We start from the raw sequence: 71,344 nt of genomic DNA, 5'->3' as shown, positions 1-71,344 counted from the left end.
AAATCAGAACGCAACGGGAAAAGTAGGAAATGAACGTAACTGCTAATGAAGAAAGTTCGAATTCCTCAACCAGCAAAAGTCTCCTTCTAGGCTGAAAGCACAATCAGATGTTTTCAGATAAGAAGACGCTAAGAGAAGCTGCCAATAGTAGAGCTCACTAAGGGAAAGTCTAAAGGAAGAACTTGCAGATGTTCCTAAATATTGGCTGCATGCAACAATAATAACATAATTGCATACAATTTACATGGAATCTAAAATGCACAACAGCAACAGCCTGTGTGTTAGGAGAGCAGTGCATGAAATTTCGGTGTTCTAAGGTCCCTGTCTTGTCCAGGAAGGGGGTCAAAATACCAATTAGTACTGTACCCTGATAAATCAAAGAATCACGCTGCACTTTTTAAAGTAAGTCCTAAGAGAATAATAAAAGCGTTTATCTTCCAATTTAGCTGCAGAAAATGAGATAATAAAAATATCAATCCTAAATAGGACAAGAAAGAAGAAAAAAAGGATTATAAAATAGAAAAAATAGAAAGTGCATAAAAATTGTACATTTAAATCCTAGTAGAGCAGTATTACATTAAATGGAAGTAGAATAAATAGGAATGGGTTTTGGCACATGTGGCATCCGAGTCCTAAGCCCAGGCAGTGATGGAGAACAGCTCTTCCAAAGTCAGGGCCTGGAGCAGGTTGCTTTCGCAGCTGCAGGTGGCACAGGCTGGGGGGTACAAGGAGAGAGAACCCACGGACACCTGAGACAGGTGGTAAGACCCAGCTGGGGCCTGGCCACAGGTTGTGGCCAGAATCCTTGTTCCAAGAACCCGTGGTCCCAGTAGCCACTAGGTGGCACAAAATCCAGGGCGGTGAAGCGAGAACAAGCACTGGGGCCAGCCCACGTGGCAGCTGCAAATGAAACATCAGAGAAAGAGGCAGAGGATAGAAACCAGAGTCCACAGAACCAGCCAGAAAAATAGGCAGCATGTAGGAGGGAAATGAAAGACTTGGGAATTAGGCTCAAAATACAGTGAACATTTCAAATGAGAAAATAAAGAGAAAACCTTGAACGTGGCCAGAAACAAAATGGTATATCACAGTAATACGAATTTTCACAGACATCTCATCAAAACCACGAAGGCAAGAAGACAGTGGAACGGCATCCTCAGAGTGCTAAGAGAAAAGGATTGTCGACCCAGAATTATAAATTTAGAGAAAATCTCCTTTAAGAATAAAGGCAAAAATGATGAAATTTTTGGATAAAGAAAAACTAAAGGAGCTCATTGCCACCAGAAACTACAGGAAATCTTTCAGGCTGATGCCTGAGGCAAACTGGATCTTCAAGAACAAATGAAGAACTTCTAAACTTGTAAATAAATAGACAACATAAAAACCTATTTTTTTCCTCTTAATTTCTTCAAAATAGCTGTGCCTATTTGAAGCTAAAAATTCTAACATTTTCTTGTGGGGGTTAAATGCAGGTTAAATGGAATATAATGGACTGACTATATTATAAGGACTATAACAAAGTGTGGTGTGTGAGAGGATGGGGGGAATGGATCTATTCAACTGCAAATTTTCTGCACTTTTATGTGAATTAGTACAATATTAACTTTGAGTCAAAAGTTCCAGCCACCTTGGCACCCCTTATCCAAATTTCTAGATTCTCCGTAGGGTGAAACCATCACTTTGTGAGCTCTGTTTCCTGCACGATAATTTGGAAAATAGTGTCTGGGAGAACTCTGGAGTGGTTGTGAACCCACGCCGCCGTGTGCCTCGCATTCCTTAGGGTTATAAGGATTGAAGTCCTGCAGTGACTAGTTGTTTTTCACCGATTCCTAAACAATTGCCATCTTTTGTTTCCTTTCTACGGGTTTTGTCATGGGAGAGAGTAATTAGGTAAAATACCGGCTCCTCCATCATGGTCAGAACCAGAAGTCCTGCCAACAAGGCTGCTGATGCTGAGAATATTCAGACATGATTCTTTCGATAAAATGAAATTACTGGAGATTTATGGTGGTGGTGGTGGCGGCCGTGGTGGTAAATAAGCAGTATTCGTGTTAGAAGGATTGCTCTGTGGGAGGCGGGACAGTTACAGCCATCGATACTGTTACTGTGTGTTCAGAGTTGACAGTTTGCTCCCAGCTAGATGTTTTCCCTACATGGTCTTCTGGTTACTCCTCATAACAACCCCAAGGGGTAGGTGTTATTATCATCTCATTTTCCCAAGGAGAAAAATGAAGTACAGGGAGATTTCAAAACTCAGCAAGATCACTGAGTTTGTCAGTATTTGGGCATAAGACTTGAACTCAGATCTGCCTAAGAAGAGTTCCCGCATTGATCCCTGTTAGAAAGCTTTGGTCGCCATCCAGTGAGACTTGTTAAGAGACTAAATTAGCAGAAATATGAAGGAGGAGATGAGCTGGAGAGATTTGAGAATCACAAAGACGGGACAACCTAACAGTAGGGGGAGCCGGGAGTCTAGGATGACTCAGGTTTCTGCCTTGTGCAAAAGGGTGGATGAAAGAGCCATTCAGTTGAGATTTCAAACACAGGAAGAGGATGAGGTTTGGAAGAAAGATGATGGATTTTTTTTTCTGGACACTTTGGGCCTGGCAGGGAGTGGGGAGTACACCTCTGCAGCAAACCTAAAATCTCTCCGTTTTATCCCACATTATGAATGCACCCAAATCGCACATTAAATATGACTGATGTATAACTAAGAATTGAGGTGCAGTTGGCTGGTTTAGTCAATGTTATTTTCTTAGCATTTAATGTAACTGTTTATAACCATTCCAATCATGGTATCTATACATTCCCCAAATTTTAAATATATATTAACGACTTGAAGAAGGAACTAGGCCCACGATGATTAACAGGCTTTACGACTTCGCAGCAAACACACTCACACAATGGGGGGCTGGGGGGGAGCTGGTAAATGGAAATTGTATTAAAATAGCTTATAATCATGAAAGCAGTTTCTAATGGGAGAATTTTGCCCTTGTTCATTGTATTATTTTTTACATTAGACTTTGGGTTTCCTATTGGCTTAGGTAGAATTTGTTTTATTAAAAAGAAAGCCTTTGTGGGGAGGGGAATGGGAGGCAAGAACTACTGGGTGTAAGAGAGGCCACAAGGATGTATTGTACAACACAGGGCATAAAGCCAATATTTTACAATAACTGTAAATGGAGTATAACATTGAGAAATTGTGTTAAAAAAAACCAAAAAATAAATTTAAAAATGATTTTTTAAAAAATTTTAAAGAATATCTTTAGGGAAAACTCTTCAAATCTAGCAATTCAGGAAAACTGCCCCAACTCCCCTTTTATCTGATTGATTCTCTGTGTTAGTAACCGAGGATTCTCTGGCGAGAGAGAGAGAGAGAGAGAAGGAGATTGCACCCTGACAGAACATCAGCATCCTTGACTTATGGCCCATAGTGTGTGCAGGGTTCTAAACCAGCCTTGAGATAACTAAATCCTGTTTACTCAAGAGTAACTGATTAAAGCATTGTTTTCATGTCGAAACAAACACTGATTTCTTGTGGAACAAAAGGTAAAGTTTGCCAGGTTTTCAAAGAATCCATGCTTCTGGGGCCCCACCCTGCTCCAGACCCCAGGGAAGCACATCCACTCTCTGCAGCTTGGATGACAAAGCTGGAAAAACACTGATCCGGGTGTCTCTGAGTGATACCCAGCCAAACAAGCATGGAAGAAGGGGTTCTCCTCACAGACCTGAATTGTGCTTGGTACAGCATCCTGGTTAGTCTTCTGCTGGATGAGACAGGAGTCATATTAACATTTCTGTTTCTTTCCTTTAGAGCTAGAACAATCCTTAGCAACCCCTTACTGGACCCTCCCCGAGATCTTGCTGAAAACCTTACCACCTCAAGGCATAAAGTTATAGATACTGAATCTGACCAGGTGGGCAGACACAATTCTGAGTCGTCTCACATTCCTAGTGAAGAATTAAAGAACTTTTAAACATTTACTTAAAACCTGCAACCCTTGCTACTCAAGGCAAGTCATGCCCAGAGCCAAGGTTATCAACATGGTGGAGATAGTTGGCTTACAGCCCATGAGAGACACCACCCTGTCTATCTGGCTACCTTTCTCATATCACACAGGACTTCGTTCTTCTACTCTCCTCTGCCTTTGTTCATGGTTATCTCCATTATTCAGTGGCTTTCTTCACTCTCATCTCACAAGTCAGTGGGGCCACCAGTTGCATCATCCGCCATGTTATGCAGGGCTGTGCCCACGCCGTTGAGTGCTTCCTTTGAACCTCTTGCAACACTCTCTTGGCCTCACTCCCCACCCTGTAATTGAGTGTGACTGATTGTCCTGAACAACCCTCCCAGTTCCTCGTACAGTTTCTATTCTTTACTCTAGAACTTTCCAATCTTTTACTCCCAACCCTAATACTTATTTTTCCATACACCTAGATAAGAAGGAACAGGCGTATGATCGTAATCAAGCACATTTCTAGCAGAACAGATTGCCTACAAAAAGAGCTCGAAATCCTGCAGAACTGCTTCGAAGGAGACCCCAAAACAAGCCTCAAAGATACAGTATAAAGCGAACAGCTGCACCAGGAGGAGGTGTCTGGTGGCCTCAATACCAAGCCTTCCTTTTGGCCAATCCACTGACTGAGTGACCATGTTAAGGGGACCTCGGTGTTCCCTTTGGGAAAGTTAGATTATTTACTGGTCACTTCTATCTGCCTCAGAGGGAAGCCATGAAGAAATGCTGCCAGAAATGGTCAGTTCACAGAGCTCTTTATAACAAAAGGACCCAGCAAGACAGAAAAACTGGGATTCATATATAGCCCATGACACAATTTAAATTCAGCCAGAAGTGTCTTCTTTGCTCTCTGATGTGTATCTGGCCTCTGCGTGGCACCCAATTTGAGGGTAGATTAATAAGAACCCAAATAGATCTGTTTGAAATCTTTTTTTCCCCCAGCCCAGCTCTGGGCCCAGAAGGTACAAAATAGTGTCCAGTGTGCAGAGGTCGGGGGATGAACCTTGACCAGGGACCTTGGGCCAGTGTGAATCACCTTGACCGGCATCGGCACCATGCAAGTAAGTGGTGTGGCTCTAACCATGGAGGAGCAATAGGCCAACGAATATTCTCTGCTCAGAAGCCCACCAGCCTGCAGCAGGGAGAGGGTCAGCACCCCTCGACTGGGTGGAGGGAGTGGGACGTTTGGGGCCCCACCAAAACTCTAATAGCAATTATTCCAGCATCTCTGCTCTTCCACGCCCCAGACGCTCGGCCATGAGGGAGGCCTCCCGGGGGTAGAGTCACCTCACCGCTGCTGGGACTAAAATGAGGTCATTGATGTGAAGATGCTTTATAAACTGTGAAGGGCTGGTTTATAAACTGTGCAATCATATGTCTGCAGAGACCTGGAAAGAAATGTGAATGAGTCAAAGAGTCCGACAGAGGATGACAGCCGGAAAGGAGCAGGGGGCAGTACCTGTGGTGGTTGGGGACACGGGATAGCAGGCCCTGGACCCTGCTCACTCCCACCCCAGCTGGATGACCTTTGGCCCCATCTCTCAGTGTCTCAGTTTCCTCTTCCGTAAAACAGGGACGATGCTATTACTCACCTACAAGCTTGTAATGAGGATGAAATGCCTTAATACAGGTAAATCGCTGAGAACAGTCCTTGGCACATAATGAGTGCTTAATAAACGCTGACTATTCTGTGGTGGCTGTGATGGTTATTTGGCCTCAGCCAGTTGTCACCAGGGAGGAACAACACCCATGATGCCAGATCTTCTCATTTTCTAACTTAAAATGGAAAATCTCTTGATTTTTTATTATTGGCAACTAATTTTTTTTGGGTAAAGAACTGTGAAAATTTGAATAAAGTCTGGAATTTAGTAAACAGTAATATAGCAATGTTGGTTTCTTAGTGTGACACGTGTACCCTGGCTATGTAAGAATTTAACAATGGGGGAAATGGGGTATACGGGAATACAATCTTCCTAACTTTTCTATAAATCTAAAATTATTCGAAAACAAAAAGTTCCTTAAAAAAAACTGCCAGGGGCAATACACACACACACACACACACACACACACACACACACACACACACACTTATGGGTTAGCTTTGCTTCAGAACCACCAGAGAGAGAGCTTTGGTATAAGGGCCCTGTGCTGGGTGCTTTGATAGGACTGAGAAATTCGAGAAGAGGCTTCCGCTTTCCCACAGCTGGTAAGTAAGGAGAGACACAGGCACTTACTGATGAAAAGACAACTAACAAAATAAATAAATACCCATTTCTAGGTAACGGCCATCTTGTTTATTTGTATCAACTCAGCTGCTGATAAAAACTAGAAAACCTGCATTCAAATAAAATTCTTAAAAGCATCAAAGAGGTGAGAAAACGAAATTAATTACTAGCATAAGAAAGACACCAAGAATCCAGAGGAAAAAGCAAGTTAAAAGCTGCTTTTACTCGGAGGATGTGCGCTCATCTTGAAATGAGAACGTTCACATGGACAGTAGCCCCGGCTGGCACCGGGACTACTCCTGAGCGCTGATGTGCGGGTATTTCTCCAGACAGAGGAGCCACACCGCAACTTCCAGATGCAAATGGTTAAGAAGAGTGAATGCCACGGGGCAAGTCAACCATCTGGGGGTAGAAATTAAGACGACTTGGGAAGAAACGGGCTGTTCAAAACCTTCCTGCTGGCTTGTGACGGATGCTTGATGTTCCACCACCAGGGAAGCAGGACAGCGCACGGCGGGGTTTCCAGCCTTAGCAGCCTTTCCTACCCTGTGTCCCGTGGTCAGATCTTCTCCAGAGAACAAATCTGTGATGTAAGAAGGCAAGGAACCCTGGAGGTCTGCAAGGGGCTTGGGGAAGACGGATGGGATTGAAAATGGGGACCCTCCTGGTAAAGGACAGAATGCAGGAAAGGGAGACCAGGGTGGGTGCAGGCTGTCTTCTAAGACCTTTCTTTGCCATAATAAAATCCAGATACCTTGGTCCCTGCCCAGCCAGTTTCCTGCAATAGCTACTTTCAGTTTCTCCCATCCCTCCAGCAGGGGGCGCTCTTCTACGTAGGCAAATTTAGAGTAACCACCAAGGTTTCATGCATTTCTCCCCACTCTGAGGTCCAGCATGGAGGAAGGCATCCTGCAAGTGTTATCCATGGACCTAGAGTCACAGCTCACCTGGGACACCTGTTTTCTGACTCCAGGCCCAGGCCTTCATCTGTCTGACCTGTGCAGAAGTCAAATCAATGTTGGAGAATGACTTTGGACTATTGTAAATATAATCACACTGTTTCATAACATCGATGACACTATACTGATTGCAACCAACGAGCAGGAAATAGGAAGTATTTTAACTGCCTCTGTAATACACATGCATACTAGAGATACTCAGAGGCCTGCCACCTCACTGAAGTTTCTGGAAGCTCAGTGGTATAGGCCATGTCAAGATATCCTCTCCAAGCCAAAATGCAGATCGCTACACCCTGAACCATCTACCATGAAAAAGAAGGCCCAAATCTTGTCAGATTTTTGGTGATTTTAAAGAAATGTGTGTTGGAATATAGGGTTCTCAATGTATTCTGGTTTTCTCTGCTTTTTCTTTCTCCAACAAGAATCTCCCAACATGTTCCCATTTGCAATTATGTTCAAGCCACACGAATTTTCCTATAGGTCCTGGAATAAGTTCTTTCCTGCCACAGGGCCTTTACACTTGCTACCATGTCCTTTGCCTGGCATGTTTCCACCTTCAGTATTTATCCAGTAGGTATTGACTTCATTGCTTCACAAATGATTTCCCTGACCACCCTACCGGAAGTGGGTTCCCATGCACACCCTAACTGTCCCTCTTAGCCCTGTATTAGTTTCCTTCATAACATTACTTACCATTTATCTGATTTATTTATTTATCATTCTTGAAGATTTTTAGCTACTGGTTCATGGTCACTCCAACACCCCTTCTTTTTAAATTCTTGACAATTTCAGTTTCTGCAGAGTCAGAAATTTCCAGTCCCTGGACTTTCCCCTCTCCTCCAATGGTGCTTCCCTCTGCTCTAAGACACTTGCTTCCATGGGCACATCCTTGATCTCGTATTTACCAGTGACTGGTGATCATCATTCTAATCACTCAACTGACATACTCCTTTCTCCCTTTGTCATACTGGCAAAACCAAACCCTGATAAAATCCTGCTGCTCCTCCGGTCCATGTGTGCAGCTGTACAACCGAAGGAGACAGAGAAAAACAGGTGGCCATAGTGATGGAACTTACCTCAACTTTACACTAACTGTCATCGCAAGGGACCCTAACACTGCTCAGAAATCACACTATATATCTCTAATACATCCTTTCCTATTTTCCTTTAATATTCCATCCTTCCTCCTCGCTCCTAAAATTTCTAAAACAATCTTCCCACTCCTGATCTCAGCTGATGACTATATTTCTCTCTGCACTGAGAAAAGTGAAACAATCAAGTGATCGTCTGCAAGATTCCAGCTCAACAGTCTTCTACTTTCTTGCAAATCTGCCCTTAAACTCTTCCTTCCCTTTATTCTATGGATGAAGCATTCATGTTCCCAGGCAAGGCCACCACCTCTACTTGGGTACCAGATCCACCTCCTTCACTAAGTCAATGCTCCAGCAATTCTCTCCTCTCTCCTGCACCACCAACTTTCTCCTCTCTGCTTGAGCTCATTCTCCTTGGCTCACAAACACAATGTATTCCTGCCAACCCTGTATCAAGTACCCTGGGATGCACCGAGATGATTAAGCAAGTTCCAGAAGTTACCATTTCCCATGTGTACTGCTGATATCATTTGTGATATGAGAAAAACAGATTCTCTGTTCTCTCTGGGGGGTGAAGGGAGGTGGAGTTGGGAGTCCCATGCAGAGCCACACATTGGAACATGAAAGACAGAGCTGAAATGTTTTGAGCACTTTCTATCTGGCCTCCCCTGGCCATTGTTCCCTCAGAAACCGGAGGCCCCTCTTTGGGAAAGCGAGCCTGCTCAGCTAAATAGGGACCCAATCTCATCACATAGGGAAGGGGTGGGTGTCCAGGGACCCTGGGTGCAAACACACATAATGGAGACCCAAGGCCTCTGGAAGAAGGGTGAAAGTCAGTAATCTGTCAGGGGGTTGGTAGCACATCTTGGCCCTGAACTCAGGTTGCACATAAAACAACATGGAATGAAATTACTCTAAGATTTCAGAGACTGGTGTGATGGCTTCTAGAAGAGGAAACCCAGAGGAGTTTCTGGGCATGAGAGGATGCCACAGAGGCATCACAATGGATTAAAGCAGAGACAAGAGGCATTGATTCTCCCTGGGGATTAATGGCTTCCAGGAACGATGTGCCAATCACCTAGCTCACTGCCAAGGGAAAGATAAGAGAGAAGGCCAACCACTGAGGAGGGATCTTTGGCGTTCCAGCCATTTTTCAGGGCAGGGCTTGGAGTCAAGCACTGTTTGTGGTTACTTCCATGACAGTTGTTCCCCAGAGTCACTCAGTAAGGCCCCTGGCTGCTGAGATCTAAGCCCCGCAATACTCTTCAAGCCTCCCTTTTGTCTGAGACGTAGATTTTGTTGGTTGACATTGAGAAACCTGTCTTGGTTATTTATCAATCAGTGCAACTCATTTCCAGCCATGATACATTTTCTGTGCACATCTAAGAACTGAGTTGCTTGGCCCCCCACAGCTCAGATGGCAACTGAGAGGCTAATCCACCTTCGGGTGGATCCAACTCAGGGTCATCGCTGCTGGGGCGCCCACTCACAGGCACGTGTCTGGATGTGGTTGCTGGTCTGTAGGCCCTGCCTTGGTGCTCGTGGAATAGTTGAGAAACGGAAGGAGATTTATCAGCAGATATCTTACAAGGTTTCTTAAGCATCAACTTGGGCTGATGATCAACACACTATGACATGCACAAAAGAACTGTGTAGGGGTGGACTGATGAGAAATAGGGAAGACAGAAAGGAAGACTGGCTGTCACGGAGGGAGATGGAAGTTCGACCGAACTGTAGTAAAACTCAGGCATCAGTAATGTGACATTCGAGTCAGCCCACCTAACTTTGCCAGTCACATCACCTGTATAAGTTGCTCCCAAATATTTGCTCATGGTCCAGACATATTCCAATGAGCCTCACTTGGGGAGTTGTTAAAATAGATCCTATACGACTTTTATAGAGGCCACCTGACCCCATGTCTGATATTTTGCAGAAAAGAATTAATTACTTAATAAGCCAGCACATAGGAAAGTAGAACTCTCTCACCTGTAGCTACAATAATTTGGAGAAGTTTTGTCCTAAAATGTAAAAACAGAATTTATATGTCCACGAATGAATTAGTAAAGCTTAGGATCTAGTCTCACATCAAACCTGAGGAATCATTATTCCTATTTTGGGTTTGCTAAAAACCAAAGTAATAACCCAGACCACTGCCAGGTAAATAAGAGACTTATTATTTTAATTAAAATAATACTTTTTGCAACAAAGTGACAAAAAGAACCAAGCTGTAGCATGAGGTGGCGTCAGCAAAGTATCAGCGTCATGCTGCGTTAGTCAGGATAGACTAGGTTATGCTTCAGCAACGACCAACCTCCACGATTGTAGTGGCTTAAGGACAAAATTTCTCTCATGCAAGTTGGTTACAGGTATGTGTGTGTATGTGTGTGTGTGTGTATCCATTTTCTCTATCCACTTATCTGTCAACAAACACTTAGGTTGTTTCCGTGTCTTGGCTATTGCACATACTGCTACAATGAACATGGGAACACAGATATCTTTTTGAGATACTGACTTTATTTCCTTGGAAATGCACTCAAAAGTAGAAATGCCGTGTCATATGGTATTTCTAATTTTAGTTTTTTGAGGAACCCCCTTGCTGTTTTCCCTAGTGGCTGCACCAATTTACTTTCCCACCAACAGTGTCCAAGGGTTCCCTGTTCTCCACACTCTCGCCAACACTTGTCTCTCATCTTTTTGATGATAGCCATTTAACGGGTGGGTGTGAAGTGATATCTCATTGTGGTTTTGATTTGTACTCCCTGATGATTAGTGATGAGCATCTTTCTAGGTACCTATGAATGTCTTGGAATGTCGTCTTTGGAAAAATGTCCGTTCAAGTCCTTTGCCCATGAAATGGTCCAGCCTTGTAAACGCTGCTCAGTCCAGGTGTGTGATGCAGGTGTTCCTCCAGCTGCCAGCAGAAAAGTGTATAAAGTCAGCCACTGGCTGGGCCTTGGAAGCAGGGGGATTCTGGAACTGGCTCTCACCACTTGTGTGTATGTGTGTATGAATGTGTGTAACCCACACACCAGGTATAAGCAACTCACTGTAATGATTCACAGCCCATCACAGGATCAAACCAACACATGAAATTAAACAGACTGGAGATTTCAAGCATTCATGTGTACACAGCTAACATACTGAAGCCCATCATTACACTTAATAAAAGAGTGAAATAATTAATAATAATAATAATAATAGTAATAATAATAATTCCATGTAAGTCATAAGATCGAGGTGGTGCTCCTGGCCTCCATGGGAGAATTTATCAGGAGAGATACGCAGAGAGATTTGCCACTAGCCTCACTACAGTGTGGTAGACAGATGATGAAGATGATGAACAGGCTTCCTGCTAGGACCTCTACTAATACCAAATTTAAGGAAAAAAGATGGAGAGAAACAAGAAATTTAAGGTTGTGGAATAAAGGTATTTACTCAGCAACTTCCTCAGATTCAAGGATTTATAAACCCATGGCTCTGAGAGACCCACCCTGTCAGAATCCCAGTGACGTCCAGACGTGTAGTTCCTCCCTGATGTGATGGTTTAATACCCTAAACATGAAGTTGAGGGGGAAAATATCAGCCAATTTTGTTGATTCGTTCATATGTTCAGGCATGCAGAAACTCACACTAAATCTGGAGTCCTAACTGAGAAAGTCACACCTAGAGTCCTATTTCAGAACCGCCCTGAGATCCGGAGAATTGCCAATCCTCTAGAAATACCAAAATGTTGAGTAGAGAACAAGTCACAATTTCAAGAGTTTATGGATGGAATTTAGAGATTATAAGTACATTCATCAATTATTTATTCAGTGGCTGTGATATATATGCCAGACACTGAACTAGGGGCTGGGAGTGGCCAAGACAATGTATGTCTCCATCCTCCCCTTCATTTCCCAGCTTTCCTTGCAGTAAGTTGAGGGTCATGTGGCTGGATGTGGCCAATGGGCAGTGAGCAGAGTGAAGTGTGTGGCTTCCAGGCAGGTCAAGAGCCAGCATGCCTTCTCCAACTCCCTCTTTCTCTGTCCCTGGGAGGCTGTGTGTTCCAGAAAGCATAGCTACCAGATGGAGACGGGCCCCCTATCATTGTTGTGCTAAGCCCCTGGGAGTTGTTGCAACAGCTAGTGTTTGTGGTGCTAGCCAGGGATTCAGTGTAGAACCAATCAGACATGGCCCTTGTCTTTATGGATACCACACTCTAGTAGGAATGGTGCTCTAAGTTTTCACAACTATCTTTAGAGTGCAGACCTTAGATTCTGCCGAAATTATTCAACTCAATTTTAAATGCAGAGCATGGCACTGAAAAAAAAAATTATGCCTAATTTCGCTGGCATTTCAGAGTTTAATTCCACAAACATGGTCATGAAATAAATATTTTTGAACTCCTACGATGTACGAGTTATTGTTCTAGAACCTGGGGATACAACAATGGGCCAAACAATGTGTCATGCTCATATAAGACCTATAGCCCAGCTGGGAAATGAAGGGGAGCGTGGGGATACTTCTGAGTGCTTATCATCTCGGCCACTCCCAGCTCCTAGTTCAGCGCCTGGCATGTATATCATAGCTACTAAATAAAGAACTGGTGAATGTGTTTATTATCTCTAAATTCCGTGCATAAGTTCTTGAAACTGTGACTTGTGCTCTACCCAACACAGACATAAACAAGTTAACAAATATATATAAAATACAATTAACAAAAAAATACCTAATGTAAATACAGATGCATAATGTAATGTCAGGGAATGGATAAGTTCCAGGAAGAGGAACAAAACGCAAAACAGATCAAGGACATTGTGTCATGATGTAGGAGGGCTGGCATTTCAGATGGGGTGGCCAAGGAAAGCATTCTCTGTGAAGGCCCTTTTGAGACATGACCTCAGTGCAATGCAGGACCATCCGTGAGGACACCCAGGGGAGGAATCTTCCAGCAAAGGGGCCAGCAAGAACAAGGACCAGAGCCATTCTGGCAGGACAGGCTGTGTGCCCAAACGCTGGGAAGTGGCAGATTCATCAGGTGCAAGGAAAACTGGCGATCAGGTTGAGGTGAGCTCTCACCAACTCACATTTCTGGAAAGTAACTTAGACTCTCAAATCTACATTCCCACTGATTTGATCAATCTCATACTCTGGCTTTAAGCGGTGTCTATGCATTTTTGAGCAAACAGAGCTTATTAAGCTCACATTTTGCATTGTTCACATTAAATACACTTGGATTTCCAGTGATGCTCACAAACTCTTTGATGTCCCAGCTCTAGACTTCTGCAGCCTTTCGTGGCTTTCCCTGCCTAATCCGCAGATGCCCAAATGGATCCAATGGATTCGTTAAAGTACAGGAAAAAATATAAAATTTTATTAATATTATTATCCTTTCCTTCTTAAAATGTCTATTTGTGCTTATTTTATTAAGGCAAATAATGCATCAGGGAAGTTTTTAAATAAATGAAGAAATGTACTGGGGGTACTATTCTTTTCATTTTACTAAGAGAGATGCATCAGCCCATTAGGCTTATTCAAGCCTTTGTCACACATGTATGTCAAGAGTCAGGGCTGCCCTCCATTCAGGAGAACAGCTCTAACCTGCCTAGTTGACCAGATGACCAACACAATAAATTATGACAAAGACTCTGAACAAGGATCTTGCTGGGTGCTGATTTTGTATCTGGAAGATGTTTTTAGATGCATGGACTTCCCAGAGTCTTTCTTTGTTAATGAGGCTAACAGAATAATCTGGAACTCCAGCCAGGGGGCTTCCCATCTCGAGGCAGGTCTTGAGTCTCTGATTAGAGGGATCATATGTGGTGCAAACTGCAAAAGGAAAAGTGAAGGCCAAACACAGACCATACAAACTCTCCAGACGCCAGGGTCAAAGCCAAAACACGACATGGCCATAATGTGCATAATATATACAGTGTAATGTACAGTCAGAGAAAAAGGGACACTGCTGGCTTTCCAGGGCAAACCTGGGCAAGCCACTTAAATTCTCTGGGTTTCAGCTGCTCCTCTGCAGGGCGAGATGATGACGGACAGTGGTTGTCCTGCAGGGTTGTTGTGAGGCTGCCAGAGGCAATAGCCACCAGGACTGCGAACCGCACATGGCAGGAGGGAAGCTGCCTTTGCATTCTTTAAGGAGCTCCTACTTGCTCAGGCTGTGTGCTGTCATTTCATTCAGGCCTCCCTGAAACACTCTAAAGCAGACATGATCTATTCCATCCCTGGGCTCACCAGGATTCAGTGATTTTCATAAGGCCCCACAGCTAGAAAACAGCGGACCAGGATTGAGTCGTCTGACTTCACGTGGAAGCCTTTCCACTCCATCAGGCTGACGGCCCAGAGGGAGGGCGCTTGGAGGAAAGCCAAAGAGGTAAAAGAGAAGCCCTGGGGAAGTCACCTTTTTAGAAAGACCCTGCAAGAAGCTGTCACCTATGTAAACACCACATCCATCTGTTTGGTTAAGTTAAAAGGAATCAAGATGTGCTTTTTCTTAAAACCAACCCATTTTTGTTGTGGAAACATCAATACACAAGAATATGCAAAAGGAGGCAAAAGTGACTTCAGCGGGTAAGGGTGCATGATTCCAGAATAATCCTTGGTTTGTGTCCTTCCAGAGCCTTCTATGCATAGTCTTATTTTCTACGTATATAGGTTCTTACCTTCTACTGTGTATTGTGAATGGCAATGTTCAAACCAAACCAGGAGGGAAGAGGGGAAGAGGAAGAGGAAGGGAACAACATTTATTGAGGGTCCATGAAATGCCGGCCCTTCACATATAATCACGAATTTTACCCTAACCATCCCCCTAAGACCTTGGAACCAAATCTCCATTCACAGATAAGGACAGTGAAGATGTGAGGGGTTAAGTAACCTGCACACAGTAACCTGAGGCTGGTTCTGACTGTCCCCAAGTCCCACCTTCTTGTCAAAGTCCACATTGACACAGGCAGTGTCAGGACCACCATTTTTCCAGAGCTCTGAGTACAAGGGGAGCCCCAGGTCTCATGTCGGGGGAGAGGGTTTAACATACCTCTGTGTGTGTGTGTGTGTGTGTGCAAAGTGCTTGCCATCAACCCCTGAAAAGCCTCACCCTCTTCCAGCCCAAGAGAGGAGGACGCGTTGCCCTGAGTCCCAGCACACAGCTTCCCGCATCTGAGGCAAGTTGCTTAACAGAGCCTCCCCCACCTGCCTCCCTTTCACCCAGTAGAGGCCAGAGGTGGAGGGAAGAGGGCAGAGGCCAGGCCGGAAAACACACGTCCTGGTTGTTTGCTCTGCACAGACCCCCTTCCCAGGAGGCGGTGTTGACCTAGCTGTGTTTACCCTGCTTGCTCAACACCCTGTAAGGTGGACGGTTGAAAATGAGGCCCCCAGAGCTGTGTTAGTGAAGTGGAAATCATTGACTTCGCCTCAGTTCCTGGAGCCATTTTGGTTTTTGTTCTTAGTCATTTCCCTGAATTATTTCATTTCTATTTGCCAGTTGTTAAAATAACCACTGTACAGCCCCAAGAATGGGGGGGCGGGGGGAAGGGAAGTGGTATTTATTGAGCTTGAGCTAGGATTTTCATGAGCGATATCTCACATCATCCTCACTGGCGAGATTATCACCCTGGTTCCATAGAGTCGAGGAAGAGACTGGCTCCAAGTTCTCAGCTCTGACAGGCTGACCTGGGATTTGAACTGCTTCTCTGCTCCAGTCCTGGAAGCCTTCACGGACTTCAGGAAGGAGGAGGCAGAGAGGAGAGGGAGCAATTCCTTATAAAGTTTAGTGTCTTCAGTCCTATAACTCGCCATTCCACCTAAGAGAAATGGAAACGTGTTCAAAGACTTGCCCATGAATGCACGTAGGCATTTTATTCCAAATAGTTAAAATCAGAAACAACCCCGAAATCTCTCCACAGATAAACTGATTGCCGTACATCCCTGCAATGGAATGATATCTTGATCAGAGTGCTGGTTACACAGAGGTATGCAAATGTGAACCTGTATCAAGCTGTCCATTCAGGATTTATGGTTTTACTGCCTGTAAGTAGCACCTTGGCACAAATAAATCCATAAAAAAACAAGGCAGGAGAGAGGATGACGGCACGTATCAAGGTGATAGCAATAAAGAGGAGGGTTCGAGAAAGAGGTTTTATAGAGTCGTTTTATTTACTCAGAGTCTCGCCTACGAGTGGATATAACAAGACCTTTATTGCAGAGCTGTTGGGAAGAGTCTGTGTACACAGTGCCTGGCACCCACCAGTCAAGCAGAGAATGAGGTGCTTTTGCTGAGGTTTAACGAGGCTGTGAGCAGCTGCAGGTGGGGAATGGCTGTGGGGCCAAGGAGAGCGGCCCCATCCTCGCCAGGCTGAGCCCCCGGGGGAACGGAAGAAGAGGGCAGCGGGCATGATGCAATCCCCTTCCCTCGGTGGCATTTCGCCATCACAGCTCAGCCCCTGCTCTGCTCTCCTCCCATGAACTGTTCCCCTTTTCTCGTGGGGCAGACAGAGGAGGCGGACGCAGAGGCAGCTCTGGGCGGTGGTGGGAGCCCGGGCGTGGCGAGCAGGATAACCGGGTTCTAGGTGTGGGCTGAGGGGCAACCAGCCACCCCCCTCTCAGTCTTCCCAGGGTAAGGGCACAGGGCAGGTTTCCTCAGATGATGGCTTCTAGCTCGAATGGACAAAACAACTGTTTGTTTTTTAATCTAAGAAGTTGCAACCCCCATGCAAATTTTGAGCATTCCAAAGGTTTTCACACTTTCACCCTGGCAAGGCACCTTAACCATCTGATAAAAGAAAGGCTCCATTTGTATCTTCTTTCGTCTCTTCCATGCGTTTCAACTCAGTTCACCAAGCATCCTGTGAGCATCTGTTTTGCGCTCAACTCAGAGAGGTGGGAGAGATAGATTAGGAGTTTGGGATTAACAGATACACATTACTGTATATAAAATAGATAAACAACAAGGACCTACTGTAGCGTATAGGGAACTATATTCAATTTCTGTAATGGAAAAGAATTGGAAAAAAATATATATATATGTATGTATAAATGAATCACTTTGCTGTACTCCTGAAACTAACACTGTAAATAAACTGAACTTCAGTGAAAAATTATAAGTAAAAAAAAGAACACAGCTCTGTCGTCATGTAACAGCGCTCTGGTGGTAGAGCTGAGCTTTGGGGTCCTGTGCCCTTGCCTATGGTCACACAGCCTAGTTCAAATCTCCCCTCCACCACTCACCAGCTCCATGATCTGGGGCTAGTTGCTTGACTTTGATGATCCTCAGTTTCCTTATCTGTAAAATGGGGAAAACAAAAGTCCCCACCTCATAGGCATATTGTGAGGAGAAGAAGAGTTTGGCATCTCTCTAAAATGCTTGGGCTGGTGTCTGTGCTCAGTAACTGTCAGCTCTTCTGAGAAATGTTATAAAGGGAGGTGTCCGATGCACTGTGGAAGCAGCAAGCGGGGGACATGTCACCCAGCATAGCCAGATCGGGGGTGGGGGATCAGGAAGGCTTACTGGTGAGTCTGTCCTGGACCCAGATGTGGAGGGACACACTGTCAGCCTCGCAAGAAGGCAGAGGAAGGTGCCTCCTTCCCGGCACAGAGAGCAGCCCATGTAAGGCTGGCAGCCGGGGAGGCACTGCAGCGATCATCGGATGGAGGTGTGGACATAACTGTCATCCCAGTTAGGGGTCAGCGCATTTGTTCTGGGAGAGCCAGGTGGTAAATACTAGGTTTTGCAGGCCATGCAGTTTCTGTCACAACTGCTCAACACGGCCACGATGGCACGAAAGCAGCCTTGGACAATGAATGAACAAGGGTGTCTGTGTCCCAAGAAAACATTATATATGGACACTGAGACATGAATTGCATCTCATTTTCTTCTGTTATACAATATTGTGCTTCTTTGGATTTTTTGCAGAAACGATTCTTGGCTGCCTGGCCATACCAAAACAGGCAGCCAGCCCGATGGGCCTGTGGACCATCGTGTGTCGACCGTGGTGTGAGGAGTGTGGAGAGGTGGCTGGGATGCACCTAGGGGAGGGAGAGGGAGCCAGGCCAGGGAGGCTACAGCAAGAAGCCAGTGTGGGGGGACAGCGGTGGCCCCAGGACCAGGGAAGGGGTGACTAGATGATGGAGAGTTAGGGTTTGCGGGGTAGGCACAAAGGGAAAACAAAGGGAGCTGAAGGTTGTTTGAGGTTCCTACCGCGGCTGTAACTAGTGACTACAACTCACTTGCCTAAAACAACACAGATCCGTTGTCTTACAGTCTTGGAGGTCAAAATCTAAAATTAAGGTGGAAGCAGGGCTAAATTCCTTCTGGAGTCTCTGGAAGGAAGTCCTTTCCCTTGCCTTCTCAAGGCTGTCTGCACCTCTGGATCCATGGCCCCTTCCTCATGTCACCCTCATGCCGTCTTCACGTCTCCTTCTGTCTCTCTGACCCTCCAGCTCCTCTTTTATAAGGGCCCTTGTGATTATATTGGGCCCACCTGGATAATCCAGGCTAACCTCCCAACTCAAGATCCTTAATCTTAATCTATAATGTCTCTTTTGCCACAGAAGGCGACACATTCACAGGTCCTGGGGATTAGGACACGAACGTCTCTGGGAACATCATTCTATCGATCACAAAGGTATTGACAGAGATGGACCAAAGAGATGGCAATGAGGTTTAAGCAGATGACACCACACCATCTCCGTGTGTCCACACTGGCAATCCTGTGAGGCTCAAGGACAGGTGGGGAGGGGGCAAGGGGGGCTGTAGATGAAGAGTTGACAAAAGAGGCCTCCAACCTGACAGCAAAGGTCCAGTGGGTCATAGGTGGGTGGAGAGGAGTGAAGGAGGTCATGAGAGATGAGACGGACAGGAAGCGAGGGGCCAGGGGCTCAGAAGGTCATCCACAAGGATGGTGAGTGATGCCGAACAGACCAGACTGGGTCCAGATGCCCCCCTCCTGTGATGCAGGGTATGCTCCACGGGCCTGCGGGTGTCAGGCATGAGACTGGGGGAAGGTGGGACTGACTGGAGGGTGGCTACATGATGGCTAAGTGGGGAGAGGTATGGAGGCAGTCGTGGGGCCAGGAGAACTGGACCTTCTTGTGACACCCAGATGTCGGAAAATAAACAGCCCCTACTGGAGAGGACTTCAGGGGAAGCCAGGTCTCTAGGGAAGTTGGGTCTTAGCTATCTGATGAGTACATGGGAGGAGAGAGGCTGCTGGGTGAGGTGATGGGGGCCTGAGCCCCAGAGCTGAGATGGGGTAGAAAGGAGAGGAAAGAAGGAAAGATGCTATGAAATCCCCCTGCCCGCAGGGCCCTGCCAGCTGGCTCTGGATCTGCCTTTGGAGTCTGCTCCTTCCTGTCATAGGGGGTGGGAGAGACTCTACCCTGGGGGATGGGAGGGTTGGCAGAAAGAGAACTGAGCAGAAAGTCGGGAGATGTGGATTCCATCACAGATGCCGAGAAACATCAGCCCCAGGGCCAGCCCCAGGGCCTCCTGGCACTTAGTCCCAATGTCATCCCTCTCCGTTGCTCCTGACTCCTGTTTATCTCTTGAACCCACCACTCTTCTCCATCTCTCCCTTCCTGGGTCATAGAAAGGGCCTCTGTGGTCCCCAGGCTCAGCCCCCACCAGGCTGTGTGTTTCTGAACAATAGGGACCACATCTTTTTACCTTCTCAAACTCTGAGCCAACGAGTGATCACTATGGGATATGCAGAGAGTGAGTGAACAAATGAGCAGATGCATTAATAGATGGGAAAACTGGAAGACAATCTCGTAAGCTGATGATAGATACAGGAAGGGAGGGAAGCATAGGAGAGGGAGGAGCAGGGGAGGGAGCGAGGCAGACGGGCTGCACTGTCAGCATCAGGGTGACTCTTTGTGCCTCAGTTTCCTCATCTGTACTAAGGGGATGTTAATGGTACCCATCGCTGGGCAGATAAGAAGTGCTCAGGAAGTATCACCTGTGATACGTTGCAGGTGCTGACAGACCACACACTGGAGTTCGTTTGGGGGGCTGTTTCGTAAAATGGAAGCAGCAAGAGACTCATGAAAACCAAGCAAACAGAAATGTTTAAAGTCAACACGATAGAAGGCCAAAAGGTAGATCGAACCACTGTGACCCAAAGTCTGCGTTGAGCAAGTTCGAAGAGCCCTGTTGCTCTCTGCTATCGAAGTCACCCGCGCGGGGCTTGTAATTTTGAAAAAACAAGTCCCAAAGTCCTTCAGGGTCTCCTGCACCTGTAGCCCTCCCTGTTGTGTCCAGAAGGACCTTTGCCATCTCCTCTCTTCCTCTCCCGGAGAGGGTTACTGACACCTTGTCTTGGGGCAGAAAAAAAGGAAGATGGGCCTGGGACGTGGTGTCGCTGCTAGACAACAAATGTGTGCTTCCTGCAACGTCAACAAGGATTGCTGAAAGGAGAAAAGAGATCTATTAAAAGGACTCCTATTGGACAAAATGTGACCATTTGACCATCCCAAAGGAAATACTAATTATCTTTAAACAAGACCAGTGGAGCCTCCTAAAAACTGAAAGCCAATAATAGTCCATATATTCAGAAGGGTCAAGTTAAAATAAAGTGTAGAAAGAAACAGCGATAATAAAAACAGTAATATTACAAATATATGTGTGTATATGTATGGCTGAAACATTATGCTGCACACCAGAAATTGGCACATGGTAACTGACTAGACTTCAATAAAAAACAAAAACAACAAACAAACAAAAACAGTAGTTTCATTAATTTGAACAAGTAGAGGGTGGAAAAGTAACTGCGTGTTTTAATCCTCCTGTGAACTCTACGGTCACTTCCAGTGCACTGAATTGCCTTCTTTTCCTAACGGTAAGGATGAAGACCGAAAACAAGAAACCGGGAATAAGTCCAGTTGTTCCAGAAAAAGCAAGAATTGAACTGTGCACAGGAAGCAGCCGTGAGGTCATGTCCGGAAGGAAAAAGTGTCCACTAGGGTGTTGCAAGTTGGTAGGTTTGCAAGATGCTAAAAGGCGGGGCATTCATGATGCAAATTCAGCCCACCTGGAAGAGACTCTCGGACCGTGCGACTAACCCAACTAGTTTAAACGAGTTATGAGAAGACAGACAAGGGGTCGGTGATGACTACAGAGTAGGCCTGGTGTCAAACACCCCAAAACCATCCCTTCATTTAAGCCTCAAAACAACCATATTAAAAAAAGACTCTCAGTATGCCCATTTTACAGAGGGGGAAACTGAGGCTCAGAGAGCTAAAATGAGGTCCTCCCCTGAATCTACCCCACACCTGACCTGGCCCTCTGCACCTTGCAGGTATTCAGAAAGATGTTAACTGCACTTGGCCCTGTGCCCTCAGGAAGCGAAGTGAGTGCAGCCCCCCAGCAGAAGGGGCTGTGGCCTTTGGGGACAAGCAGAAACTTGAATCTGAAGAAGTGCCCACCAGACAAAGTGCGCTGCCCCCCAGGTCTTTCTCCTGCTTAGCACCTGGGACCCACCTGAACGGCTTCCCAGGCCTCGACACATTGAAGATTAAATGTGGCTGGTATTGACTTCGGGCCTGAGGCCGCCCTTAATCTGATATATTATCATCTCCTTGACTCTCCACATTCTCATCTGCAGTCTCACAGCTTAGGAAACGGAGGCACAGAGAGGTCAAGGGGCCAAGATCTCACAGAGAGAACTGCTGAACCCAGGTGCTTAGCCCTTGAGCCCATGCCTGAACCACTGACCTGCACTGCCTCCTGAAGAAAGGACCAGTGCCTGGAGGGAGGCTTCCACAGTATGGGGGATCTGAGCGTGGGGGTGCGTGTGATGTGACTGCGTGTGTGTCTAGGGCCGTCAGCACAGGCTGGAAACTGCACTCTCTGGGGAGCTCTGCCAAACAGGTGTAGCATCCCTTACGTCCAGCATCGTTCTCTGGACCAGTCAGAGCTTCTGGTCCTTGAGCTACTTGGTCCAGGGCCCCTCACACACCCCTCCCCTCCCTCCCTTCCTGCTGCAGCCCCCACTCCTCAGCTCTCATGCTTCTATCCATCTCTCTCCCATCTCTAGACAGGCCAGTGGGGGATAAGGTCTCCCCAGATGCCCCTTATTTACAGCCAGCCCACAGAATCTTCCTAGGATACATTCACACCCAGGGAATCAGCCCAGATCTAGCAATCGACAATTCCAGAATTAACCACGTGGACAGGACTTCCTCCACCATGGCTTGTGGTTTGTGGGACACAGTGCCGTGCAGAATGGACACTGGGTGCCCCACTAAGGGATTCTGTCCTTGCCCATTTTTCCAGACCATCCCACCCCTTCTTTCCAGGGTAGGTGTCCAGCAGAGCTGTCCGCAGCATGAAATACTAAGGGAGTGGTGAGTGTGAGGATGGGGAGATAAATAAGGAAGTGCTGAGCGAGGAGCCCTTGATTCAGAAGAGACAGGCCGCCACTCTGAGCCCCTCACTTTCTCCCACTCCCCTCCCCAATACTCTTTCTTCACTCCTCCTCCAAGTCCCCAGTGCCCCTGATATCCTGCATCTCTTCTGCCCCCAGCCAGCGTCCATGACACATACCTCTCCCACACACACAGCCCCCTCTCAATCTCCGTGGGGCTCCCCTAGTGCATTCAGAGGTGGCTCATGCCTCTTCCCTCTACAGCTGGCCCTAGAAACCTACCGAGATGCTGATGCCAGCCCTGGACCAAAGGGTGGCCCCTGCCATCTCTGCCACCATGCAACCAGCCCTCTTACAGAGGCTCAAAGGAACTAAATGATTCATCCTGGGTCACACAGCTGGACACAGCAGGAGCAGCAGGTGACACACAGGACTGCCTGGGCTGGGTAGGGCCGCCTGGCATCTGCCTGGCTCCTGGCAGCTTTGTGAAAGACAGCTTCCTGCCCCAAGTTCCCGCCCCTCCCAGACCTGCTGCCTGCGCCACCCAGAGCCTCCTTCCTCCTATGCGGACAGAGATCAGGCTCAGGGGCACACAGCCTGCGGGAGCCCCAAAGCCAAGGAGGTTCTGCCGCGTCAGGAGGGCGTGGCTGCCACCGCAGCCAGAATTGAAGGTAGGGGGGGTTGGGGGGGGCAGCTATCCACCAGCCCCCAGGCCGCTGGGCTGCAGGGGCCACGCTTGGCAATAGCCTGGGTGTGTGCTGTTGCTCATTCAATGCGAGAGCCGGGAGGGGCAGCTGGGCTTGGAGGGAGGCCATTATGCAGATGGGGAAACTGAGGCATGGGGAGGAGGAGAAATTCTCAGGAGGTAGGAAAGGCAGGCCTCACCTCACCATAGCCTAGGTCTCCAAGCAGATGCAGAGTCCTGGGGGAGATGCCCATTCAGCCAGCTCAGGGGAAAGAGTCACAGTTCTGAAGCCAGACTATGGAACTGGGGAGTCAGGAGGGACGGGAGCAAGGGAGCCCTCCCCTCTCTGAGCTCATTTCTGTTTCTATATAAGGGGAGGTACCTCCTCCCCTCACAAGGGTACTAAGAACACTGAATGAGGCCTGCAGGGAAGCCCCTGGAATGTCCCCCACCCAGCCACCGACCACCCTGAAAGACACCAGGGAGACCCACTGGCCCAGGGTCTGCAATATCATAAAGGGCTTCCTGTGTGCTCTCAACACTGGGCTCTGAGCTTACCTGGAACTGCTGTGTTTAATCCTCACAGAAGGCCAGTGAGGTAGGAACTGTCATTATCCCCATTTTACAGATGCAGAAACTGAGGCATGGAAAGGATAACCAGCTTGCCTGACACCTCACATCCAATGAATGGGGGCACTGGGTTCCCTGGTCTAAACCTGTGTGCTAGACAGACCTGCAGGCTGTTCACCTGGCAGAGTCCCCCAGCTGGGACCAGAGGAAAACAGGAGGGACAGGGATGCAGGTGTCCACTCATTCAACAAACGCCTACAGAGTGCACACTGCATGCCAAGTGGGCATGTAGGCGTCGCGCACAGTGTGATGCTGTCTGCCTTCAGTTGTTTAAAAAAGGGCCCTTTTTAAAACAAGTAAGGCCCTACTGGCCTCAGACCCTGCACCCCCACCCCCAACCACCACCAGTGTTCCTAGGGGCTTGCGATCGCCCTTGGATGGGGCCGTAGTCCTGAGGAAAATCCAAGCCATTTTTGGATTACCTTAGTCTGCCGGGAGCTACATCCAAGGGAAACAGAAATGGGCCTGAGGGTGGCGAAGAACTGAGCCTCCTCTGGTCTGCCCAGAGAAGCCTGAAGACAGGGCTGAACAGCAGGCTGTGCAAATCAAAGTAAAGAGCCTACTGTGTGCCAGGCACTTTACAGAAGGGATTTTGTGTAACCCTGACAACCATGCTAAGAAGCTTGACTTCTAAAGCCCAATGATGCAAATGAAAATATACCTTCTGGTTCAGAGAGATGAAGCACTTTGCCTGAGGCCACACAGCTTTACAGATTTACTCTCTGACCCTGGCCTGTGCTCACAGCCGCCTGTGCCCATGGCCGCCTGTGTCAGCCTTAAGTGGCTGTGACAGCATCGCTCAGGCCCTATCTTCTTTCCAGGGATGTTGAGAGAGTTTTTGTATCTGAGGCTGCCTTGCTGACTTCAGATGGGCAGCCTTTCCGCTCTGGGCCTTAGTTTCTCCATCTGCCAATTGGACTCATGACCCACTTCCCCACCCCGCATCTTCAGCAGTGGGCATTTCGAGGTGGCTCAGTAAATGGTAGTTCTTGCTACCTGTGGAGCAGCCGCCGAGAACTCCCCAGCTGGAGTGCAGGCCAGCAAGTCCTGCCATCCCAAAGACTGCCTGAGTCACACGCCACCCCACCTTGGATTCAGGATGCTGTGGTTTATGAGCTGGACACAAAGACTCCCTTTGGTGTTAGGAGCAGAGGGCTGCGTGCCGCCCAGGAAGAGCACATACAGGCAGCGTGGGCAGGCGACTCAGTGTCCAGCCCGTGGACTTAGTCCTTGTTTGCTCCTCCGATAACTGAGGTGACCTTGGTTAATATTCACCAGCAGCCTCCCCCATCGTACCTCTGGATCCACTGCTTAAATACAGGTGAGGACAAGGCTCTGTCTCCTCAGCCTTGGTCACCAGCCCCAGCCTGGGACAGTGAATCGTAAGTATGCCTTCCACTGGCGAGCGCCTCCCCAGAGGCCTGTGGGTCCCTGCGCTGCCTGGGATGCAGGGGGGTTGGAGTGGGCTGGGGCTGGGCCTCCTGTTGTCATAGTAACAGCAGCCCTGGAGGGTCCCTTCCCCTAAGGCTGTCTAGGACCTCCCCAGTACCTACTGGTGACTAAACTGGCCCTCTGTAAGCGGGAGTGGAAGTGGGGGGCTGGCTCTGGTGTCCGGGGACCCAGGAAGGAGCCTGTTTCTGCTGACACAGCTCCTGAGTCTTTCCTGTGGGTCGTATGCTGTAGACCTCACCACTCCGGCTGCTGCTCAGGTATGAATCTTTTTCCACTTCTACTGATGAGAGGGCCAGTGAGGAGCCCAGGCTGACGCAGGGACCTGGGCGGACCAGAAGCCCAGAGTCTCAGTGGCTTAGGAGGCCTCCATCCTCTGCAGGTATGCCCAAAACAGCATCAGGCCAGGTCTCAGCCTGGGGGTGCCAAAGTGGGCCCCCCTGTACACAGTGGGCCTCTGGCACCCCATCCGCAGTGGACAATGGGAAGCCAGAGAGGGCCACCGTCCTCGGGGTGTTCCTGAGCCCTCATGCTGGCCAGGCAGCTTCTATTTAAGCCTCACAGCAACCTTCTGAAATGGCTACCACGCTCTTCCCATTTTACAGATGAGGAAATCGGGGACAGGGAGGTTCAGCACTTGTCCCAAATTTCACACCATCCAGGATTCAAACTCAGGCCGCCTAGCTCTGGAACCCACATTCCTGATCCCATTTCTGGGATCTCAGGCACCAGATGGAGACTGGGAAGCCTGGGCTGGCCTGGAGGGCCTTCTGATGCTGGGCAACCCTGGACAGTTGCTTAACTTCTCTGTCCTTTTGGGCAAAGCACAGATAACCTATGCCCTCCTGCCCCTACCCTACACCTACCCCTACCTGCCTTAATCTATGGAGTTTAGGAAGGATAGGACTTTTCCATCACTGGTTTTTGGAGGTGGGGCCTATAAAGATGACGGAGGCCAAGGCAACCAGACTCCCCGAGAGGGCTCTGAAAGAGCCCAGTATCGGTAACAGTGATGCCTCCTGGGAGCAGACGGTGTGCCAGGCACTTCGTGGCACTCAGAGCCTATTTCATTTGCATAAGAGCTCCATGAAGAAGTACACTTTTATCATCTCTGGGAAACTGAGGTTCAGAGAGGTTAAGTAACTTGTCCAAAGTCACACAGCTGACAGCAAATTGAACTTGAGTAGTCTGCCTCAAAGCTTCTGATCTTAGCCACAAACTGATGCTCCCCCTCTTCATTTGGCCGGGCCACGTCTGAGATTTTCTGTTTCAAGGCCTCTTACTTCAGCTTTGTATACAGAGAAGGGTTAAATGTCAGGCTCAGGAATCAAAATGCCAAGGATTAAATCCACTTCTGTAAGCAACCAGCTCTGTGGGTTTCAGTAAGTTACTTAACCTCTGTAGGCCTCAATTTCTCCATCTATGAAGTGGGGCTAATAATCATTCCCACCTCATAGGGCAGGCTTTGAGAGATTAGATGAGACGGTGTATGTCTGTGTCCTGCTGTTTCCTAAGTGTGAGGATGATGATGGGGACACTGACGCTAATGTTTGCTAGGAATCGGGTTTGGCAGCTAATAGGTGATAAAACAAGACTTGGAGACTAGGACTGAACATTTTTCAAACTCAGAGGCTGTTCTTTGCTGAGCAGGGATTCCCCTCTCCGGTCCCAGGCAGTTTGGCAAGTGGCAGAGAAGGAATCTGCCAGTTCTCACACCCAAACCCTACCTGTGCGCAGGTATGGGGAGGGCTTCCACACCCAGGAGGTGTCCGCCCCGCCATCACCTTGTTGATTGCTCACATCTGCCCACCAGAGACTCTTTTCCCCACTTGACAGGAAGCCGGGGCTCAAAGAAGTGAAGTCTCTTGCCCAAGGCCACTTGCCCATAAGCGGCGGGGCTGGGTCCAACCTGGGCTTACTTAGGGCCAGGTTGCAGCAGGTTGTGCCCTTATGGCACAGTTATTTTCCTGGACCCCACTGGGTCACTCTTCGTGGCTCATTTTGTGTCCAAGGGGGCAGTGGCGTGAGATTAGGCAAAGACATGGTCCCCGTTGCTCTCCCCTACCTGCCCTGACTCTGGAAATGTCCCAGTGACGTCTGCACTCTTTTGGCTTCAAGTTTGGGCCAAAACTCTGGGCACTTCGCCATTTATTCCTCATCTCCGGCTGGCTCCCCGGCACTAGAACTTGAGGGGTGCAGAGCCCTGCCTTTGGTAGAAGGGCGAGGAGGGAGCAAAAGCCTTGGGCCCCTGAAGGAACAGGCTGGGAAGGAAAACAAAGCCAACGTGGGCTCAAGGCTAACAGCCGAGTCCCTGGGGGTCCAATTCTGACATTCAGCATCTAAGATCTGAGGACATATGGTCCCTGTCTGGTGGTGGGAAAACCCAGGCTTGGTCCAGCCAGCTTTGTCCCTGACTCCCGGTGTGGCCCTGGCAAGGCCTAACCTGCTCCTGGCCTCAGACTATTTATGGTAAAAGGAGGAAACCAGAGGAGGTGATGTGACCTCCAGGCAGATGAACTGGGGTCGGGGGGGGGGGGTCAGGGAAACCTGTGCTCAGGCAAGCTATAGCCCCTCTTCACCTGGGCCCCACACCAGCAGCCCTTTCAGTGGGAGGGCACCTCCCCCCCACCCCTCACCTAAGGGAAGTCTCAGCCCATTCTGTTCCACCAAACAGGGATACCCAGCTAATCAAGAATCCAGTGTTAGTACACAAAGACCTCATTTAGGTCTTTCCCCACCTCCATTTACACAGCTGGGGAGAGCAAGGCCCAGGACAAGAAGATGCTTGCCCAAAGCCAGGTCGAGAGACATGGTCCTGTCAGGGCCAGAAGCCACAGCCTCCAGCCAGGAGGCTACTCAGCACATCTAGTGTCCCCACCCTGCCGAGGCCCAAATCCCTCATGATCTCTGAGCCCTGCAAAGTGGGGAATTTCCATAAACCATGGAGGACTGCCCCAAAATCCAGTAAGGAAGTAAAGAGAAACCCAAGGGAGGTGGAAATATACAGAACTAATTTTGGCCCCATCTTCAGCTCTAAAACCATTGGTTAGTTTAAGAAAAATCCAGACAGGTATTATGTAATGTGTAGTCTGCTCTACTTGGATTATTTAGAGGCATGAAGGCCGGAAAAAAGGTGATGGAAAGAAACTAGTTTTGTACTTTGTCTTGTTGTTTTATTGGAAAGAAACTTTTAAAAATCCAAGGGGGTAGATGAAGCCCAGCATTTTTTGTCTTTTTTTTTATTGAATTAGAGTCAGTTTACAATGTTGTGTTAATTTCTGTTAATCACAGCATAGTGATTCAGTTATACATACATTTTATATATATATATATACACACACATATATATATACTCTTTTTCATATTCTTTTTCATTATAGTCTGTTATAAGATACTGAACACAGTTCCCTGTGCTACCCAGTAGGACCTTGTTGTTTATCTATTTTATATATCGTAGTTAGTATCTGCAAACCCCCTCTCCCCACTGGTAATGACAAGTTTGTTTTCAATGTCTGTGAGTCTGAAACTCAGCATTTCTTATTTCCAATTTTTTCCCTTCATGTTTTCATATGCCAAGTTCAAGGGCTCCTTGGCCTTTGTGTTTTATTAAAATGATGCTTTTAGTCACGCAACTAACAGCTAACAGCAGACACACACGCTCCTCTGCTCGGATCCCTGGTTCCCCATCTGAGAAGAGAGCTCCTTGTATGTAGGCTGTGTGGTCCAAGGCCGGGGCCTCTCTGGAGTAGAGGGAGCTCAGTGGGGCAGAGCCGGCCCTGTGTTGCTGTGGGTGACACTGACCTTGATCATCACTAGACAGAGACCGATCTTGCTGGTTCAGCCACAGGCCTTGCCACTCCCGACTATCGCCCCCACCCCTGGCGACGGGACTCATCTCCCTCCCCGGCCGTTGTCTGAAGGCTTCTAGTTTGCAACACTACCAGCCTCCCCCTCTGTAATGTGCTCTCTCAGATGCCGTCAATGCAGGTTTTTCATGTCCAGCCTTATTTCATTAAATTCTCCCAACAACCTCACTTTCTGTATGTGACAAAATGAGGACTAGACAGACTAAATGACTTGGCCTAGGTCACCGCGCTGATGGCGGCTGAGACCCGGATTAGAACACAGGCAAGTCTGAAAAGAAAAGAGATGCTTTATCAACTATTACATGCGCACCTTCTCACATGCGCACACTTTACTGGAGGGACCAGTACCTCTAACACCCACGTCCACGGTGGGCGCAGAGCTGGGACACAGGTGGCGATCAGGATGGGCAGCTGAGCTCACTGCTGAGACCTCAGCCCATTAATACGGGGAGACCGCAGACCCTAACTCAGGAAAATCTACAAGGGGCTGAGGTTCACTGTGAGTGGGGAGTGGGTCTAGCCCCTCAGTGGGGTTTCCCCGCGGCTCTCTGTGTCCTGGCTGTGTGTCACTGGGCAAGACCCTTCCCACTCTGGGCAGCAGCCTCTCTGTCCGATAAATAACAGGGTTCAGTGGAGGCCCTCCGAGGGCTGTTCCAGATCCAACCAACCCTGAGCCAGGTCTGGCGCACTTCCTGGGTGATCGTGAGCACGTACATTGTCCTTCCTGTGCCTCAGGTTCCTCTTTTGTAAAATAGGGGCTGTGGCCCTTACACCTCGGGGTCATTGCCGCCTTTAGCGGAGCCGTCCAGCACGTGGATCCCAGACCCAGACTCCCGGGCAGGCGATTCTGGTCCTGCCACTGTGCTGCTCTGTAACCTGGGACAAGTGGCTATACCTCTAGGGGCTCTGGTCTCCTCACCTGTAAAGCCATGAGGGCCATAGGACCTACCTCCTAAGCCTGTTACCAGAGTGTGGCACAGCAGGGCCAGAAAGTGCTTAGCACGGCACTTGGCATCTGGTGAGCGCTATAGTGTCTTTGCCAGTGTTCTGAGTGTTTCAGGGATGACGAAGGAGGACAGTTCTTGGCACAGACCTGGCACAGGCTAAATAAATTGTGTTTGCTTTTCCATGATTGTCAGTCAGCCGCTGAGGAACTCACAGAGTGGCCTGACTGGGGCGTGGCCCCCTTCTCTCTCTTGCAGGACAATGGCATCCTCCATCACGCGGGGCCTCCTCCTGTTGGCAGGCCTGTGCTGCCTGGTCCCCATCTCCCTGGCTGAGGGTCTCCAGGGACACGCTGTCCAGGAGACAGATGCACCCAATCAGGATCGTGAGCACCACATGGAAGCAGCCTGCCACAAGATTGCCCCCAACCTGGCCGACTTCGCCTTCAGCGTGTACCGCCAGGTGGCCAGCGGATCCACCACCACCAACATCTTCTTCTCCCCAGTGAGCATCGCTATAGCCTTTGCAATGCTCTCCCTGGGGGCCAAGGGTGACACTCACACCGAGATCCTGAACGGCCTAGATTTCAACCTCACTGAGATAACAGAGGCTGAGATCCACGAAGGCTTCCAGCATCTCCTCCACACCCTCAACCAGCCAGACAACCAGCTGCAACTGACCACTGGCAATGGTCTGTTCATCAACGAGACCACAAAGCTAGTGAGCAAGTTTTTGGAAGATATCAAGAAATTGTACCACTCCGAAGCCTTCTCCATCAACTTCAGGGACACTGAAGCGGCCAAGAAACAGATCAACGATTATGTAGAGAAGGGAACCCAAGGGAAAATTGTGGATTTGGTACAGGATCTCGACAAAGACACTGTTTTTGCTCTGGTGAATTACATATTCTTTAAAGGTAAGTTTGCACAACCAGCCTGAGCTTGTTCCCACAGAAATACCCAAAAGATTCCCAAACACTCAGTTCTTAACCTTCCTGGCAGGGCAGCATGGGATACAGCCATGCACCTGTTCAGTTCTCTACACACGATCAATAGAACTTTCCGGGATCCAATAAGGTTACGGAACTGTAGACAGAATAGTCAAATCTTTATTGTCTCTGCAGGACTTTTCAGAGCCTTAAGTGTCCTAGTGTGTATTGCACCTCCTACCAGCAAGTGATGTATAATATGCAATGTCTCCCAAAATAGAGAGCCAGAAAGATAAATTTTGGCAGAGTGTACAAAGGGAAGGGAACAGGATTTCACAGAACACACATCTGACAGCTCTAGTGTAGAGGAAATCATGATCGATTTGGAGTTAGAAAGACCAATATTCGAATGCTTTCTCTACCGCTTATTGGCTGTTTGTCTATGGACATGTCATTTTACCTCTTCGAGGTTCTAGTTTCCCATCTGTAATATGGACATCATAAGACCCTTGTTGGTAGGTTTCTGGAAGGAGTAAACAACTTACAAAGGTCATAGGACTATATGCTCACATAGTAGGTGCTCAGCTAAACTGAAATCTCTGCCCGCCTTCCTCCCTCTGAGTGATGAGTACGTCAGGAACCTTGGGTCCCATTCTAAGGAGTTCGTAGGTCCACGGAGATGGCCTGGGGAGGGAAGGTGAGTGTCTAGGCCAGGGGCCGCCTCCTTCACACTGTTAGCTCCTTGGTCCCAGCTCTGCGGTGGGACTTCAGGCGGGTGTCGTCCCCTCCCCAGCCTCAGTCTCCTCCTCCCATCAAATGGGAAACCTGGGCCCTGGGATCCCTGAGGCAGCCTCCCACTCTGACTCAGCAGGATGGTGAGCTTCTCCAGCTGCAGCAGAGGGCGCCCTGCCCAGGCATCTGCATTTCTCGTGTTGGTCCAGGCAAAAGCCATTAGAGCAGGAACAAGAGTGGATTCCCTGAATAACAAGCCCGGCCAATTACCAAGGGGCAGGGAGACTCAGACAAGGAGGTGCCGTGTATGACTGGTGCCAATAATTTTCCTTTAGAATTTCCCAAGCCACCCCCAAGTAAGTAAGTGTGAAATACAGCTCAGGATCCTTACTCTGCACAGACAGATTGGCACCCTCAGCCTCCACGTTATAGGAATTCTGAATCCTACTCTGGTCTTCAACGACCCTCCCAAACGTCCGTTCTGTAGACTGATCGTTCATTTGAGCCCCATTTTATAGGCAGTGAAGCTGAGGCTCGGAGAGAAGTGTCTGGCCAAGAGGCTCAGGGCTCCTTTGTTCTACGACTTTTATTAAACCTTCTCCCATCCCTGGCTGGTGTCCGCCACCCCTTCCCTCCAGGCAAATGGGAGAAGCCCTTCGATGAGAAGCACACCACAGAGGAGGACTTCCACGTGGACGCGGAGACCACGGTGAAGGTGCCCATGATGAGCCGCCTGGGCATGTTCGACCTCCACTACTGCGACACGCTCGCCAGCTGGGTGCTGCTGATGGACTACGTGGGCAATGCCACCGCCTTCTTCATCCTGCCCGACGAGGGGAAACTCCAGCACCTGGAGGACACGCTCACCAAGGAAATCCTCTCCAAGTTCCTAGAAAAGAGATACCCAAGGTGACTTCCCAAACCGGAGGGTGCCCGGGGAGCTGCCACATCGGGTCCAGCCAGAGGGTGAGGGGGTGGATCCATGTCCCAGGGCCACAGCTGCTGTGCAAGATGCAGTGTTTCCAACAGAGGGCAGCATCCGTCCAGGTAGCATCAGCCTGGCTCCATGAGAGGGACAGTGCCCAGGGCCCAGGAAGCAAAAGTCCTGACCTTGAGCACTTCCTCCCACCGTGGACACTGCCCTTTCCTGGGGACCAGTGCCCGGTGAGGGTAAGCAACGCCAATACGTGTCATGGACGAATCCAGAAGGAAGAGGTGGGCTTCCTGGCAAAGGCGGCAGGGGAGTGTGGAGTCACAGGATACAAAGTCCGCGGCAAGTTGGGGGGAAACCTGCTCAGAGAGGTGGGAAAAGCAAAGGCCCAGAGTGGGGAAGTCCAGGACGTGATGGGGTTCCTCTGTCACTAGATGGCTGCGGTTTGACCACACCCCCGTCATGCGTCCCATATTAATGCACATCTCTGTGTTCGTAAATCTGCCCACGTCCAGGTGAACTACCTTATCGCTTCCACCATAAAACAAAAATGAAAACAGAGAGAAGTATAAGGCAAAAAGCAAATAGAAGTTCTCGTACTTCCCCCTGACCTCAGTTCCGTGCCCATGTTTCCGGTGCCTGAGTTGAGAGCAGAGAACAAAGTGGGGCTGGGTCCAGACCGGGTCAAATGAGGCCTGAGTGCCAGTCAGCACACATAGCAGATCCTGTCGGGGCCACGCTTTGTCCCCGTGGAAAACGAGAGCTGAGCTCCCAGCCCCGCGCACCCACTCATCGTTCACTGAACTGATGCCACTCAGGACCTGCCACCACGCCCCACGTTTCCCTGGGATCCCGGCCCCGGAGAAGTCCCAGTCTGGGGAGGGGGGGTGACCAAACCCTGGAGGGACGTAGTGTGCATGGTCCTCCTGAAGGACACCCTGGATCCTCCCAGAGGCCTTCTCAGAGGAGGAGACATTAGAGAGGCTTTGCAGGACAAGACGATCCCTGTGAGTCTAAGAATCTCTGACCCTGGACGTGGAGGACTGAAAGTGGAATAAACCAAGGCTGACTTCGCCTGCTCACATGAGCAGGGGGACGGGGTGCCAAGAGGGAGGGACAACCGGAAAAGGAAACATTTCGATTCTGTGACAGTCTTTTGTTTTCTAATCATTTTGACAGTTCTGCCAATTTACGTTTTCCCAAACTGTCCATTTCTGGAACCTATGATCTGCAAACTCTCCTGGGCAAACTGGGCATCACCAAGGTCTTTAGCAATGGGGCTGACCTCTCTGGGATCGCTGAGGGCGTGCCCTTGAAGCTGTCCAAGGTGAGTGTGTCCCTGACATCTGTACGCCAGAATGTGCACGGGCGCTGCAGCTCAGGGAGGAGGCTGAGGAAGGGACAGAGGGTCACAGACACACCTGCAGACTCAGGTCCCTGAGGAACACCATTGCTCCACCAGGATTGGAATGTGGTCAGATGACGGAGGGGAAGAGGTGGCCTCACACCCTCGTGGCATATTAAGGACCTCCTCTGAGTTTGTGTCACTCACCCTCTGCCTCATCCTTGGCTGCGGTCTTCCTCTCTTTGCGTCCCAATAAACCCCTATTTGCAGAGAGAGGCTCAGGGCTCAGGGATTGCAAAGGACTGTCAACCCTGCATCTGTGACACTAGGAGTTATTGGCAAATGACCAAGTCTGAGTTATGGAGCGATTTCAACTAAGGATGCCATTTATTCAGGAGACTTAAAGGTGCCCAAAGGAACAACTGCAATTCAATGCCTGGCTGTGACCTGGAGTGCCTGGGTGGGGATGGGGTGCTGTGAAGGCCCCATCAAAGTCCTGGTCCCCAAGGAGCTTAAAATGTGGTACTATAAACAAGAGATGAGCCAAGGGGACAAAGTGCAAGAAAATCTACCTCCCGAGGTGGTGGGTCGCTTCCCGGGGACGCTGAGGAGGGTGATGGGGAAGAGGTGGGGGTGCAGTGTGGGCTCAGACAGAGGCCTTGAGGAGGATGCCTTTGTGTCCCCTGCACGGAGGGGAGGACAGAGCTGGGGAAGGATAGGCCAGATGGGGAGAGAGGCATGAGTTGGGAAGGGTCTCCTCTCCAGGCCCTGCTCCCTGGCCTGGGTGAGGGCCAGGCAGTCTGTTTCTACTCAGATCGGACTCCTGGGCTCTTTCCTTTGCAGGCAGTGCACAAGGCCGTGCTGACCATCGATGAGAAAGGAACAGAAGCTGCAGGAGCCACTATTCTGGAGGCCATCCCCATGTCGCTGCCCCCAGATGTCAGCTACAACAGGCCCTTCATCGCCATCATCCATGATAACACCACCAAGGCTCCTCTCTTCGTGGGGAAGGTGGTGAATCCCACCCAGAAATAGCTGCCTCTCTGGGTTCAGCCTCCCCTCCCAAGCCAGTACCCTCCCCCCACGGCATTAAAGAATGACTGACCCAGCCCCAGCTGAAGTGTGGCGTGCAGATCTCTCATCCTCTTGTGTCTGAGTCTCCCTTTACATCCCCGGGAGGTGTGTGGAACCTGGGCCACGGCAGTCTTTCCTGTGTCCACTGTGTTAGTGGCTATTAGCATTCACACCGCCCAGTCCTGGGCCAGGCCAGGGTGAAATGTGGGCTGTAACCCACCACTTACTGACTCTTCCCCTATCTTTACGGAAATGCGCCAGGCTCTCCAGTCTCCTCTGGGAATCCCCAAAGGGAAATCGCACAGGCTCAGAACCAGCCCGCAGCCCCCACCTTCATCATGCGTCCAGCAAGTCCTCCTGCTAAGCACCGCCCCCCTGCAGTGCTCGCTGCGCTCCCCGCCCCCTAGACTCCCCCCCCACACACACACACACAGGGCTGCCAGCTGCTCTCAGAGCCTTCAGCTCAGGTGGGGACATTGAGCTGCCACGTCTCCAGCAGCAGGTGGGGAAGACCAGGTCCCCTCTCGTCCCACCTTGTCGCCTGTCCCAAGCTTGGGTCCTGGTTGCTCACAGGTCTTTCCTGCAGAAAGCTCTGCTGGGGAACATGACAGGCTGGTGTCAAGGGCAGTGAAAGAATTTACCAAAGACAAAGAAAAGTTTAAGAGACATGCTGCTACGGCGGGCCACACAGACGAGAGGTGCCCGTGTGAGCGCTGGGGTGCACGTGCAGGGCCTTTTATGGGGAAGGGGCTGGTAAACACAGGGCCTGTGTGATCAGCTCTAGAACAGATTTTGCTTGGCTCTAAGATGGAGACATGGGGTTGAAGCAGACCAGTTGGTCAGGAGTGTTTCATTGTGTGTTTAGACATTACCCAGGGCAGTTACCTCCTGCTAGGATCAGAAAGGAATGAACTCTATCTTCCAAAGAGGAGCAGGTGGACGCCTAAGGGCTGGAAATTTGGGGGTAGCAGGGCCTTGGTGGGCCCCAGTTGGCTCCACAGCTCTGGCTGTTTATTCTGGGACCCTTTCCAAAGGGGCTGGCCTGGGGACAAATACTTCTGTCTTTGTCACGCCGTCTCTGCCCCAGGACCCTCAAACCTACAACTCCTAGGAGCAGGACTCGTCCCCTCAATGAAGAGAAGATTTTGGGGTCTCAGTCTGTATCACCTGCTCCAACTCATCCAGGATGTCAGACCCCCAAGGCCACTTACCTTATGCCCTTTTGTCTTCCCTAATCATGTGGTCAAGGTGCCCTGGATGGTTCTGAAAAGTTGTTAGAAGGATTCCTTAGTCATAGGTGGGGATGTCCAGCAGACCATCCACTCCCAGCACCCCGCCTGCCCTCCCTTGGCTAAGCCGTGCTGGGGCCGCATTTCAACCTATTTTCTTGCCACCCCACGGCCCTCCCTGCAGTCTTCGGAGGAAACCACAGCTCCTGTGCCACAGCCAGAGGCTGTCCTGGGAGCAGCCCTTTTCAGAAAGGGCCGTGTGACTCCTTCCATCCTCCAAGCCCTGCTGGAGGGCTACTGCAGTGAAAGGCCGGGCTGGAGCCCCAGCCTGAAGGAGCCAGCACCCTGAACTCTCGCGGGAATGTGTCTGCTCTGTGGCAGGCTGCCCCATCCCACACGAATCTAGCAATCACCATCCAGCCTCTCACTGGGATGAATGTACGCCTAAAGAACTAAGTTGAGTCATATCCAGTTTACACCATTTAGGTCCAAATAGCCACATCAGTGCAATTTCACATAATTTAACATAATGGAGAAAGGTTGGGCTGTTTGCCATATACATCTCATATCCTCTTGAGTTTTCTCTGCCTAGAGACTCCCAACTTCGACAAATTCCATTAATGACGTGAACGTTGTCCAGTACCTAGAATGATGCCGGACCTGAGGGTCTGAAGACCAGGATCGAGTTCACACTCTGCCACTTTCCAGCTGTGTGACTTTACCGAAGTCACCAAACCTCTCTGATCCTCAATAGTCTCATCGTGGTTCTAAGATCTACCTTGAGTTGGTGTGAGGTTCACATCAGAGTGTTCAAAAAGCTTTTAAAGACCAGCAGAGGAGGACGCCAATGTGAGGGACTATGTCGGTTGCATCTATGAGCTCCTTCTCTAAGCCTGGCCCCCTGGGAGGGGCCATTCAGGTATTTTCTCACTTAATCCTCACAGCAGCCCTGTGATGTTGGGAGCGGAGCTGCTCTGCTCTTACACGCACCATGTTCTACAGATGAAGAAATTGAGGCTCAGAGAGGCTGGTCGTCTTGTTCAAGGTCACGGAGCTGGTAAGTGGCAGATGCTGGCTTCAGAGGCTCTACTTGTTCCTCCGAACCTCACCACATCACACCAGATGGGCCACGCTGGACTTAGGCAAAGCGAACTTCCTCCTTCAAGTGTGAGGAACGCTGGGAGCCCACAGCACACGCCTGGGATGCCTCCACAAGGAAAACTGCCCCCCTGATCTGCTGGAGCTCTTCCCACCCAAGCTTAAAGTGTTCACAGCCTTGAGCAAGCAACATTGCATACTCCCCCAACAATGGCGTTCCATGGGGGTAATGGGACAGATGCCGAGGCCACTTGGAATTCCTAAGAGTCCAGGGAATTCACCTAAGATACCATCATTTCATGTCGAAGCGTTAGAGCAGGCGGCTAGCTAGATATGAGCAGAGAAAGGCGATGCAGGACAAATGGCAGAAACTGGGCAAACAGGAGGGACACACGCCAAATGCAGGAGACCCTATACTGTGTAAACAACAGGGGTCCCTGGGCAGAGAAAGAAATGCAGGAACCTCTGGGCTGATAACGCAGTAACACATTTTGGGGTGACATGTGGCCTGGAGGCCAACAAAGAAAGATGGGAAAAGGCAGGAATCTTCAGTGTCCAAGTGTAACCTTTTTTCTCATTATGCCTTCATTTCAATAAAATTAGCCTTGCAGATTAGAAGGATGCACTGATGCCATGACACTACCAATGCAGACTAAATAAGGACAAAAATCCTCCCTTCAAGAAGGTGAAGTTGGGATGAAAATCAAAGGATACGACCCCAAACCCTTCCTTCCCCAGTGGATACTCTGTCCATTCATTTTTACCCTCTGTGTAACCAGTTTGCTAAAGAAACTCAGGGCAGCTGCTCACCTGAGCCTGCCCACGCTCCCCTTGAGAGTGTACTATCCATCCCTTAATAAATCACCACTTTACTTCTTGATCTCTGTGTTTAGTCTCTGAATTCTTTCTGCGACAGGACAAGAACTTAGTCACCACAACAGAAGAATGACCTGTCATTATATTAGTCTGGACTCTGGTTGGCAAAGACCCAGCTCAAACTAGCTGAGAGGACCAGAGGGGATTTTATTGGTTCACATGGGAACAAACAGGGTCCATTCAGGGTTAGGGTTGGGGTTGGGGCTGGGGGTGGGGGTGGGGGAGCATCAGGGCAACCTCATCGTAGGAGGACAAGAGCAGCCACAAATCGGGCAGGACAGCCAGAAGCCTCAGCTTTGCCTGTTCCTTAGAGCTTTTAGATTCACTGCCTAGACTGACCCTCAAAATTGGTCCTTGAAGGACACGGTTGAGAATCACTATCTCCAATGGACAGATGGGGAAACGGTGGTCCAGCAAGTTGCCTGGCACAGGCCCGGAAGGCAGGTCCCTCACTCTTATTCCTGGGCTGCCCGGATGCCATATGTTCCCCAGTCCATCTCAGACCTTAGGAACAATTCCAACCTCCCAATCTACACGGGATCCGCCCCTCCGCCCCAGTGCCAGCTGACACACAGCTGCTGGGGGTTCTGGGCTGGTCCAGGTCAGTTTGGACCTCCAGGCAGGGACCCAGCCCTGCTCCGAGACAGACTGGAGGGAGACACACAGGCAGGCTCCGGACTCAGGCAGAGACAGCGGAGGAAGTGATATTTACACCTCCCTGTAAGTTTGCAGGAAAAAGACATACGAATTACCATATTAAAGCATAAATAAATGGCCCTTTGAGGTTAAGTGCAAACTCTGCCTTGACTGGTGAGGCCATCTAAGCTTCATTCATAAAAAGAGGGCAAAGGTCAGGGGTACTTCTGGCTTCTCACACATGTGCACTAATTCAGAAATGGAAGATCCTGATTACATGTTGATCTCCCTCCCAGGAGCTCACTTGACCCTCTCCACAAGCCCGTGGGTTGGGCATTATTTTATTAGCTCAACAAGAAAAAGAAAACCTTTACTGGGTACCTGCAATATCCTGGGCATAGGAAGGAGACCTAGGTTCCACCTGTAAAGAATGCTGGTCTGTGGTTGTGGACAACGGGTAATGAATGAGGCTGTGATACTGTGATTGGTAATAAGAAATACATATGCGTGGTCATCATCCCTGGCTCTGGTACAGAGACCCTAAAACCCTTGGAATTTCCTAAGTGGCGAGCACTAGAAAGCTGTTTTTGTTATGTTAATAAGGTGAATTTTGGAAAGCCCCAGGTCACCTAAGGATGGGAGCTGGTTGCCATGGGAAACCAACCCCTGACCTCTGGGAAGGGAAGAAGGATTGGAGACTGAGTTCAACTGCCACTGGTCGGTCATTTAATCAATCATGCCTGTGTAATGAAGCCTCTGAAACAGCCAAGAGAATGGGCTTCAGAGAGCCTCTGGGTTGATGAACACGTAGACTGGGGAGAGTGATGAGCTCAGAGGGAGCTCAGAAGCTCCGCTCAGTTTTCTCTACTTTGGCCTATGCATCTCTTCCATCTGGTTGTTCCTGAGTTAATCTTTTTAATAAACTGATAATCCAAAAAATAGAGGGTTTCTCTGAGTTCTGCGAGCCATTCTAGTAAACCAGTTGAACCCAAGGAGGGGGTCATGGGAAACTCCAATCAGAAGCACAGGTGACAACCTAGACTTGTGACCCGTGTCCGCAGGAGGGGTGGGGCAGTCTTGCAGCGCTGAGTGTGTAACCTGTGGGATCTGATGTGATCTCCAGGTAGATAGCATCAGAACTGAACTGTAGGACACACAGCTGGGGCTGGAGAATTTCTTGGTTTGGAGAAACAAAAAAACCCACACTGGAACTTGACACAGAATCGTTAGAGGCCCAGCTGGGTGGTGAGTGTGTACCTTCAGATCCCTTCCAGAAGCACCAGGGATGAGCCACAAACATCCACAAACATCGTGGACGCCCTAAGAGCCCCCTGAGGCTGGGCCTTTCCATTGCTGCTCGTTGTTGGGTACTCACAGCAGCAGGCAGAGGACACGTCCTCCCTCACAGCCAGGCCCTCCCAGAACCACTTCTGAATGAAGTCTGAGCCAGGCATAGGAGGTCTAATGGAATGTTACCAAGCCGAGAAATCAGAGAAAGGCTCTCTCACCAAGGCAGCTCCCTCCCCAGCAAGGACACAGTCAGCAGCCCAGGGTGATAAAAGCCTCACTCTGGTATAGCATGAGAGGTATTAAGAGACAGCAGCCTGTGTGACTCTGGGGGAGTTCCTCAGCCTCTCTGTGCCTCATTTTCCTCATCTGTAAAAGGTGAAAAAGAATATCTACTTTGCTGAGTTTCCATATGGGCTCTATGAAATGGCTCATTTCTATAACCACTCTTATTTTGGGCCTGGGCAGCCCAGAAGTTTTCCCGTGGGGTGGATGTCGGGCCACGGAGAGAACTGGTCTCAGTCTCACAATGCTGGGGATGTGAGCTGTCTAACTCAGGGGCCCGTTTCTGGAAGCCCAGTGTCCCACAGAAATAAGCCCCAGGTTTCAAGATCAGCTTTGTCAGAAGTGAAGGTGCTATACGTCCTCATGGGCCTTATTTGTGTCCTTTCACTCAACCGGTTTGGCACTTGGCAGGAAAGATGGGGCTGTTCAACAAAGCTTGAAAGATGCCAATAGCAGGCACTCAGATGGTAGCAGCAGTCTTGTGACTGGTGCCGATGCTTGCCGTAGCAATCGTTACATAAGGAATGAGCAAAGGCCCCCACCCCCTGCACAGTGGACCCCTGGCTTTGAACTCATTGTTGGAAGTCCCCCTCTGCGAGGTTGAGGTGTATTCATTAACCCCGCCGATAACCCTGCTGTCCTTCACTGTCACCTCCTCCCCTTTCTTATCTTGGTTCAGAGCCCTGTCTTCTATCTTCCAGCCCCTCACTGACCCTAAAGGTTTAGTGCACAAAACCCAGTGCCCTCTTCCCCTGAAGGGCTGACCTCTCAGGTCCCTGCCAGCTGTGCGTGTGACGGCTAGATGGCTCCCACTCACTCCTCCCCACAATCTCACTTTAAAGAGGAGGCTCAGAGAGATTCAAATTTTGGCCCTAGTTGGGGAGTGACAGAGGTGGATTAGAACCCAGGCCTGTCTAAAGCTTAAAGAGTTGCTTTTCCAACACCTCCTCCTCCCCATCACCCTGTATCACTGAGGGGACCAGCATTTCCAAGGCCCCCATCATCCTATCCCCAGGATGGAAGGCTGAAGGGTCCCACGGGGGCAGGGGAGCTGACTGCAGGGATTGCAAATAATTTGGAGTCTGGGTCTGAGACTCGTTGTGTGGCCAGGTTAGGAAAGGCCTCTCAGGGCTGGGGCTGCATGTGAGTGTTTCGTTGAAACAGCCCTGACACTCAGAGGCTGTTGTCATTAAGACTCTTAAAGGCAGTGATCCTCAAGATCCTGGAGCTGAAGGCCCACAGAGGCATTGAGCTCCCAAGGTAACAGATCTGGAGACTTTCTGCGGTCTCCTGAACGCCTGGCACAATCTGCCACAGCAGAATCCTGGGATCCCCTCGACCAGGTCCCCACTCAAGAAGAATGAACACCCCAAACTGATTGAGTCCAGTCAACACTTTGGCCCCAGTGAATAAATTCAATTGGGAATCACTTGACCCAAGCCCATTCTTTGATGAGAAAAGCCTGTTCATCTAGGGGGGAGGAGGCCTCCTGAGCGGACCTCCTGCTCTGCGCCCTTCCCCGCCAAAGCCCCTGCAACAGGGGAGCCCACGGGGGCACTCTGACCCCAGGGGACACTGGGCAGTGTCTGGGGAAGTTCTGACTGTCAGACCTGGGGCTTGGGAGTTGCTATTGGCACCTAGTTTTCTCCAGAATGCTGCTAAACACCCTGCAAGGCACAGGACAGCCCCCCTCAGCATAAATGTCCAGCCCAGAAATAGTCCTGAGCTGGAGACCCCGACTCCCTGTGTGCCCGACCCTCACAAGCAGCCACGTTCCGCTTCAGCGACGCAGGTGTCAGGTACACAGAGCGCCGGGCCAGAAGCACAGGGGCCTGCCTGTCTCAGTTCTGCTTGCTCAGCTCTGTGGCCCTGAGCAAGGGACTGACCCTCCCCGAGCCTCACTTTTAACCTCTTGTGAAATGAAGATAACAAAACACCCCATGAGACCAGGGTTAATGTCTGTGAATGCCTGGAGGTTGAGGTCTCTCATGGGCTCTGCTTCCACAGCCTTCCCCAGGCCTGGAACATTGCAGAATCAGATGGCAACTCCAGGCTAAGGTGGCTTATAAAGTGAGGTATTTAAAGGAAAGGAAGACCGAGTGAGAGTGCAGAGTCAGAGAGTCTGGGCCAGAACCAGGCAGGATGAGTCCCCGCGGCTCTCTGTGTCCTGGCTGTGTGTCACTGGGCAAGACCTTTCCCACTCTGGGCAGCAGCCTCTCTGTCCGATAAATAACAGGGTTCAGTGGAGGCCCTCCGAGGGCTGTTCCAGGTCCAATCACCCCTGAGCCGGGTCTGGCGCACTTCCTGGGTGATCGTAAGCACATACATTGCCCTTCCTGTGCCTCAAGTTCCTCTTTTGTAAAATAGGGGCTGTGGCCCTTACACCTCGGGGTCATTGCCGCCGTTAGCGGAGCCGTCTAGCGCGTGGACCCCCAGACCCAGACTCCCGAGCAGGCGATTCTGGTCCTGCCACTGTGCTGCTCTGTAACCTGGGACAAGTGGCTGTACCTCTAGGGGCTCTGGTCTCCTCATCTGTAAAGCCATGAGGGCCATAGGACCTACCTCCTAGGCCTGTTACCAGAGTGTGGAGCAACAGGGCCAGAAAGTGCTTAGCACGGCACTTGGCATCTGGTGAGCGCTATAGTGTCTTTGCCAGTGTTCTGAGTGTTTCAGGGATGACGAAGGAGGACAGTTTGTGGCACAGGCCTGGCACATAGTAGATGCTCAATAAATTGTGGTTGCTTTCCCTTGATTGTCGATCAGTGGCTGAGGAACTCATTGAGTGGCCTAACTGGGGTGTGGTCCCCTTCTCTCTCTTGCAGGACGATGGTATCCTTCATCACGCGGGACCTCCTCCTGCTGGCAGGCCTGTGCAGTCAGGTCTCTGGCGCTATGCATGAATCCCACCACGATGGTTACACAACCCCACACTTCCCCAACATGGCCCCCAAACTGGCCAACTTTGCCTTCAAACTGTACCGTGAACTGGCCCGTCAGTCCAACAACAAAAACATCATCTTCACCGCAGTGAGCATCGCTATAGCCTTTGCGATGCCCTCCCTGGGGGCCAAGGGTGACACTCGCACTGAGATCATGAAGGCCCTAGGCTACAACTCTAGGAAGGCACTGAATGCTGATATCCACGGCGGTGTACATCATCTCCTTGACACCTCAATCCGCCAAGATGGTCAGTTCCAGCTGACTCACATCTTGCCTCTCTTTCCTATTAGTTGTTCATCTGTGGACACATCATTTTACCTCTTCGAGGTTCTAGTTTCCCGTCTGTAATATGGACATCATAAGACCCTTGTTGGCAGGGTCTTACAAAGAACATAGGACTATATGCTCATGCAGTAGGTGCTCAGCTAAACTGAAATCTCTGCCCGCCTTCCTGCCTCTGAGTGATGAGTATGTCAGGAACCTTGGGCCCCATTCTAAGGAGTTCGTAGGTCCACGGAGATGGCCTGGGGAGGGAAGGTGAGTGTCTAGGCCAGGGGCCGCCTCCTTCACACTGTCAGCTCCTTGCTCTTGAGGGAGAACAGTGTGGCGGAGAGTGCCGAGGCCGGGCTCAGCACCTCCCCGGTCCCAGCTCTGCGGTGGGACTTCAGGTGGGTGTCGTCCCCTCCCCAGCCTCAGTCTCCTCCTCCCATCAAATGGGAAACCTGGGCCCTGGGATCCCTCCTCCCATCAAATGGGAAACCTGGGCCCTGGGCAGCCTCCCACTCTGACTCAGCAGGATGGTGAGCTTCTCCAGCTGGAGCAGAGGGCGCCCTGCCCAGGCATCTGCATTTCTCGTGTTGGTCCAGGCAAAAGCCATTAGAGCAGGAGCAAGAGTGGATTCCCTGAATAACAAGCCTGGCCAATTACCAAGGGGCAGGGAGACTCAGACAAGGAGGTGCCACGTAAGACCTGGGGAGCTTCCAACTACTCCCAATAGTTTTCGTCAATCAGCCTCGGGTCATTCGCAAATAAACACAAAGTCCAAATAAAAATGCTTGTTCTCCCACCCAGGTCGATGCTGTTTAGCCTCTGCGATACAGGAATTCTGGATCCTCCTCCCACCTCTGATTATCTTCAAAAGCCCCTCAGTAGCCTGATGATTTTGTTTTTGCCCCAATATACAGATGGGAAAACTGAGGCTCAAAGACAAGTGTCTCACCAGGGGTCCTCAGGGCTCCTTTTTCTAGCACATTTTTCTAAACCTTCGTCCCACTCTCAGCGAATGTGCACCTCCATCTCTCTCCAGGCAAATGAAACGATAAATTTGAGGCCGAGCACTTCATGACAGGAGATTTCCACGCGGAAGAGAAGACCACCGTCAAGGTGCCAATGATCAACCGCCTGGCCGTGTTAAACCTGTACCGGGACCACTTGCTCTCCTCTGGGGTCCTGCTGCAGCACTTCAAGGGCAGAATTGCCACCTCTCTGTTTCTGCCCGAATGTGGGGAATATGCAGATGCTGGAGGACGGGCTCAGGGAGCACCACCTCTCCCTGATCGTCCAAAGCTTTGAGATGCGGTGATTCCCAGCCTAGGGCGGACCTGGGAGCTACACCGGTCCTGGCCACAGGGAGGGGGGAGGGGGGCCATATCTGGTGCATGACCCTATGCTTCCAGAAATAGGCCAGCATCCATCCAGGAAGCACTGACCAGTTTTTGTAAGAGGGACAGTGCCCAGAGGTGAGAAGGCCAAAGTCCTGTCCTTAAGCACTTCCTCCCCACTGTAGACACTGCCCCTTCCCGGGGGCCAGTGCCCGGGGCAGGGAAAGCAATGCCAACGCCTGTCACGGGCGAGCGCAGAAGGAAGAGGTGGGCCTCCTGGCGAAGGTGGCAGGGGGGTGTGGAGTTACAGGATACAAAGTCCGCGGTGAGTTGAGGGGGAAACCTACTCGGAGAGGTGGGAAAAGCAAAGACACAGGGCGGGAAAACTCCAGGACGTCCTGGAGGCTGGTTCTGGTTCCTCTATCACTGGATGAGGGTGGTCTGACCACATGCCCGACACGTGCCCCATATTAATGCACATCTCTGTGTTCATTAATCTGCCCACGTCCAGGTGAACTACTTTATCGCATCCACCATAAAACAAAAGTGAAAATACAGAGAGAAGTATAAGGGCGAAAAGCAAATAGAAGTTTTTGTATTTCCCCCTGACCCCAGTTCTGTGCCCATGTTCCCAGGGCAGGGGTTGAGAGCAGAGCACTTAGTAGGGCTGGGTCCAGACCAGGTCAAATGGGGCCCAAGTGCCTGTTGGCACACATGGCAGGCCCTGTCGGGGCCATGCTTTGTCCCCGTGGAAAACGAGAGCTGAGCTCCCAGCCCCGTGCACCCACTCATCGTTCACTGAACTGATGTCACTCAGGACCTGCCAGCATGCCCCACGGTTCTCTGGAATCCTGGCCCGGAGGAGTCCCAGTCTGGGGGTGATCAAACCCTGGAGGGAAGTAGTGTGCATGGTGCTCCCAGAGGACACCCTGGATCCATCCAGAGGCCTTCTCAGAGGAGGAGACATTTGAGAGGCTTTGCAGGACAAGACAATCCCTGTGATTCTAACAATCTCTGACTCTGTGTTAGAATAAACCAAGGCTGGCCTCACACCCTCACGTGGGCAGGGGGACATGGTGCCAAGTGAGAGAGACAACCAGAAACAGGAACATTTCAATTCTGTGAAAGTTCTTTGTTTTCTAATCATTTTGACAGGAATGTCAATTTAAATTTGCCCAGACTGTCCATTTCTGGAACCTATGATCTGCAAACTCTCCTGGGCAAACTGGGCATCACCAAGGTCTTTAGCAATGGGGCTGACCTCTCTGGGATTGCTGAGGGCGTGCCCTTGAAGCTGTCCAAGGTGAGTGTGTCCCTGACATCTGTACGCCAGAATGTGCATGGGGGCTGCAGCTCAGGGAGGAGGCTGAGGAAGGGACAGAGGGTCACAGACACACCTGCAGACTCAGGTCCCTGAGGAACACCATTGCTCCACCAGGATTGGAATGTGGTCAGATGACGGAGGGGAAGAGGTGGCCTCACACCCTCGTGGCATATTAAGGACCTCCTCTGAGTTTGTGTCACTCACCCTCTGCCTCATCCTTGGCTGCGGTCTTCCTCTCTTTGCGTCCCAATAAACCCCTATTTGCAGAGAGAGGCTCAGGGCTCAGGGATTGCAAAGGACTGTCAACCCTGCATCTGTGACACTAGGAGTTATTGGCAAATGACCAAGTCTGAGTTATGGAGCGATTTCAACTAAGGATGCCATTTATTCAGGAGACTTAAAGGTGCCCAAAGGAGCAACTGCAATTCAATGCCTGGCTGTGACCTGGAGTGCCTGGGTGAGGATGGGGTGCTGTGAAGTCCCCATCAAAGTCCTGGTCCCCAAGGAGCTTAAAAGGTGGTGCTATAAACAAGAGATGAGCCAAGGGGACAAAGTGCAAGAAAATCTACCTCCCGAGGTGGTGGGTCGCTTCCCGGGGACGCTGAGGAGGGTGATGGGGAAGAGGTGGGGGTGCAGTGTGGGCTCAGACAGAGGCCTTGAGGAGGATGCCTTTGTGTCCCCTGCACAGAGGGGAGGACAGGGCTGGGGAAGGACAGACTAGGTGGGGAGAGAGGCATGAGTATGGTGGTGAAGGACAGAGAAGAGACCAGTCCCCCATGAGGGAAGGGTTAAGTAGAGGCATGTGGGATGGGGTTGAATGAATAGGTCTGAGCAGTTGATGGAACCTTAAGATGATCAGAGGATGATCTTTGATTTTGTTGTCCTTATTCACACACACACATACGCACACACACACATGCACACACACTGATACTCAAACACACGTGCACACCTTTCACACATGCACAAACTTATGCACACACACCACATTTATTGGGCACCTACACTGAGTGAAGTTCCTCACATGAAGCACCCTAGTGGCTCCGGATCATCCCATCCCATAGCTCTGATTTTCCTATTGACGAAATAGGGATTCCAGGAAGCGCAGTCTTTGTCCTTAAAGTGACATAGCTAGTTAGTGGGGAAAATTGGATCTGAACCCAGATCTTCATGATGGAAAGTCATGTTCATTCCACTACACCACGATGATTTAGTTGTGAATCAGGTGGTTCTTTATTTAGTCATGAATCTTTGGTTCTCTTGTGTCCTGAGTCCCAGGACAGCTCTGAACATGTGGTGCCTTCCTCCCAGGTCTGGGTGGGGTATGGTGCAGCCTGTCTCTGCCTCAGACAGTCCTCTGTCCCCCTCTCCTCCAGGCCATTCATAAGACTGTGCTGAGCGTCAATGAGAATGAGACAGGACAGGCTGAGGTCACTCTCTTAGAAGAGGGCAGCTGGTCTAAGCATCTGACCATCAACTTCAATATGCCTTTCATAATCATCACCAAGGATGTAAACACCAACATTCCCCTCTTTATGGGAAAGGTGATGATTCCCGTGCAAAAAATAACTTCTTCCCTGGGTTCAACCCTCCACTCTCAGACCAAATCCCTCCCTAGACGACATTAAAGAATGACTGACCTGGCCCAGGCTTGCGTGTGATGTGTAAATCTCTCATCCTTTTGTCTCTGAGTTTCTTTCCATATCCTCAGGATATGTGTGGAAACCAGAATCACAGCAATCTTTCATGCAGCCACTTAATCAATTTTTATTATGCATTTATACCATCCAGGCACTACCTAGACAAGGATGAAATGTTGGCTGAAATTTACTTAACAGATACGGAAAGCCAACAACGACAGAGATGGACCTCCCTGGAAGTGGGTGGAGACCCTTAATTAACTGATTAGGTTTTGACAGAAGAGTGCTAGGCAAAGAGGGCAAGAGGAAGGCAGGCTAAGCCAGGAAGACCACAGAACAGGGAGAGAGCTAAGGGTCCTGCACTTATGTGGGGGATCACAGTCAATACAGAGTGTTAGTGGCTCAAGTCCACACTGAGCAATAGTGTTTGGACCTCTGGGCAGATCAAACACGAATACATAAAAAAATGTAAATATTCTAGAAGAAAGCAATGGTTAATTCATTTATAGATATTGAAGTGGGTAACACCTCTCTAAATAAGACAGAAAACCCAGAAATCATAAATGCAAGAATTGATATATTTGACTTTAGAAAATTCAAACTGTATGGCAGAAAAAGAGTAATTCAATTCACCAAGGTGACAGAACAGTTATGAATATATGTGTACCAAACATCAGGGCTCCTAAATGAAGCAAACATTGACAAAATTAAAGGGAGAAAGAGACAGTAACACAATAATAGCAGGAGAATCAATACCCCACTTTCAATAATTAATAGACAAACCAGACAGAAGATCAGTAAGGAAACAGAAGATTGAACAACACTGCAGACCACTGGGACTAACAGACATACACAGAACGCTGCACGCAACAACAAGAGAACAAACATTTTTCTCAAGTGCACATGGAACCAGGGTAGACTATATGTTAGGCTACAAAATAAGTTTCAATAAAGTTTAAAAGACTGGAACCATACAAAGTATCTTTTCCAGTCACAGTGGAATGAAACTAGAAATCAGCGGCAGAAAGAAAACTGGAAAAGCCAGAAATGTATGGAAATTAAAAAACCAACAGGTCAAAAACAATATGATGAGAAATTAGGCTAGATCTTGAGACAAATCAAAATAAAAACACAACATACCAAAGCTTATGAGATGCAGTAAAAGCAGTACTAAGAGGGAAATTTGTAGCTGTTAGCATTTACATTACAAAGAAGAAAGATCTCAAATCAACAGCTTAACTTTACACCTTAAGGAACTAGAAAATAGAACAAACTAAACTGAAAGCGAGGAGAAGGAAGGAAATAATAAAGATTAGAGCAAAGATCAACAAATTAGTTTTAAAAATGGGGAAAATCAACAAAATCAAGAGTTGGTGCTTTGAAAAGATCAACAAAATTGTCAAATTTTTAGCTAGCTAGACTGACAAAGGAAAAAAGAGAAGACTCAAATAACTAAAATCACAAATTAATGATGAGACTTGACTTATTTTACACAAATGAAAAGGATTATAAGAGAATACTATTAAAAACTGTAAAAAAAATTGAAAAATCTAAATAAATTAGATAAATTCCTAGAAACACATAACCTAGCAAAAATAAATCATAAAGAAATAGAAAACTGACACATGCTATTAGTTATACATGAACAGACATATAACTAATAAGGTGTTTGAATCAATAATCAAAAACATCCAAAGAAAGCCCAAGATGGCATGGGTTCACTGTTGAATGCTACGAGATATTTAAAGAGAATTGATACAAATCATCCTCAAACTCTTCCAAAAAACTGAAGAGAAGGGAACATTTCCTAACTCATTTTATAAGGTCAGCATTACTTTGATACCAAAGCCAGACAAAGACACTACAAGAAAAGAAAACTACAGACCAGTATCTCTGATGAATGTTGATGCAAATATCCTCAACAGAATGCTAGTAAATGCAATTTAACAGCACATAACTAAGATTACACACCATGACTAAGTGGGATTTATTCCTGGAATACAAGGGATAATTTAACATATGAAAATTAATCAACACACCACATTAACAGAATGAAGGAGAGAAACACATGATTGTATCAGTTGATGCAGAAAAATACTGGACAAAATTCAACACCCTTTTATGGTAAAAAAAAAAAAACTCAAAAAACTAGGAATAGAAAGAAAATATTTCAACATAATAAAGTCCATATAAAAAGCCCATAGCTAGCATAATACTCAATGGTGAAAAACTGAAAGTTTTCTTCTAAGATCAGAAACATGACCATAAAGCCAGCTTTTGCCTCTTCTATTTAACATAGTATTAGAAATTCTGGCCAGAGCAATTAGGCAAGAAAAAGAAATAAAAGGTATCCAAATTGGAAAAGAAGAAGTAAAACTCTCTCTGCTCGCAAACAACATGATCTTATAGGTAGAAAATTCTAAAGACTGCGTGTGTGCATGCACATACACACACACAAACTGTTAGAACTAATAAATGTATTCAGCAAAGTTGCAAGATTCCAAATCAACAGGCAAAAGTCAGTTGCATTTCTTACACTAAATTTCCAAAGGAAATTTTAAGAACAATTCCATTTACAATAGTATCAAAAAGAATCAAATACACAAGAATAAACTTTCATCAAGGTGGTGAAAGACTTGCACACTGAAAACTACAAAACATTACTCAAAAAAATTAAAGAAGATGTAAGTAGATTGAAAGACATCTCATGTTCATGGATTGCAAAACTTAATATTGTTATGATATCAATATTACCCAAACCAATCTAAAGACAAGGAAATCCCTAACAAAAATCCCACTGGCATCTTTTGTAGAACTAGAAAAATTCGTCCTAAAATTCACATGGGATCTCAAGAGACCCAAAACAATCTTGACGGAGAAGAACAAAGTCACAAGTTTCACATTTCCTAATCTCTTATATACAGTAATCAAAATAGTGTGATGCTGGCTTAAAAAAAAGACATATAGACCAATGAAATACAATAGGGTAGCCAGAAATAAACCCTCACGTATATGGTCAAATGATACTAGACAAAGATCCTAAAACTATTCAATAGAGGAAAGACAGTCTTTTCAACAGGTGGTGTTGGGAAAACCAGATATCCACATGTGAAACAATGAAGTTGGACTCTTACCTCACATCATACACACACAAAAAAAATTATCTCAAAGTGGATCAACAACCTAAATGAAAGAGCTAAACTGTAAAAGTCTTAGAAAAAAATCGTAAGGGAAAGTTTCATAACATTGATTTAGCAGTGATTTCTTGGATATGACACCAAAATCACAGCCAATTAATAGATTAATTGTACTATACCAAAAGTAAAAGCATCTATGCATCAAAAGACACAATTAACAAAATAAAAAGGCAACCTGTGGAATGGGAGAAGTTATTTGCAAATCATATATCTGACAAGGGGTTAATAAACAGAAATATAAAGAACCCTTACAACTTAATAGAAACAAAAAACATGCAACTCAATTAAAAATGGACCAAGAACTTGAATAGACATTTTTCCAGGGATACATAAAAGGCCAACAAACACATGAAAAGATGGTGAACATCACTAATCATAGGGAAATGAGAACCCAAACTACAGTGAGATATCACCGCACACCGTTAGGATGGCTCCTATGTGATGAAGGAGAAGGAGGAGAAAGAGGAAAAGGAAGAGGAAAGAGGAAGAGGAAGAGGAAGGCAGTGTGGCAGTTCCTCAAAAAACTTGAATTACCTGAAAAAAAAAAAAGAATTATCAAATGATCCAGCAATTCTACTTCAGGATAAATATTCAAAAGAATTGAAAGCAGAGTCTCAAAGAGGTATTTGTATATCCATGTTCAGAGCAGCATTATTCACAACAGACAAAAGATAGAAGCAATCCAAACATCCATCAACAGGTGAATAAATAAACAAAATGTGGTCTATGCATACAACAGAATAGTATTCAGCTTTTAAAAGGAAGAAGCTACCTGCTACATCATAGATGAGCTTCAAGGGCATTATGCTACGTGAAATAAGGCAGTCGCAAAAGGGAAAATACTCTATGATCCCACTTACATGAAATACGAGAGTAGCCAAATTCATAGAGAGGGAAAGCAGAAAGGTGGGTGCCAGGGGCTCTGAGAAAAGAAATGGGAGTTGATGTTTAGTGGACATAGAGGTGCAGTTTTGCAAAAGGAAGAGTTCTGGACATTGGATGCACAACAATGTGAATGTTCTTAGCACTATGAAACTGAACGTTGAAAAGTGATAACACAATACATTTTATGCTATGTGTATTTTACCAGAACTGAAAATAAAATAATACAGATTATTTTTAAATTTAATAATAATAATTGCATGCACAATATTTTCCAAATAAGCCAGTGAAATTTCTAATATTTTGAGTTATAGCTTATAATCCTATGGCTTTAATGGTAATTTAACATCAACTTGTTAAAAATATATATATTCAATGCCACATCAAAAAGTATGTACACGAAGCCAAAGAACAAACTAAGAAATTTTATAACAGATGTGACAATCATTTTAAGTTTCAAGAACTCTTTTAAATCTATAAGCAATCCAGTAGAATAATACATAAAGGACTTAGGCAGGCAGACTACAAAAAGATAAATACAAAGGGCCAATGCAAATATGAAAAAATTCTCAATCCACTCATTATTTTAAAAACACAGATCAGAGTGCCCTTTTCACCTATCAGATTGCAGGAACATACTGGGTGACAATACTCATTGCTGATTTACATGGGAGGAAACAGACATTCTCATACAATAGATGGGGGCGCATAAATTTGTGCAGCCTTTCTATCTTTGAAAGATAATTTGGTCATGGCTATTAAAGTCAAAAAAAAAAAAAACCTAATTTTTGACTCAGAGTGGCCACTACTGGGGATTTATCCCATAGAAATATTTATAAACAGCAAACTTTTTTTTTAAAAAAAAGTGTTTTCTTTAATCATAGCATTGTTTGAAGTGCAAAAAACTCCTACACGTCCATTAAAATAGGGAATTAATGATACAAAATTAGGTACATCCCTACAATGGAGTATCATATGACTATTTTAAAGCAGGAGGCCAGTTCTGTATAGGCTGATAGGAAAGGCCTCTAAAAGCAAAAAATAGAATAAAAAGCAAAATACAGGACTGTGTACATAGTACGATTTCTTCCGTGAACACACACGCTTCATTTACTTCATAATTATTTACTGAGCATCTATTATGTGCCAGGCACTGGCTGTGCAGCAATGAACAAAACAGACAAAAATCCCTGTCCACGGGATCTCAGTGGGGGATACAGGCAATAAGCTGGGTAAGTCAATACCATGTATAGAATAGGAGAAGGTGATGAATCCGACAGCAAAAAATAATGAAGGGCCAGGGGATGGGGCTTGCTAGGGTATGAGACACACTCAGACAGAGTGGTCAGGGAAAGTCGCACTAAGAAGGTGGCATCTGAAGCCCCAGGCAGGTGCAAGAGTAAGCCATGCAGGTATCTAAGAGAAGTGCAGCTGGGCAGGGGGAATAAGAGGTGCAAAGGCCCTGGGGCAGGAATGTGTCAGGCATGTTCAAGGGAAGCAAGGAGGAGGCAGAGTGCCTAGAGCAGTGGAGAGCCTGAGAGAAACAGAGAAGCAGAAGAGGCCAGAGATGCGACTACAAAACCTGGTTTGGGGGGCGATGGGGGGACAGGGAGGACTCGCACATCATACACGAACTGTCTTTTGTTCTGAGTGACCTGGAGCTCAAAAAGGGTATCCAGCAGAGGCTCGAAGTGCTTTATATTGTGCCAGAACCACATAAAGATTTGGGTGGCAGATCACATGCCATTTTGTTTTCTTCTCTATGATTTTCTACGTTTAAAAAGTATCAGAGATGAGTTTAAGAATCAAATGGAAGGGGATGGTGGCAAGTGGATGTTCAGGGAGGCAAGCCTATCCTAGAGAGAGAAGCAGGGCCCTGGGCCTGAAGAGGGACATTCTCCTTGAGGCATTTCCCTGGGGTCGTTTTATTACAGAGTGCGGGGAAGTTCCTTGGTGAAATGGGTTTGGAAAACTCTGGTCTCGTATTGACTGGGGGACTTCTCAGCTCTTTTCAAGTATCACCACCCAAGTGGGAGAGAGAAGATGCAGTGTTCCCCAAACTTATCTGGTTACAGAGCACGCTTTTTTTTTTCAAGTCATCGTTAGGGTTCCATGGAATACACTTGTCAAAATGCTGCTGTGGGCGAGAGGCCCTTGAGTGGGCACGGTGGCAATGGCATGTCTTCATTTAGTCAGCTCCCCGGGGCAGTAGCAGGGAATTGGTTGGCGGGGTGAGATGAGGGGCAAGGAGATCCGGGAGCTAACCCTCTCATCACACAGAACTTCGGCCCCTTCTGGGCTAAAACGTCCTTGTGCCCAGAGACAGTGATTCAAACACAGATGCCCCTGCACTCTGAGACTCAGGCATCCACTGATGCAGCAGGGCAGCATCTGACATTCTTGGTTCAGAGCGACGGCATCACATGCTGCTGCCCAGAGACCCAGCCCATCAACCTCTTCCCTGGGCTTTAACTGTAAGGGCAGCCGAAGTGCAACAGAGTGGACAAACAGGATTGTCAGCCGGGGAGGAGGTGCCCAGGCCCCGATTACACAAGCTCACATCACCTTGGGCCTGTTAATATTAACGCAGTCTCCAGCCTGGGGGAGCATCAGAAATCCCTGAAGTCACTGCCCTGATAAACATTGTTTTGCTGAAGTTGTTGACTAGATCTTCAACAATACTCACTTGGTCTTAGATTGTGATCTTGCTGAGTCCCGCTCAAATAAGCAGGTTTAATCCCTGCTTACTGGGGCTACGTGTTGGGGAACATTCCTCCCAGGTCAGGGCAGTACCGGGTAGGGGGCTGAATGTGAGTAGGAACTCAGCAGAAGCAGCATGAACAGCTGACCAGCGGCCTTCAGGACAATTGTCATCTTGTGCCCTTTCAGTAACTGTACCATCAGAGCTGTTTCTAAGAAGAATGCATTTCTCCCTGGTAGGCACTCCCTGCCTTTGGAGTCTGGATACATTTTTGACTCCTAATCACTGTTCACACAAACTAAGTTTATGGAAAAGTAGATTCAGTCAACCAATCATTCTTGCATTCAACCACCTTGTCCTAAGTGCCAGCCACGTGGAGTCCTGGGCTACACATTGTCCTGAGTGTGAGTTTCATGTAAGTTCAGGGAATCATTTTGCTTCATAAACTTATTTGTAAAAAGAAGCAAGGGCTTTGTAGATACTCCATTGCCCTGCTGCTTCTTCAGAGGATTGTCTTCAGGGTCAATAAGGATGGTGGTACAGGTTGTGCACTGCACACGGATGCTGGCAGATATATCGTGGGACCTGAAATCCATCCCAGCTCCACTCGCCAAGTGGTGTACCCTGCCATGTGGTGATATCCATCTGGTTAAAAGATGCTCTTTTTAATTTGCATAAAGATGCTCTGACTCCAGGTAGCATGTGATAAAACAAGCATATTAAAATGTTCATGGTAGATTCTAGGTGGTAGATTTAAATTATCCACAGAAACAGACTCACAGACATAAGTCAATGAACTTATGGTGACCAAGGGGAAAGGGGGTGGGAAGAGCTAAATCTGGAAGTTCTAGGTTTGCAAATTTTCACTACTATATATGAAATAGATAAAAACAAATTTCTGTATAGCACAGGGAACTATATTCAATAACTTGTAGTAACCTAATGAAAAAGAATATGAAAATTAATACATGTATGTATGTGTATGACTGAAACATTACGCTGTGCACCAGAAATTGATACAACATAGTAAAATGGACTATACCTCCATTAAAAATTAAATTAAAAAAAAAGGTTTAAACTGCCCACTGTAAAAATCTCCCCAATATGCTCTGTGTTAAAACCATCATAACAAAATGCTTGGGGGTGGGGTGAGTGGAATACTGCTCCTCATCAGTTATGCATGGGCCAAAGAGATGCTATTAGGGGTTGAATTGTGTCTCCCCACCCCACCCCCAAATTTTATATATTGAAGTTCTAACCCTCAGTAGCTCAGAATGTGACCTCATTTGGAGATACGGTCTTTATAGAGGTAATCAACTTAAAATGAGGTCATTAGGCTGAGCCCTAGTCCAATATGAGTGGTGTCCCTTTAAGAATGTGGACACAGAGAGGGGAGGTGGTTTGAAGATACAGTGAGAACACCAAGTGGGCATGAAGGTGGTTAATCTACACACCAAAGAGAAAGGCAGGGAACAGAACCCTCCCCCACAGCACTCAGAAGGAACCAAACTTGCCAGAAGCTTGATTTCAGACCCCTAGCCTCTAGAATGGTGAGACAATACATTTCAGTTGTTTAAGGCACCTAAGTTATGGCTGCCTGAGCAAAGCAATGCAGGTCCTAGTCTGCACAGAGGGAGGTGCCCTGAGGGCTGGCGATGACTTAATCACCAGCTTGAACTCCCAGAGTAGACACAAGTTGCAAGGAAAGCTTTTGGCAATGTTTTAGGAGAGACTTCCTACTGAAAGGTCTGAGCAGCTAAGCACTGACCACGGACTCAGTTTGCCTTAGGAATTAAAGTCATAATGAAAAGAAGTCATTGCCCATTGGGATTTAAAGGCCAATTAATGTCAGCTATAAAGGGACAAAGGCCAATTATAATGGAGCTATAAGCAAAGAGCTTTTGCCACTGTTGATTTTTTTTTCTTGTTTTACATTTTTTTTCCCTTTACGGAGGCACTGGAGATTGAACCCAGGACCTTGTGCACACCAAGGGCATGCTCTATCACTGAGCTGTATTCCCTGTCCTTGCCACTGTTGACTTTTAACATCCAATAAAGATATAACACAAATAAAGATACAAGACAAGGTTGTTTAAGAATCCACAGGAACCCAAGGAACCAGTAAGGCAAAAGAGTGGTTGAAGTCTAGGTTCTAGTCCTGGCACTAGACCACTCACAGCTGCATCATCCTGGGTTAGCCACTTGAACTCAACTTTCTCATTCACAAAGACACAGGTTGTTGGGAGGATTAAGTAAAGTGTTGCATATAAAGCTCTAAGCACATAGTAGGTGCTCAAGCAAAAAGGGTGAAAATCCAGAGGCAGGATGAGATAAGCCTCCTGAATACCAATAAACAGGCTCAAAGGCTTATTTGTTCAATAAACAAATGGTTGCAGGTGAAGGTCAGCAGGACTGTGATGTCAAAATCAACCCTCGGCTGATATCAGGCATTTATTTCCAACAGACACTGTGAAAATTGGCTATGATTTCTTGTTAGTTCTGAGAAAATGTACAGTGAGGTAGAAGAATACATGCTCATGAGGCATGAGAGAGGATTCTAATTCTCAGATTCTCCTGGGATGTGTAACCTTTGGTAAGCCCCTGCTACCTCTCCCCAACCCGTCGTCTTCTGCACAATGAGAATGTTAGACTGGAATAAAAATGGCAAGCGGGTGGCCATGGGCAACTCCTTCCAATCTCACACACTCAACAGACATCAGCAGTCAACCATGGCTCCATTTCCATCTTGAATGAAGATACCTGAATGCGGCACGGCCTCAGAATCCTTGGCAGGCTGATGCTCCAGGAACCGCTAAGACAGATCCAAGATGGCCGTCCTGTCACAGAAGATCTCTAAAATGCCTTTCAGTTCCTATGTTTTCTGGGCCTGATTCCTCTCTCGGCTAGACATGACTTCATTTTGCATCCTTTAAGACTTTCATGGGGTAGTTATTTGTTATGTTCCACTCTTTGGGGTCTTAACATTTTGAGTCGCCCTACTGCTCCACATCCCCTAATTCCAGACTAAATACCCAACATCTTCACCAGCATCCTAGATTTGGATAATGCCTTATTTTAAGTAAGCTGGCTTCCTCTGGGCATGCCCAAGGCAATCGTGGTTAATGGATTAAGGCACTCTCACGCAGAAAGATGGAGTCTTTGCCTTTTCAACTCAGTCTCCCAGGCAGCTTTTACCAATTGCTTGAAATTGATGTATCAGAAAAAACTGTTGGTCATTTCATCACAAGGAAGTAAGTCCAAAGAAACTCTACAACAAATTATTAAACCAAGAAAAAAAAAAACTAACTCTGTGTGTGTTTATAGATATCAGCTTCAAACCAGTGCCATAGGAATACCTTTCTTTTCAACATTCAAAACTGAGCCTTCAAAGCACTCTGCCAGCAACCTCGGAATGCACCCATTCCCAGGAAAGTCACCTGTTACAGCAGACTGTACGTCTGGGTGCCACATAGCTTTGCATGCCAAGCCAGCCTCACTCTCTACAAGCTGTTCACTTTTGAACAGGTTACTCAATCTTTCCTGAGCTCATCAGCAGGATGGGACTAATGCCTTCCCAGGGAGTCACTTAAGCACATAGCACGTATTCTGCCACCTGGAAGACAAGTAACAAATAAGTAAGATTCTCTGCTATCTTTGCGTGTATCACTAGCATTGTTAATACTATTTCTACATTGATCTGTCGGTCCTTGGGCTTTTGTACAGAGAAATAAGATACCACTCATTCCCCGAAGAAGTCCAAACGGAGATCAAAGGGGGATAACAAAGTGAAGGAACACAGTGTGACCGCAATGGACTCTGAGCCTACTTGGGACACTGCTCAGAGGTTGCTGAGCCCAAATCCTGCCCATCCTTCAGAATCGGCTCAAGTCCACATCCTTACAGAAGCCTCCACTGAGTACACAAGAATCTACTCTGCCTGGAGGAAGCTTAACCTTAGTTAACCCTAGTTGAATTCTGTTCATTCAATATAAACTTTGTCAGCTCAGGGTTCTTTCAGTCAATTCAGGGTTTCCTCAGTCCAGAGTTTTATACACCCCACTACCCAACCCCGAGGAATCTGAGTATGGAGGCAGCAGGCAACCATAGCCTCAAGTGAGACAGTCCTCCTGAAGGCAGTGATACTATTACTCTAAGTCCCCCCTTAATGCCCACCCAAGGTTAAGCATATAGCAAGTGCTTCAGAAGTGGATGGATGGATGGGAGGAGGGATGGATGGGAGGATGGAAGGATGGGAGGATGGGTGGATAAGCGGATGGATGGATGAGAGGATGGATGGATGGGAGGATTGGAAAACATTTCCCCCCAGAATGTGACATCTGTCCCTTCTCCTCAGCATCTGTTGCAGTGTAGTGAGGGCAACCTCCTTGGTCAGGTCAGCTCAGATCCGCAGTTCCTTTTCCACTAGTTCCTCGTGTACCAGTGAGCACTGCACACTATGCACCCAAATGAAGGTGGTGCAGTGGGCTGAGAGCTGGCATATTTGCCTGGGGAGGGTACAAACTGACTTTTCTACGTGTTTCCACATCCCTGGTCACAATCATCTGTTGATGTTGGCTGCCCGCTCTACTCCTCAGCCCAGGACAGGTGCCTGTGGGGGCCAGCCTTGAGGGTGCTGTGGATTCATCAGATTCCTAGTGACTGTAAGTAAAAATGACCTTCCCCTAACCTCATGTCTGGTCCTCAGGGCTCCCGGTCACTAGCTGAGGAGGAGCTCTCCTTGTAAGCTGTGGGCTGGGGGGTGGCTTTAAGGGGAGGGAGCGGAGCAGCAGCACTGGCCACCCAGGGCTCACATGCAGGGGGGTCTTATGGTAGGAAGTCCCCACGCTCTGAAAGAGAGTGCTAGCGGAGAATACGATCAAGCCTTTGGAGGCAACAGTCCTGGACTCAAATCCTGGCTCGGTCACTGGCTCGCTGTGAACCTTGAATAGGCCACTTCACCTCCCTGAGACTCATATTTTTGCAGGGGTTGTTGTGAGGCTGAACGGAGTCTTGCTCAGAGTCCCCTCAGTGGTTCAAAGGATGAGACTTCCGTGAGGAGACTATGTAGAAAGATGTGGGAAGGGTGCAGGGAAAAACAGGAGGTTGTCTGGTGAGACACCCAGAGCTTAGCGAAACCAGGTTGCTCTCACTTGCCCAGAGACGAAGGAGCAAGGGGAAGAAGTAGTGAGAGAAGGAATCGTGGAAGGAGGGGCTGCCTGCAAGGGTCTGAGGGGGTGGAGGGACACAGCTGCTCCAGAGGCGTGGAACTGAAGCCGGGAGGGATGGGAATAAGCACCCCGCCCTCTCTCTCCTCCTGCCCAGGACTCCCGCCCACCGCCAAACCCAAGAAGTCAGTGGCCAGGAGAGCCAGCAGTACCGTGCAGAGGAGCCCACCTCTCATGGCCCAGAACACGGCAGAGAAGGACAGATGATGGATCTGGGCAGGAGGCTGGCAAAGATTAGCCCACAGAAAAGATACCACTCTCAGTACTGGGAAGAGCCAGCTTTTGCTGAGCACTTACTAGGTGCACGAGCACGTACAGTATTTCATCTAATTTCGACTTGTAAAAGTTTAGCCCTGAGCACATAAGCGCTCACTACTGGTGTTACTGGCTTCATGGACGTCCCCATTGTCCCAGAGGTGAATTCAGACTCTTAACATGTTTAAGAAATGGGGGATCAGTGTCTTCCACTCCCACCTCCCCGTCCCAGGTTTCCTTTAGTGACTTGTTTAGAATAAGGATGCTTATTTTACCAAATCATAAACAGCTATGCGTGGGACTCCAGAGGTAGAGAGACTGATGACCAGAGCAGAGGAGAGGGGAGGGATGGCCTGGCGTCCGCTCCTGACTGACACTGGACCTGAATACGTGTGAAACCTAGGAGTCCTCTCTCTCCATCTCTCACGGAGCCTGCCTAACCCTTCCCACCCCTCTCTCTTTGTCCATCCAAGTGATGACAAACACTGCTGTTCTTCCGCTCGCAGGACAGAGAAGTCAGCCACAGGGGCAGCCTCGCTCAGTCCCAAGGACAAATTCTGAAGGATGAGTCTGTTTGTCCTGGACCGGTTGCCTGCTCCAGGCCAATCAGAACGAGTAGAGGCAGAGAGCTCATCTCTAAGGGCTCATTTACAGCGGCAGCAACAGCCAAAACAATGTGTGCAAATATACTACACAGTATGGAATCCTGGTGTAACAGGAAAAGAAAGAACAGTATGGAAGAAGTTACTTTTAAAAGGTCTAAATTATTAGAGAGCTGTACCACATCCCTGGCTTAACAGATTCACTTTTAAAGAGCTATTTGCCCTCAAATGAATAGTTCTTATTGAAATCCTATTTGGATTTTTTCTTTCGATTTGGCAAATTGATTCTAAAATTCATCTGGTGGAATAAATCCACACACACAAAAAAAGCTGATGATTTTTGAAAAAGGAAAAAAAATGATTTGCCTTGCAAAAGAGCTCATGTATTTTAAAAGCTACAACAGGTAAAACAATATGGTACTGGTGGGGGAAAAAAGGCAGGTATATGCATGGGAGGATATAAAACATATAGAAAAATCTGTGATAAATAGAATTTTATATATGACAATGATGGGTTTTCAAATCCATGAGAAAATTTGGTTTCATTCATAAGTGCTATCAGTTCAATCTATTGTCTCCTCTACTGGGGGAATGGGATACTGGTAGTCTTTCTTCACACCAAATGCAAATTAAATTTAAAATAGATTAAAGAGCTAAACATAAAATTATGAAATTCCAAAAATACCAGAAGAAATGGTGCATGTGGCTGTTTATAACTGGGGACGGGGAAGGATTTCATCAGCAGGACAACAGCGGATCAGAGTGCACAAAATGTTAACAGTTCTTTACCATGAAAGACAAGAAGACCAAGGTTAAAAGACAAATGACAGAGGGACGAAAGAAAACAGTTGTAATATTTATGACAAAGGTTTAACATCCCTTATGTATACAAGAATTTCCTACAACCTGCTCAAGAGGAAAAAAGACAATAGAACAACAAAAATAAAGGACCATGAAAGGCTATTTCCACCTATTAGACAATCAAAAATGAAACGATGCCAATATTCAACATCAGAAAGAACATAGAGGAGTACACATTTTTACCCGGTGTTTGTAGGAGCATAATTGGTGCAGATTGTTTGAATGGCTAATTAACAGTGTCTAGGAAAATTTTGTTATGTGCCATGAACATCTTTGTACACATATCAAAATGTGAGGGAGTCCATAGAGTTCATTTATGAAATTGGCATGCATATTTTGAATTTTCCTAGACACTTGATATAAAATATAAAGCTTCACTGAGAAGGTGACATGGAGTGAAGACCTAACAGAGAAGGCAGTGAACCATGGCGTGTCAGGGAGGCTGTCCCAGGGAGTGGGACTGGCTTGTGCAAAGGGCCAGTGGCAGCAATGGGTCTGGCATGTTCAAGGGATATTGGGAAGCTGGTGTAGCTAGAGCAGAAGGAGTGAGGGAGAGGGTAGTGGGAGGTGAGGCCAGAGAGGGAAAAAATCAACACTCATCCATAGAAGATGATTCAATAATTTATAGTAAGTAGATCCTTACTACCCAATGTATATAATCAGTAAAATAGTGACGTGATACACACTTACTGACAAATTAGTGATATGTATCTACCCTATATTCTTAAATTAAAAACTAAGTGTTGGCAACCCAAATGTCCATCAACAGATGACTGGATAAATGAGATGTGGTATATATACAATGGAATACTACTCAGCCCTTAAAAAGAATAAAATAATGTTATTTGCAGCAGCATAGATGGACCTGCAGATTCTCATTCTAAGTGAAGCAAGTCAGAAATAGAAAGAAAAAATACCGTATGACATTGCTTATATGTGGAATCAAAAAAATGGACACAAATGAACTTATCTACAAAACAGAAACTGACTCACAGACATAGAGAACAAACTTATGGTTACCAGGGGGAAAAGGGAGTGGGAAGGGATAAATTGGGAACTCAAAATTTGCACCTCTTGGGGAGTGATGGAAATGCTAGCTATCTTGGTGGTGGTGGTTTCATAGGTGTATACAGCTATCAAAATTCTTTGTACATCTGAAATATGTATAGTTTACTGTACAGGAATCATACCACAACAAAGGCATTAAAAAAATAAGTGTTAGAACAATTTATTTTTATTTAGTAGAGTTGGAGTGAGCACTGTAATAATAAAATTAACAACCAGCGATTACTGAGCAACTACTATGTACCAGGCATTGTGCCCAGGCTTCACTCAGAGCATCTCACTGAATCTAATATGGTAGATGTTACTACCCTCAGTTTACACAGGAGGAAACTGATGGTCCCCTTTCCCTCTCTGGCCTCACCTCCCACTACCCTCTCCCTCACTCCTTCTGCTCTAGCTACACCAGCTTCCCAATATCCCTTGAACATGCCAGACCCATTGCTGCCACTGGCCCTTTGCACAAGCCAGTCCCACTCCCTGGGACAGCCTCCCTGACACGCCATGGTTCACTGCCTTCTCTGTTAGGGCTTCACTCCACGTCACCTTCTCAGTGAAGCTTTATATAAAACTATAACTCTCCTTCCCTGACATTTCCTATCTCTTCTTGCTTTGTTTCATTCTTAAGAATTTATCACCATCTAACGTACTTTTCCTTACTTATCTTGTCCCTTGTTTCCCCCCAATATATAAGCTCCACGTGGTTGGGGGTCTCTCATGCATGACCGTATTGCCCACACCAAGAACGATGCCTGGTGCATAGCATCCCCTTCCCGAGTATTTCCCAAATGAATGAAATATCTGACACCCAGTGCTCTCCACCATGAACACTGGTGGTCTCCTCTAATACTTGCCATCTCTCTCATCAGGGAAATGGGAAACCCTCCTTGACCCAAAGCTCACTGAGATCAGACCGTTCTCAGGAGGTGAGGGAGCCAAGACCCCGGGGCCCACATGCGGCGGCTGGGCTGCTTCCAGCTCCCGGGTTTCTAACCTGCACAGCCACGTCCTCCGGTCGCACCACAGCTGCAACACCACCTCAGTCTTCATCCTTCTCGACACAGGGAAGGCCAGGGAGACAGAAGAGGCTCTGATGAAAGAGAATTTTGAATATTTAAACAACAAGAACCTACTGTATAGCACGGGGGACTATATTCAATTTCTTGCAATGAGCCGTAATGGAAAAGAAACTGAAAAAATATATATGCATGTATGTATATGTATAACTGCGTTGCTTTGCTGTACACCTGAGACTAACATTGTAAATCAATTACATGTCAATAAAAAACAAGGATAAAAAATTAAATTAAGTTAAATTAAGTTAAATTAAATTAAATTAGAGAATTGTGACACATGGACTCAGACCCTCCTACTAAGGTAGGACCCCTGCTCTCCCCACTCCTGCATGAAATGAGACCATTTCAACAGCCACCCTCTCAGCCTCCACAGCTGGGAGGTGGTGACCCTTCTGTCTTTAGGTCATGACCTGGGAGGTGGGGGTGGGATAGATCATACCCTAATGATTAGGCAGAGAAAGAGAAAGAAAAATGCCATTATGATATCACTCATATGTGGAATCAAGGGAAAAAAAGAAAAAGAAAAAGCAATTTTCTCCCTTAAGAGATAACATTCCTTTCTCAGTCTGGGGTCAGGATCTCACCTTGCTGGATTATGTAAACTGTCAGTATGTTACTTTGATGTATCACCCTTGGTCTCAAAAACTTGCACAACTCTACCTTGACCTCTAACAGATGGAACGGTCCTCAGAGCTCTCTGAAGGACTGTCTCTCGGGTTATAATCCTCAGCGTGGCTCAGCTAAAATTTTCAATGTCTTTTTAGCTTCACTTTTGATTAATTTTTCATTGACAAGAGAAATTCACTGACCACCATGTGTTAAACACATTCCATTAATTATTTCCACTCATCACCAAAATAACTCTCTTTGGTGGGCACAATTCTTCACCTTATTTAATGAGCCAGAAAGTTGAGATCTGCTGGGGAGGGGATTTGCCAAAGTCACATAATCAGCATTTGGCTGGAGTGAGACTGGAGACAGGTCTGACAGACTCTGAAAGGCTGGGGCAGTTTCTCTTTTAATGTCTTGATTCTGATCTCCTGCTTCCTCTGCCCTCGGGGAAGGCAGGGATTTAGGAAACTGAGCCTCAGAGAAGTCAAGTGACTTGTCCAAGGTCACAGAAGAAGGAAAGAGCAAGAGGCAGCCCCAGCCCCTGAAGGCGTCTCCTGGAGGTGCCTGTGTCAGCGCCAAATGTGTGGGCCCTTGCCTGCCAATTGAGAAAGAATTCTCAGTAGAGGCAGAGGGGCAAAGTGAAAAAAAGAAAAAAAAAAGAGTTGCTTTGTTGCTGAGAAGGGGGAAAAAGCAAAAAAGAAAAGGCTCAGGCGGGGAGCCGTCAGCCAGGTAGCCGGTTGAGACAGCCCCAGTTTCTGCGGGGCTGCGGGCTCTTTTATCGGAAGCCTCCACCATCCTTATCTTCATTCCGGTGCCAGTCAGCCTCTACCACTGTCTCTTTCCTCCCAAGGAGCTCAGCCCTAAAACAGAAACTTTGGTGGGAAAGAGACAAAAAGAGAGAGAGAGAGACTGGAGTACATTCTTGGGACGGATGCAGCAGCTGTGGAACACAAACTGTCTTGTTGCATGGCTGTGTCCTTGGAACCAAGGAGCCAGATGCGGGTAAGAGAAAATGTCCTGTTTTTCAACAGCCTGGCCTTCTCTTCCCCTTGTTGATAACCAGCCAGTGTCAGTAGGCCTGTCTAATCACCTCTCTCTCCTGCACGAACCGGCCAGTCCTGTCCCATGTTTCTCAGGCTCTTTCAGGTACTGCCCACTTGTGAATTCACGGGCCACACCTGGACCCACAGGGGCATCCACACCACCTCCACGCGTTGACCCAGCACCCCCATTGGCCCCCTCCCCACAACCACCTTGCAGAATTCCTCAGGACTAAGACAAGAGCGCCCATAACCTCTGCTTTTAATGTGGGACGTGAGGCAGGGAAGGAATGAGAAAGAGAGGAGGCAGCGGACCTTTGTGGCCAGGGCATCTGTAAGGTACTTAATTCTGATTCCTCTACTTAACAGTGTGACTTTAGGTAAGGCTTCTGGTAACAGAGGACAAACCCGATTCCAAATCGGATCAATTCCTTTAACTCTAACCTTTGTGCAATGTGGCCTTTGCTTAGTCATGCTTGCTCTGCACCTTCCATAAAAGGATGTTGCCTATAGCCTGAAATATACAGGATAACCCGTCCTCAAGGCCTCTGCCTCCCAGGCTTGACCTTTAAAGGTTTAACACTTTTACAGAAAATAACATTTATTTTACGTGGACAGCTGTAAGAACAAAGGGTCATCACACCCCCACCAGGGTCTGGCCAGCCAAGAAGTTTACAGCAACCAGCCACACCCCCTCCTCTTCTGATGTAAAATAAGCCTGAATTCTAACTTGGGGAAGATGGTTCTTTAGGACCACCTTCTTGGTCTGCTGTCTTTCCAAATAGTCACTGTTCCTTGCCCCAGCACCTCATCTCTCAATTTACTGACCTGCCCTGGGGTGAGCAGTATGGCTTGAACTCGGTAACATTCTAACCTCTCTCTGCCATAGCAATCCGGGTACACTTTGGAGATATTGTGGGTTCAGTTCCAGAGCACTGTAATCAGGCAAGCGTTGCAATAAAGTGAGTCGCACCAATTATTTTTGGTTTTTCAGGGCATACAAAAGCTATGTTTACATCATAGTCTATTGTGTTCAATAGCATTATGTCTTAAAAATGTACAGCGGGGCACAGAGCTAGGGGTGTGCTGGCTGCGGGCCTGGCTGCTTCCCGGAGCCCCAGGTCAATGTTCTGGCCACAAAGCACCTTTGTTTTCCCCGAGCAGCCGGTTCAGGCTTGTTGGAGCCATCCCCGCGGAGAAGGTGGTCCAGGTGCTCTGGAGACTGACCTCGGCTCGGTTCCCACCAGCCCACGAGCAAGAGCAGGGCAGCCGTCCCCTCCAGCGGCTTGCTCATGGCCACCCACACACTGGCGGGCTAGCTTCTTTACCGGGAAGGCCACTGTCCCATTCATGGCCACAGTGTTGGAGTCCCCAGAGTGTGCGGAATTGCCCCAGACTCCACTGGCACGATCGCCTGTGACCTGGCTCAGGATGCCATGGGGAAGAAGCAGCCTGGTGGCCAGCCAGGCACAACCAACTCCAGGCCCCTCATGTGAACTTCATAACAACCTAAAAACGTTCTAGATACTAGGATCTCCATTTCTCAGATGACGCATAAAGAGCTTAGTAACTTGCCCAATGGCACACAGCTAAAGTCTGGATTCAAACCCAGAGTCCATACTCTTGACTGCCAAGATATCCTGGATGATAATAATACTCACCCGGTACCGGTAAGGTTCTTGTGAGGATCAAAGAGGTCAATATCCACGAAACAGCGGAGTTGGCACTGAGCAAGGGCTCAGTAAATGCCGCCTACCACCCTCACTAGGGGCCAGACCCTGTGCCCAGTGCTTTACACGCGGCTGCAGGTTGGACAGGTGGCCCCAGTGATGAGAGCCTGCAGGGCTGCAGGAGAGGGAGTCAGGCAGTTCCCCTGACCCACAACAGCGACAGGAGCTAGGACCAGCAAGGGCCAGCTCAGGTCTAGCCTCTGAAGCCGGAGATTTAGCCCAACCTACCCACGCCACCCCCATGCTGGCCGTAAGTACAGGTTGGCATCCTTTTCTGCCAACACAGGTCATGATTCCTCGGGTAAACAGCCAGCCACGGCTCAGCAAAGGCCATGCAGGGCGAGTCTGATCGCTGCAGGTTTCCGGCTTGATGTGACCTGTCCCATGCCGGGCAAGGGCCCTGTTTTCCTGGAGACGGGATTCCAGAGGGCAGTAATCCACACAGCTGGAGAAGTTAGGAGGCCCTGAGCAAGCCTCCTGGTCACACCTTCTGTGGCTGGCAGCGCTGGGGAAGAGGGATCCAGAGCAACGCATCTGTAGTGGGGTGATTTCAGAGGGGGACATGGCCGTTCTTAGAGGCTGCAGCCAGAAGCGCATCCCTGGATTAGGGGGTGAAGCCTGAGAGATGGATACACCTTTCCCAAATAAGACCCATGTGCAGCAGTGACTGGCCCAGAGGGAACAACTGAAGGGGGCCTTCTGGTAAACAGGGACCTGGTCCCACTCACCTGGAGGCCACTAGCCAGGGCCCCGTGGGCACAGACCAGCGGTTCAGGGAACATGCGGTGAACGGATAGATGTCTGACTCAACAGTGCTTCTGAAAAATGTTCTCCTATTTTAAAAAATTATTTTTCTAAAAAAAATTTAAGGGGTTAAGAGGTTTATGATTAAAGAAAAGGCCTTCTAGTTAGGTACCATCTAAGCAGAATCCAGTACCTGGTGGGCACCAGAGAAATAAAATTCTACCAATGGTTCTCTTGAATGAGGCCTTACCAGGTGCCCTCTGCTGTGCTAGGCTCACAGTTCCACCCAGTCTTCACAGTAACCCCATGTGTGTATATATGTATATGTGTGTGTGTATATATATATATATTTTTTTTTAAAGAATCATTTGAGAGTAAATTATATACACCATGACCCTTTACTTCCATGTATATTTCCTAAGAATTTGGGATATTATTTTTTCAGTAAAGCTATTAACTTCAGGAAATTTAGCATCAGTACAATACTTTCCTCTAATGTACCATCCATGTTCCAGTTTTGTCAACTGTCCCTATAATGTCCCTCCAGTTATGGACCCAGGCACAACACTGAGTAAGTTATGGGTAATGATTTGCTGGCCTTTCAGGGATCACCTCAAAGCCTGGGAGGAGTTCCTTGCCAAAGCCCTCCAAGAATCACCACCTTCTTCTCAGAAATCACACCATTACAGATGCCACATTGCTTTAATCTCCTTCAAGAGGTGACATATTCTGTCTTCTTCGAGCGTTACACTTTTAAAGAGCAAGCTCCCTTGTTGTCACGAAGTGGTGTAAACATACATATGGAAAAAGATAAATCTGACCCCTACTTCACATCATACACACAAAATCAGATCTGGATGGATTGCAGATCTAAATGCGAAAACTAAAGCAATAAAAGCCCTGTAAGAAAATACGTCTCAGGGCATTGAAGTTGGCACGGGTTTTGTAAGCAGGACGTAAGCTGCACTGACTGTGGAAGAATAAATGGAAGGATTGGACGCCATCGTGAATTATATTCATCAAAAGATTCTGTAAAAGAGAGTGAAAAAACCACAAACTTGGACAAACTATTTTGCACTACACACACACACACACACACACACCCATCTAACTGGCACACCTCCCAATCACTAAGAAAAAGACAATCTGATATAAGCAGGCACTTCTGTTCCATCTTACTGAAACAGGCACTTCTCAGAAGGCAACATCCTTGGCTAAGAAGGAGAAACTATGTTATAATTTTAACCCAGAAAGTTCTGGCTCTTTTACATGTAACAAAAAATTTTAAGCTTTTCTATCTCCTCTCATACTTTACTCTAAGGAGCAAGAAGAAGCTAGAACACACCTTCAACAGTCTGCCTGGAAATCTCATCAGCCACCAGTTTGTTTGTCACATTTTCTATTTTCACGTTTCCACAAGTGACAATGTTGCTAAATCTTCCACCTTCATAATAAGGATCCTCTTCCTCTAAGCATCCCCTGACCTGGTCCCCACTTTCCTTGAAGCCCTCCTCAAGGACCACCAGACAGCCACAGTCTTTATAAGGCCTTTCCAACTTCCATTTGCCAACTGATCCCAGAACCATAGCCACATTTGTAGGCTTTTTTATTTAACATCCACTTCCAGGAAGCAAAACCTGTTCTAGGTAATGTGACCTCATAAATTATCCCAAAATGTAGTAGCTTAAAACAACCGTTTATTATACCATTGGGTTCTGTGGACAGGAATTCAGAAGACACAGCAGGATGGCTTGTCTCTATTGCATGATGGCTAGGACCTTAGCTGGAAGTTTTCAGTGTTTTTAGTAAAGGGCAACCACCATAAGGCCAAAAATAGAATGCATATCTTTTAAACCAATGGGAGAAAATTCAACCATTTCAATGCAAATAAGTAAAAGACACAAAAAGAAAAACAGAAACAGACCCACAGACATAGAAAACAAACTGATGGTTACCAGTGGGAGAAGGGAGTGGGAAGAGATAAATTGGAAGTTCGAGATTTGCAGATACTAACTAATACATATAAAATAAATAAACAATAAGTTCATACTGTATAGCACAGGGAACTATATTCAATATCTTGTAGTAACTTACGGTGAAAAAGAATATGAAAATGAATATAGGTATGTTTATGTATGACTGAAGCATTGTGCTGTACACCAGAAATTGACACAACATTTTAAACTGACTACTCTTCTATATATATATATACTATTCTGTATATATATATATATATATACACACACACACACACACACACACAAATAAAACAAGAAAGTTCAAACAGTTTGGCAATGAAAGGATGGAATATGTCAGGCAAGTGTGAACCAAGACAAAGCTAGGAAAGCAATCTTATTAGATAAAATAGAATTGAAGACAAAAATGTGTCATATGAAACAACAATAAAAGAAAAATACAATAGAGCAAGAAGATATAATAACCAAAAGTACATAAGCTTTAACAGTCTCAGCGTGTATTAACCAACAATTGACAGAGAGCTAAATACATGAACAATTGTGACTGGCGATTTTAACATTCCCTGCTGAGAAGCTGAAAGTTCAATAAATAAGGAATCAACACAGATACTGAAGAGTTGAATAAAATAAGCTTAAGCACTGTGTGTATATATATATATACACACACACACACCTTGAACAGATAATACCCATTATTTTATAAGAAAACATGGAATATTTACAAAAACAGACAATTTATGATCACAAAAACAGCCTCGGTAAGTTCCAAATGTTCAATATAATATAAATGACACTTTTTGACCACAATGAAATGAAAGTAAAAGTTAATAACAGATGGGTAGCCCCAAGTTCTAAATACATGAAATGACATAAAACTATCCTTGGGTTAAAAGCGAAGCCATAAGGGAAATTAAGAAATACTTAGAAAAAAATGACAGTGAGAACAGTAAATATCAAGAATTTGTGGGACATAGCTAAGTCAGTATTTAGACGAAAACTTTTGACTTTAAATACATTTATATGGATAGAAATATTAAAGCTTAACATTTAACTCAAGAAAACAGAAAAAGTGCGAACGGAAAAATTCAGAGTGTGTGAAAGTATGATAAAAAATAAAAATTTTAAAAGGCAGAAAGCAATGAAATATAGATTTTTAAAAACCAATAAGGATTAACAAAACTAAGAGCTGGTCCTTTGAGAAGATTAATTAGCTGGACAGATCTCTGTAACAAGACTCACCA

General features: G+C 47.4%; 2 protein-coding genes across 5 annotated transcripts; both read left to right on the top strand.

The window, feature by feature from the left end:
* The first annotated feature begins 23,144 nt into the window (after positions 1-23,144).
* Positions 23,145-35,259, top strand: SERPINA1 (serpin family A member 1). Of its 4 annotated transcripts, none has more exons than XM_072963647.1 (6): positions 23,145-23,310; positions 25,236-25,336; positions 30,472-31,130; positions 32,513-32,783; positions 33,985-34,132; positions 34,994-35,259. In XM_072963647.1, the coding sequence occupies exons 1-6, from the start codon at positions 23,203-23,205 to the stop codon at positions 35,183-35,185; spliced, it is 1,479 nt and encodes a 492-aa protein (XP_072819748.1). In that variant the 5' UTR covers positions 23,145-23,202; the 3' UTR covers positions 35,186-35,259. The 4 variants fall into 4 exon arrangements, with proteins under 4 accessions (XP_072819748.1, XP_072819747.1, XP_072819750.1 ...); XM_072963646.1 differs by having other exon boundaries at positions 25,233-25,336; XM_072963649.1 differs by having other exon boundaries at positions 23,151-23,310; positions 25,233-25,275.
* Positions 35,260-43,461: 8,202 nt separating this feature from the next.
* Positions 43,462-55,558, top strand: LOC140697051 (alpha-1-antitrypsin-like). Its single transcript, XM_072963901.1, has 6 exons — positions 43,462-43,822; positions 44,924-45,076; positions 45,362-45,443; positions 46,332-46,479; positions 47,877-48,044; positions 55,427-55,558. The coding sequence occupies exons 1-6, from the start codon at positions 43,462-43,464 to the stop codon at positions 55,556-55,558; spliced, it is 1,044 nt and encodes a 347-aa protein (XP_072820002.1).
* The last annotated feature ends 15,786 nt before the right edge of the window (positions 55,559-71,344 follow it).

The sequence above is a fragment of the Vicugna pacos genome, chromosome 6 (genome assembly GCF_048564905.1).
Source record: "Vicugna pacos chromosome 6, VicPac4, whole genome shotgun sequence".
NCBI lineage: Eukaryota > Metazoa > Chordata > Mammalia > Artiodactyla > Camelidae > Vicugna > Vicugna pacos.
This window is presented reverse-complemented; position numbering and strand designations above follow the sequence as displayed.

What these genes read in the sequence shown, in the direction of transcription:
- SERPINA1 (XM_072963646.1), top strand. Translation starts at nt 23,203, where the DNA reads ATGCGGACAGAGATCAGGCTCAGGGGCACACAGCCTGCGGGAGCCCCA. An exon ending in CACCGCAGCCAGAATTGAAG is followed by an intron (nt 23,311 to 25,232) that starts GTAGGGGGGGTT and finishes AATATTCACCAG; the next exon opens with CAGCCTCCCCCATCGTACCT. An exon ending in TGCCCTTGAAGCTGTCCAAG is followed by an intron (nt 34,133 to 34,993) that starts GTGAGTGTGTCC and finishes TTTCCTTTGCAG; the next exon opens with GCAGTGCACAAGGCCGTGCT.
- LOC140697051 (XM_072963901.1), top strand. Translation starts at nt 43,462, where the DNA reads ATGGTATCCTTCATCACGCGGGACCTCCTCCTGCTGGCAGGCCTGTGC. An exon ending in GGCGAGCGCAGAAGGAAGAG is followed by an intron (nt 45,444 to 46,331) that starts GTGGGCCTCCTG and finishes TCATTTTGACAG; the next exon opens with GAATGTCAATTTAAATTTGC. An exon ending in TGCCCTTGAAGCTGTCCAAG is followed by an intron (nt 46,480 to 47,876) that starts GTGAGTGTGTCC and finishes CCTCTCCTCCAG; the next exon opens with GCCATTCATAAGACTGTGCT.